The 72,089-nt window shown below is 38.2% G+C and overlaps 1 protein-coding gene across 3 annotated transcripts; it reads left to right on the top strand.

Moving 5' to 3' along the window:
* The first annotated feature begins 6,842 nt into the window (after positions 1 to 6,842).
* Positions 6,843 to 37,001, top strand: LOC139722776 (uncharacterized). 3 transcript variants are annotated; one of them, XM_071634063.1, is made up of 2 exons: positions 6,843 to 7,243; positions 34,592 to 37,001. In XM_071634063.1, the coding sequence occupies exons 1-2, from the start codon at positions 7,233 to 7,235 to the stop codon at positions 35,613 to 35,615; spliced, it is 1,035 nt and encodes a 344-aa protein (XP_071490164.1). In that variant the 5' UTR covers positions 6,843 to 7,232; the 3' UTR covers positions 35,616 to 37,001. The 3 variants fall into 3 exon arrangements, with proteins under 3 accessions (XP_071490164.1, XP_071490165.1, XP_071490166.1); XM_071634064.1 differs by lacking the exon at positions 6,843 to 7,243 and adding an exon at positions 30,120 to 30,207; XM_071634065.1 differs by lacking the exon at positions 6,843 to 7,243 and adding an exon at positions 32,608 to 32,732.
* Positions 37,002 to 72,089: the final 35,088 nt, after the last annotated feature.

Raw genomic sequence — 72,089 nt, forward strand, 5'->3', positions numbered from 1 at the left:
GGGCTGCAGGAGATTGTTGTGCTCTCGACGCGGGGGCTACATATACTACAGGTGAGGCACTCGCAGCAGAGTGTGCTGATGATGGGGAATTTGGGGTACCGCCAATATGTAAAGCACTGTAGTTGTAGAGCCCTGTCACAGATGCTTTGTGGGATAGCTTGATAGCATTAATGCTTCCAGTTGTCGAGCTCATGTCTTCATCCACATACGATGTAATGCAATCAGTGAGTGCGTTTCATTCATTACTACAAGTACTTTTTTCCTCGGTTGGAATTTGGCATGAAATGAGTTTACAGGTTTCCATTTTGACTTATTTGCCACCATTAGAGTCATGGGTCATCAATGCAGTGGTAAAATGTTCTAGTCACACAATGAGAAACAAAGAAATTTTACAAAATACAATGTACCTCTGGATGAAAAAGGTGATCTGAGTTGGTTGGTTGGCAAGCTCTACCGTGTGCATTGCTTCTTGTGAGTCATCCTGGTCACGTATACAAACTCTGGGCATTAGTCAGCGAGGTAGATGTAGCCAAGACCAGATCCACCTTTGCTACTGAGCTATCCCAGCCTGAATTCAGTCAGATTCAATCCTAACTCCAAACTTCTGAAAAGGATGCATATTTCATGTCATCAAGTCAAAAATTGTGTCAGTCTGCAATACTTCAAAGTTGAAGAGATCACACACCCCAAATTTGCAGGAGCTGTAATTTTACTTTATTTACTTTATTTACTTTTCTTCTCCTACCTATTTTTTCTCTCACTTTATCTTTCTCTTTTCCTCACAGCATAATCTGGAGAAGGCAGCACAAGTGTGTCTTGAAGGACTGAGACAGCTATTACCAGAAGAACCAACCTGACCAGAGAGGAGAGAGCTCTGCCTCTTTAGAGGATCGTAGCTAACGCTTTGCTCTTCAAGTACTGCAAGTTTTACCTGGGCATAAGACTCCAGTTTGCCAATGTGATGGATTAATGCCAACTGTAGCTTTCGTCTGTCTGTGGATTTGAAAAAATAACAAATAAAAGAAGAAGAAGAAAGAAGTAAACCCCAGTGACAGCAGCAAAGACATGCTAGATAACATTTCTTAACACATTATGTGCCCAAGCAGTTTCAGCCGTGCCTTGCCATGCTATTAAAAGTAACATTCTGTACACTTCCCCTCAAGATATGGCCATGATCTAAGCAAGACAGGCCAGTCATGTCAGGGACAGATTGAGAAATTCCGTAAAGGGGAGGCGCCTTTACGAAATTAAAGGGGGATGCACGCGCTCCCCATTTTTCTTTTTGTTTCTTTTGTTTTAACAAAAATAAAAAAAGTGGGGGCGCGAACCCAGTGCACCCCCTCTGGATCCACCACTGCATGTGGTATGGAGGCAAGATCAGCTAGTCATATGGTATGCAGGTTCCACACAGAAAGCCACAGTGACAACACAGCTTGATAGGACACTGAATCCATATTCATTACACCTGCAGTTTCCAGATATTTGTGCCAATATGCGAAGACGCTCCCCTGGTGAATGAAGCATACACAAAAATATGATTGTATACAGTAAGACCAGGAATTTTTGCGTACGTTTTGATTTCTTGAATTTTGCGAGAGCCAAGATTCGTGAATTTAAAAATCACACGAAATTTCTTGCCTACCCTATGTGAAGTAAATGCCAGTGGCAATTCACAAAAATTTAATGCCCTGAAAAAAGGCCATCAGCTCCAGTTCACGAAAATGTCATGCAGCGAATATTTCTGGTTTTACAGTATTTGATGGTCAAGTGAAGAGAAGAATGCTATCATTATTGAGTCACTGTATCTCTTGGCATGAATTCTGAGCAGTTATTCTTCCATCTCACTATGAATAAAGGCTGTGTGGAGATAAAATGCTCTGTTGATAATAGATGGTGGTGATGTTTTGTCACAACGCTTATAATACAGTGGACTCCTGCTATAACGAAGTCCTAGGGACCGGCAGTTTTCTTTTGTTATATCGAAATTTTGCTATTACTGAACTAGTAAACAATAAAAACATAGAGTGGATAATGTTGAGGCCTGAATTTTTACTTCGTTGTAACCAGAATTTTGTTGTAACCATGTTCGTTATAATGGAAGTGCACTGTATGTTCCTCTTGTGTTATTAAAATGATATCGAAGTGAATGATATATTCAATGCCCGGTATGATTGTGTCCCTTAACCATTTGTTAATTGAGAGAGGAAAAAAACACACAAACAAAAGCTAATGTCTGACAGGTAAGAAGATCCATATTTGCGTATGTACGCTGTACATGTACCTATCAGATCTCGGAACATCACTGCACATTTTTGAACTTTGATATTCATGTAACAGAGGACGGCTGACCTGTGCAATTGTATCTGATAGTATGATAGGCAAACAGGTGTGAAGGTCAGCAGTGTGAAGGCCTATCAGTAGACTGTAAAAAAATATGGAACATACCCCCCCCCCCCCCCCCCCCCCCCCCCCCACCATCCACCTGTCAGCCAGTTTTTGAGGTACAGATGCAACATCTCCTGTGACAGATACAGATTTCCCATCTGAAGTGCAGGTTGTGCCTTGCAAAGGGGGAACTCATAACTGAATGAATTATTCCAGATTATCACCTGTGGTCTTCAGTCGAATCAGATTTCTCCATACTTACAGAGCAATCAGACATGTCATCTGTCTTGGGGGGGGGGGGGGGACAACAACATAGAATAAAGGTAAGAAAAGCTCTTGTTCCAAGGCGCTTTCTGAGACTGAAGCCTTCCAGGATAGAAATAATAACCGATTGCTAAAGTGAGGTGCCAGACATATAGCTTTATAAAGTCTTCAAGAATCGGCACAAATAGTCAGCAGTTGTGAGATCAGTGGGTGTTGTGTTCACCCGCAGTAAAAATGAGCTACAGATTTAAATATTGGATTTTTGTATATAATGACTGAGGGAGTGCATAGTGTGTATTTCATGTAAACACATGTTGCACATTGTGCAGATTGTAGCAATTGTCTCATCTTAAAACCAGGGCTGTATTAAAAGGGAATCTCCCTTTGGTAGAACATGCATGCCCATAGAGAATGGGAGAAAAAAAGAGAGAATGTTGGGGTGTGTGTGTGTGTGTGTGTGTGTGTGTGTGTGTGATTGGTACACAGGTAAGCAGATTGCAGGTGGAATCTACGAACAGGTGGATGATGTACACACGATGATAATACACAACACTGTTATGTACACACCTGGGAGTACTGGGTGCTGACACACAGGTACATTTACAGGTGAATATACCTGGCACACTTATTTACTGATTTACACAAAGGAGGATATACACTTGGTTTACTACACACACACTTTCACTAGCACATGCACAGTTTAGATGAATAAGGTCAAAAGATGACACACACGAGGATATATGCATGGGTGACAACATGCACACGCGAATGCACGCGCGCACACAGTACAGACACAGATAATGACTCATGCACAGCTGAATATACTTTTGGCAAAGAAGAAAGTAAACATGTTTTTAAGTTCATATTTTTCATAAAAGATTTTTATGAAAATCAATATATTATATACCACATTAAAGGTAATTTAATTGGCTATCAACCTAGTAGGTCAACACAAAGGGAAACTTTACGCATGAATAAATACATTACTTTTTCTCCTCCAATGCACAAAAGTAAAAATTGCAAAAATTGGCATGTTGTCTTTCATTTGCAAATGCCCTTCAAGATAACTGGTGACAAAAGACCAGTTTAACACAAGGAGAGACATGCATAAAATAGCAAAAATATTGTTATTTTTATTCTTTTTACAAAAAACCAAGTGGGAAACTAAAGGGGGAAATGAGAATTTTCTGTCAACTCAAACTTAATGATACATATAATAATACATATATTCTATGAGAAATATACACGAAAAAGTTTTTACTTTTTTTTTGCAGAGTGTATAAACATGAGATTTACACTTGTGCACACACACACAGTATCAATCTTGCGTCCACCGTGTGCGGTATGCTGACCATCTGTGCTGCAATATGCATGTAAACAACCAAACTGGAGTGACATTTATTGTAGCGTCTATTTGAAAAAGTTTTGTAAACTTTAAGTTTACAAGATTTGTTTGAGGATATAAGCAAATTATATCATGACCTATTTGAGGCCTCTAGTGACATTATAGATTCATTGGTGACAGGGTGAGCACTATTTTCTTCTGATCTGTGCCCTCAGAAATACATGTAGCGCTATTTCTATCACCTCTGAATCAAATTTAACAAGAGGCTGTCAGTGCATGGTAAATTTGTTTACCATGAATGGAATTTTGATGATATAACATATATGATATGTAAAAATACATTCATAAATGCGTACTTTACTTTTTTCCTGCAAAAAGAAGCCCATTTTGTTTATGAAATTCCATGTGATGATTCACAATGTAGATGTTTGTTCAAGAGAGCCTCAATTCATGTATATTCATGTCAACTTTGCTGGCAGAGAGTAAAGTCATGAAAAAAAGGGGCCAATTTTCATGAAACTTGGACCATATGTCCTACTTAAAAATTTTATGGAATTTAGGTTTCACTTATTTCCAAGAAATGACGGTATTGGTTTTTATAACATGTTCTTCATGTTGCTATTGCTTCATAACTCTTTCACTAGGTATCCCTTGAAAGTTGTTTATGGGTGTATAAACATGACTTTTGCTTTCTGTTGATGACTTTTTAGCAACTTGAATTTTTAAAAAGAAGCCATTGCTTCAGCATTGCAAATACAGATTTAATGTAAAGGATAACAGAAAGTAGATATTGATGCTTAAAAGGAGAACTTTATACCCCTATGAATAATTCACATTCTTTTGGAGATGAGAAATTAAATCCTAGTGAACTTAGAGAAATTTTTGACTTATTTGATTACTGTAAAAGTGGATATTTTCGCATGACTAATTTTTCGTGCTCAGCCATGTAAGAAGAGTTTCGTGTGTTTTTAATTCCGCAGAATCAAGACATCAACTATTGTAACATATGGCAAGCAAAAATATCGGCATGCTTTTATTTTTGCGCTCGTTTCTGGTTGCGCGAAATACACAAAAATTTCAACACCGCGAAAATTTCAACATTTACAATAGCTGATATATGTCATGTAGGCACCCAAAAAGTCACAATGGTTTCATGACTGTAATGTTCCCTGTTTGGTTCTTTTTATTGGGTGCAAAATATAAACATTCTTTTTTTGTTTTCAGAGACATATTTGTTTTTGGAATATGTGAAAGGTGTATCAAAAATATGCCATTTGCATATACATGCACATAGGGGCGGAATCAGGAATTTTGTAAAGGGTGGGGGTAGGGGGCACTAAAGATACATGTATTTCTGGTTCTACTTTGGAGTTTCGTCAGCTGAAAAAAAAAATAGATTTAAAAAAATATATATAAAAAGTATATAAAATAAGCTCCCGTAATTTTTTTTTTCTTGTTTCTGTTGTCTCTTCCGGGTTCCATTGGCTGACAAGCAAAGAAAAAAAAAAAAAAAAACAGGCTCCAAGGCAATATTTTCTGGTGCCACTACAATCCAAAAATTAAAGGGGGCTTATGCGCCCCTTTCATTTTTGTCTCTTTTTATTTCTTTTATTTTCTGAAAAATTAAACTGCGGAGCGCGCCGGATCCATCACTGTGCTCCAATGGGAAGAAAAGTTGATGCTGCCAAACAAGGTCAAGAATATGTATTTTAGTCTTCATGTGCAGATGACTAATGAGAATTCCTGACAGGTGTTTCATTGTCATGTGACCATGGCAGATATCTAAAGGTTGCTCCTGAACTTCATGTGAGATGGTATACTGTCATATTTAAACTTTTTAATGATTTTTCTCATTAAAACTAAGCATTTTTTCGTTAACTTACTTGATGTCATCGATTCCAAGATTAACTCCTCGTATAATACATCAGTCATGACGAGTCGCAAAGAAAGATTGAGGTTTAGCACATTGATATAACTTGGCAATGCTGCAAAATACTAGTTTAGACAAAGACAAGATATCCGGTATTGGTTCTTTGAGGTATAGTGTACTGTAATAGCTGTTATTTTTGTGAATGAGGAAGGCACAGACATTTTCACAAGATTTGTGCAATTTGACACCAAGGTTATAGCAAATGCACTAATACTCTGTTTTCGCTTGTTGAATATGCGGCCAAACAGTAATTCTCACAAATTCACAAAAATAACAGCTTTTACATTAGGGCCTGTGCATTGTGGAAAACATCAATATATAGACTAGAATTGCTGATATTGTTTTCTGTGTTGTTTTCTGATTCCAACAACACTCAACAGTTTAGTTTGTTGGTCACAGCACCCCCCCCCCCCCCCCCCCACCTCGCCTCTCCACCCCCTCATTTTGCTTTCAGTTACCAAACCCTCACCCATGTTACCTAGCCTCAGATACTCTCCACCCCTCCCACGCTAATCGGCTGCAAGTACTACGAGTAGTTGTCACTGCTCCTTCACAAAAATCACATAATGTGCGCGTGCATGCTTGGAGGTCGTAATGAATATTCATATCACGCGTGCCGGTTGACTCCGACAACGAGAAACTGCATTACATTCATGCCATAAGGATGATGTGCGTAGTAGCAGTGGTGCATAATGAACAGAGATTGCTTGTGTTCATTTATGTGTGTATGTGTGTGTGTGTGTGTGTGTGTGTGTGTGTGTGTGTTGTGTGTGTGGGTAGTCATCAAGTATGTAGTTATGAACTACGTGTATGCTAACTGCGTGGTGTGTGTATGTACAGCTAGCCATATGCAGCTTGCCAAGTGATCCATGCCTAGTAGTGCAGTGAGTGTGTGTGTGTATACCGCGCGTGCCCGTGTCACACTTCATCGGCTCCTCTCCCCATAGCCTAGCCTCTCGCTCTCCGAGATCCATCCACTGCGGCTAGAATCCCTCGAATCGTACGTGGGGAGTACAGTTCGTTTATGTACGAACCACAGACGCCTAGCGCTAGTGTAGCTGAGCTGTACCATTTCACCGTTCGTTGACGGGGACCACCCGCTCGCCTCCAAACCAAACTACCTCCGTGTCGAGTTAATCCGTGGGTGACTGGTCGAAAAACTCATGAAAATCTTCATGCATTCTCAGAGAATGACCCAACGAACAGCAGAATGTAGGAGTATCTGGCGCAGGACGAAAAGTAAAGTAGATTCAAGACATCTCCAGTTCAAGTGACTGCTGCTGCATCGTCCCAGGAACTCCGCAGACAATGCCAGGACGGTGGGTACCCTCTTGTCTTTCGTTACACAAGTTACAGTATCTTTAGCTAAAGTTATAAAGCCAAGCCTCAACTCTAAAGGCTATCTCTTCTTAGTTCTTGGTAACCCAGCTCACTTTAACGTTAGAACTAAGTCCAGTCTTCTGTGACTCCGATTTCATATTCGGTTGGTTCGCAGAGGAGCAATTTAACTTTTTCCCCATTTTTAGATTTTTGAAAGAGAAGAACACTTGTCTTCAGTTCAGAGTAGACACAAGTGAACCGCAGTGACTGGTAAAGTAGTGACTGATTTACTGTGACCCGTTAACCGGTTACAGGTAGAAACTGACTACCAGAAACAGAGTAGTAAGTAGGTCTGGAGGCCAGACGATCTGGTAATCAAATTAGAGTTCTTGTGTTGCTAGTATTAGTAAACTTAAACCATGTAGTTTGCTTTAATGCTCGAGTTTAAGTTAACATTGTTTGCCCTTGTTAAGTCTAATGTTGGATGACTGTTTCATTTTAAAGGGGAATTATGGACCTGTCGAAGGTGAGGCAAAAGAGAGCCCAATTTTACCATGGCGGCCATGAAGAATTGAAGATTTGATCAGAATTGGATAAGGATAATTACACAATTCAAAACTGAAGTTTTGCTAATTTTCCCCAAACTACTACTACTAGTACAGTATCATTAGTATGTCTATGAATATGGAAACGAGTGAGTTGATGATATCCTCGTCTCTCAACCCATCATACAGTTTATGAAATTAAAAATCTGGGAATTTCCAGGGGTTTTACCTTGTTCAAATGCGGCATTGCCCCGTCCGTAGCCTCAAATCCCAATCTCTCTGACCGATCATGATCATTATTCTGTGTGAATGAGGAGTTTAGCGCCCTCTACCTCCCTAGCTGTCTGTTCTCTTATACTGTCTTTGCACTGTAATCTCCCTTCCTTTTCAATGATCTTCCTGCCTGCTGGGTTTAGTAAACTTTAAGGAGTTGGCATCCCACCCTCCCCTTTCCAGAATGACTGAACATTAATGGTATCAGTGCGATGGTCTTTGATCCTCCCAGTGACGGTCAGGGCGAGGCGTAACCCTGTACTTTGGTGTGGGAGTAGGCAGGTTACATCTGTATTCCATCATTCTTTCCCCTTTTTGTTTTTGAATAAACTCTGCTCCTTTAAAAACACTAAATTTTGAAAATTGAGTTAATTACTGCATGAGGATACGCTGAATATTTTGCGAGGTTTTTATTTTCGCGAATTCAGCGAGTCGGGTGCTATTCGCGAAATTAAAGACACACGAAAGTATTGACTCTGATCCCGATGTGAATGTGACGTATGCATGTACTTTTCTCCGTTCAGTACAGGACTCCATGATCGCGATTAACCACTCGCGAAATCGTTGGGAATTCCCGATTCGCGAAAATTTAGACTCGCGAAATATATGGCGTATACAGTAGGTTAATGAAGGCAATTTCTTTTTTAAAAGACACAGCCTATAAAAACCACTAAAATCTAATCTAGAATGCAGTATATGAATACTGTAAAAGTAGGAAATTTCACGCAACCAGAAACTAGCGCGAAAATAAAAGCATGCGAATATTTTTGCTTGCCATGTGTTCCAGTAGCTGATGGCTTGATTCCGCAGAATTAAAAACACGCAAAACTCTACTCACTCGGCCGAGCGCGAAAAATTAGTCGCGAAAGTATCCACCTTTACAGTATATCCATTTTCTTTGTGAAATGTTAATCTATGTTCCTTTTTCTGGAGGAAATAAAGTTGCCCACCGAGGCAGGGCCCCATTTAATCACAAAAACATGAAAAGTTATTCAGCCAGAAATAACATAATGCTTTATTCCTTTCATGGGAGAAGAATTACATTTCTGTCAGATTTTGTACATAATCAATAGAAAATTGTGTTGATCGTTTGCATTAATCTTGAATAGAGACATACATGGTACAAGCTGTACATGCAATATCTGTTGAGAAAGCGAGTGACAGTTTCCTTTGTGACTAATGAGGAATATTTTACATGCAAAGTCACAGTTACACATACGTACAGTTGTACCGTATAGTTTTACATTAAGCAAGACCAATTTCTAATATTTTTGGATGCCATTTTGGGCTAATATACTGACATACATTGTAAATGGTCGTGACTAGCGCTTGTACAGTGGTTGATCTGCTGCTCATGTTTTACCAATTACACACACACACACACATACAAACACACTTACACACAAGCAAAGTTTTCTCTCTATCAATATACTGTAAAACATATATTCGCGGCATGAAATTTTCGCGAATTGGAGCTGACATCCTTTTTTGTGGCATGAAATTTTCGCAAACTGCAACTGGCATTCAATGTATATTGTAGACAAGAACTTTTGCGTGCATTTTAATTTCGCAAATCTTGGCGCTCGCGAAATTTGCGAAATTAAAATGCTTGCGAACATTTCTCGTTTTACAGTATAGTGTATTGCATGTTATCTTTTGGGAGAAATGTGGTAGCCCTTTTGGAGGGAGTAATTTCGAATCGGAGCAATGGGCATGACAAATTTTCAAGTGCAGTTCAGTTATCATCATGGTGCTCTATATTGCTACCTTATGATGCTCACTTTTGTCTAAAAAGAGAATAGTTTTGTAAGCTCTTTGTGATCGGAACTCCCCCAGAAAAGATTAAGATAGAACCTGCTTGACTTCCTTGTCTTCACTGAACACCTTGTGTCATTGCAATATCATGGGATAGGATGAATGTTTTCCTTCAAATCCTGTCCTGAAAATCTGAAATCTGTTCAAGTTTGTCTGAACATTTGTCATCTTCTGCTTGTGCTTTTATTCAAATGCATTTGTACGTTTGAAATATGGAATAGAGGGCTAGTGCAGCATAGGATGCTGAAATAGACCAGTTATTGATAATCCAGTGTTCATGACTTTCTTGTAGTTTTTTACCCTTCCCTGATCCCCCCCCCCCCCTCTCAAAAAAAGGATGATATTCACTTATATTCTGAGAGTACACATCGCACAGGCATCAACAGTTTGAATGATAAAGTGCAGGACAAATCACTCTTGACGGTTTACCGGCACCATCAGTTGTCTGCTGCCCTCTAGTGCCCTTTTATTGTACAGGACTGCATGTACTTGTTCCAATGCTCCTTGATAGACAGCAAATATACCCAGTAAGCGTGAGGAGACTAGTGCATATGTAACAAGAAGGTTGGTCTTATTGAATCGATCTTCATTGGCTGCCCGCCGGGATCCAGTATTCAAAAACTGTGACTAGGTCTGCTAGAGCAGAATTGCCCATCAGCGAAATATGTGCACCGGGGCTCACACTCATCTGTAACGTTTGACTCCAGTCGAGATACTTTGGCTGTGTATGTGACATATTAATCTGTACACAGCTCATTACAGGGATTCCCGAATATATCTGAGTCAGGCCATCCTTCCATACACAGTCTTCCCACGCTAAGTCTTAAAAATGATTCTGGGTTTTTTTATGTCGTTGTTGTTTTATTCTTGTATTTCTACATGATACAAGGTCTTCCCAGGGTCTCTCAAGAATGGGAAGAGTGGGAATGTACAGTGACTTTAAAGTTTCCTGTCGAAGTTTCAGTAGCGTGGTTGATGATGATTCTTCCCAAAGTAACAGTTATGGGATCTTACATGTACCTGCAAAATAAGTATGAAGTTCTTGCTTGCTAACACTTAAATTTGAAAAGATACTTGGTTTATTTATATTAGATGTACACTAGTAGTGATGAAGTTGTACACTGTATTACTCTGTTTACTGAATTATTTGTGTGTATGGAGTAAAGTTATTGAATTTTCTGTTTGACTTTTAGACCTCAGTTCTGCTCTAGAGGCCAGTATTCTTGACCTCCTGTAATTGGGGATTTTTCAGAATTTTCAGTATACTTTTTATCACAGAATATCAGTAGACCAGTGGCATGGAGCAACTTCAGTCTGTTTTGTAGTAGCTCACGTTTACGTTTACTGTGGAATTGATGACAATAATGCAGACATTTCTTAGTTTGGAGGATAGCTTTCTGTCTGAAAATTTTGGCAGGTGTCCACGTAATCTGTGATAGTGTTTATTGTTTTAGGAACCCACCTGAGTTTTGATGCTAATTTCAGAGGTAAGATTCTCTTCACTGCAATTAACTCATGGAAAATTATGAAAACAGTTTGTTGTCATCTTGTTGCATGATATCCTCTTTGTTCTCTGTACACAATATACAGCTGTACTTTCATCTTGTATAAGTACGTACTACATGTGGTAATGGAAATACACCCAAATACCAGGTATGATATTCTGTAGATTTGAATCTGATTTCAGATATCTTTTAAATCTCAAGTCTACACATATTTTGCTTTTTCCATGTATCAAAATCACCTGAAGATTTTGATTTCCAATTTTTTTTCAACAAACCTCACTATCATCCCTGAAATACATTTTAGATATAATTTACAAGCATTAAAAGCTGAAGTATGGCTTTTTGGAGCCAGGAAAAATACTGGTAAACCACCTAAAGCAACAACTAGGTATAAAAGGCATTGTCATTCTCTTTTAGTCATATGATGGGAGACACAATGTGATGTGCATTTATAGTTTTCAGCCAGAATGTGTTCACATTTGCTGCAATAATTTGACTGCTCTCCTATTAAATTGGTTTTGAAAAATGAAAATAATTAACTTCACTGCTCTCTTTCTTTCACATTTGCACCTGGTATGCCTTGTTCACAGAATACTTTAATTTACCTTTGCATATTTTACAATGCTCTCCCATTATTAAAGTACCTTTAAATATTCAGGTACCAAAATTATTCTCCCTATACTGTATCCTGCTATGACAAAATTTGGATACTAGTATAACGGTAGAAAGTTGCCAGTCCAAAAGACTTTGTTATAACGGGAGTCACATGTACATTCATTTTGTTTATTTTTACGTTGTTTTTGGGGTCAAAAAATAAACTGAAGTAGAAATTGTAGTACACATACAGTATAATCAATCATCAGTAGAACCGAATGTAAATATTTTGGTGTTAAAAAAACAAACAAACTTGTAAGCCAATCTGTGTGACGAGAACAATACTGCTGGGGGAGGGGGTGTACTGTTTAAATCAAGTTCTGTTCTGCATGTTTCCACACAACATGCTGACACTTGCAATTGATACAGCTGTTATCAAGTGCCTGCTAATATATTGGCCAATAGCACTTTGTGTGCACTGATGAGTTATGGTTTTGATGTTGATATCACTTTCATCAGTGACTTACAAAATAGTCAGTTATATACTGTGACAGCCTTGTAGTAGAAAAGATGGCTTGTGGAACATGTTGTAGAGTATCTTTTTTTTTTGATGTTTGTGTCTGGGACAGATCAATGCAACCATATTGTTTGTTTTCGTTCGTTTGTTGTTGTTTTTTTGTACCATTTGCACTTGGTGACTCCAGTGCTTTTTCTGTGTCTTAATTGCAACATCAAGGGGGCTTGGGAGACAGTCCATACTGCACAAGTGCCTGATGAATGTCCATTGATGTGCTTAGATTTTATGAACTATTTTGGTTTGTCAGTATTTGATACAAATTGTACCTCTAAAATCAAGAAAGTATGAGTAATCCCGTGCAAATTATGGTATCAAATGGGATTTTCCCTTACTCCAGTGTTGTTTGTTCTGAATGCAACGATTACAATGTTCTCTCTTGAGTGAATCATGATACACATTAGCTGGGTTCACATCTAGATCCCTTTACCTTAAGGTTTTCAAAACTTGAAGTTTTGTAAACTACGATAGTCCCCTAGGGAACTAAACTTCAAGTTAGTGTAGATGTAGACGCACATAGTTTTGAAAACTACGACAAAACCTTAAGGCGAAGACACCACGAGAACACCATAAGATATCTTAGGGTTTTGTCGTAGTTTCGTCGTGGTTTTGGGAATGCCCCCCACAGAGCGCTAAAACTACAACAAATATGAACGGAGTTTTGTTAACCACGACGCTCTTGTAGTTTTGAGTGACCTTTTACGGGCGGAACCTCCGGTACCCTATCGTAGTTAGCGTTGAACTTGAAGTTTTGCTAACTGCATGTAGGTGTGAATGGCATTGAAGTTTTGTCGTGGTCTAAGGGTGTGTACAGTTCTGGTCGAGGTGAGGAGTTAGCCTTTAACATTTTGTGAGATATTCAGAAACCACTCTATGAGATGTCAAAGAGCATGCAATTCTAAGGGGTATCAAAAGTTTATTTGATGAAAATCGGTTTTGAAGTGGCAGAGATATCCAAAAACAAGGTGAAACAAAGAGATCCTAATAAAGTTGTGGCATGTCGCCTTTTATTATCATCACTTTTTTGGATATCTCAGCCATTTGAAAACCAATTTTCATCAAATAAACGTTGAATCCTTCTTGAAATCACATGCTCTTTCTTATTTCATAAGAGGTTTCTCATTATCTCACTTAGGAATGTAAAAAACATGAATCCCCACCTCAATCAGTCTACACCCCCTTTAAGGGAAGGAATTTTTACGATTGTAGTTAGTGTAACTTAAAGTTTTGGGATAGGTGTAGACATGGCTGTTGTAGCTGTACATAGTAATGAGAGACATTTGTACACGTTAAGTATTTGGGAGAAAAAATGCCTAAGGTGGTATTAAGCCAGACAAGAGATATGGAACGGTGTGCCGACTTGGTATCACACAAGTTGTTTAGATGTGTCTCCTAGTTTAGTAGTCATGTATAGAATTAGAATGGCTGCCACTCTCAACATGTGGGAGGAGGAACTGACTTTGTTATGCCTAATCACCAGGAAGTATGTAGAAGGGACTAACATTGTGCAGCGGCAAGTTGACAAAAATAAGGAAATATTAAAGTTTGAACCTACTTCCAGGTTTCTAGCTACAGTTGTCAGACCTGTTCAATGGAATTAGATCACTAATGAAATGGCAGTAATCTAGGACAGAAGTGCTTAGTCAAACTTTTTTGGCATGTAAAATGCGTATTATATTTGAGAACTTTTGGAGAATGTTAGCAGTACTTGAAGGGTTTGTATTTGTTTTTTTATTCATTGTTTTTCATTGGTGTATTTATTTGTGTATTTATAAGGCCTGTTGATTAAGTGTTGAATTTCTTTTCCAAATCAGCAGAGGAAAAACACTCTTCTCTTTTTTATTAAGTAAATTCATTTGTGAGACTAAGTATATATATTTGCATTCTGCGTGCATTTTCATGAAATTGTCAATGCTAACAAATACACACTGTAAGTTCCCCCTCTTTTTCACCATTGTGAAGTACAGGAAAAGCATGCAGAAGACAAAAGCTTGGCAGTAGTTCCAGTAGCAAACATCACATTGAGAGATGCTGTCATAATTTCTTGTGATTGGTTAACACAAAGTCCTTCATATCTTTCATTATGTGTTGAAGTATATAGTACATTACAAAGGACTTCCATTTGATCATGTTTTACTCTACGTGTATATACCTAGAGCTGCTCAAACATATAGTCTAACTGGACTTGACACTATCTTTTTCCTTTGGTGGCCTTTTGGAGTCATGAAGGTCTTGATATTTGAAAATTTTGGTAGTGCAAAATAAAAGCAGACATAACTTTGAATTTTGATTGCTCAATTGGGCCACCAACAGATAACCATGTGGGAAGTTTCATGGGCTGACATAGTGGCATAGGCCCTCTGCAAAATTAATGTCAAGCCTTGTATTGACTATTACCATATCGTCTGTTGAGAATGAGAAGGGCGTTAAGTGGTCTTGAACACTATGGGTTTTGTGGCAACTTAACGCCCTTATCATTCTCAACGGACGATATGAAGTCTTTTGATTTCTGAATTGTTATTATATTATTCCAAATTATGCTCAGTTTCATCCAAGTTTACGTTTACAATTTGCCACAAGTTTAGTAAGGCTCAAACACCAATCTCGTAAGTATCTTATAATTTTTTTATTACAAAGAAAAACAAAAATCTCACCCACAATGGATTGTGTGATACAGCCATGTGTGTTGGGTTTACAAATGTATATCTGGTCGGGATTACTGCAAAGGCTTTATTACATTGTTGCACAGATGAACACATTGAGCAAAATGAGACATGAGATTCCTTCACACACGTATTTAGATATCTCTATGTGTGATTTTGTTATTGATAAGACATTGATGAAATCATGAGTGACAAAACACTTCATCTACATGTACTAACATTCCTGTATAGCTGAGTTTACTTTGTTTGATACCGTGTGTTTGATACCAAGTTGGTACAGTGTATGATCTTCACTGTAATACTATAAGAGAGTCCAGGAGCAATTGTTGGTACACAGGGTAGCGTAGTAGGACGCCTGGGTAACAAACATGTTTACATCTCTGCCTAGGGCTCCTCCAGAAAGAGTTAGAATTTACCCTGTCTTTGTGCAAGGCCTCCTCTCTCTCTCTCTCTCTCTCTCTCTCTCTCTTTCCCTCTCTGTCTCTGTGTCTCTCTTTCTTTCTCTGTCTTGCTCCTTTTTTCTATCTTCCCTTCCCTGCAAGGACCCTGACCCCTCAACTGAGCAGTAGCGCAAGCTGAAAGATGGCTCCGTGCCCAGGCCAAGCTTGTGACGCTACTCCCGGACTATACTGTTTAGCTGCCTGTAGCAGGGGATGCTGCTATTGTGCGTGTCACTGGCGCTGGTTCGAGTGAAAGGGGGGTAAAAAGTAACTGCGAATCGCAGACAATGGGGAAAATATGTAGGGGTGTTGCGCTGATAGTTTACCCTTTGTGTGCACTGGTGGTGCGGAGTTGGGATTACTATTTAACCCTGGTCCTTCAAGAAGGGGTTCTATTGATTATTTGATTCCAGGCGGGATGAATGGAGATTTGTGGGACTACAAAGCGTTAAGTGTACTGATATATTGGGGGGCTAGCCGGCTAGCACAAAGACACAGTGTTAAGTCCAGTTTGGGGGCTACCTGTTGTGCTGTCTTTGGAGACATGCTTGCCTGATGATCAGATTTACTACAACTTTAGCTTACTGTTTCTGTTTTTAACCTGTCTGTCTTAGCTTTTTTAAAGGATGAGGAAGACAATGTGTTTGTATTCTAAGAAAAATGCTTAAAAAAAAGAAATGTCTGGAATTGCTGTTGTGGTTGTTAGGATGATAATAATCTGGGTAAATAATTTTACAGTAATAATGATAGTAGACATTTTTAGAGCGCCTTTTCCATTGGAAACAGAACGCTATGAGATGTCATCCCTGGTCGCCATAGGAGATAAGATATATACCTATTGCCAGGCAGCGACAGTACAAGTCCAGTGCACATATAGGGATATCAAATATACAGTAGCACCATGTTCTGCAGAGTTCTCCAAGTTTTGCAGTAAATCATGGTCCTTCTAAGAAAACTTCAGTTTCTCAATTTAAAAAAAAAAAAATTCTCGATAGATTTCTTGAGCACATGGTGGTACTGTAAAACAGTTTACTCAACAGCTTATCCCCAGTCCATGCAAACTTCTTCCTTTTAGGAACATTTGATGAGAACAATATCACAAAGTTGATCATAATTGCTCCTACAGTATATACCAAGAGCTGGACTGAAAGGCTGCCTCCTTTGAGGTGGGTGGGATATCTCAGAATGGAGGGGTACCTCAAAGGGTGGAGTAACTACGAGTGCCCTTTATCTTTTCCCCTGAAAAAAAAAACAAAACCAAAAAACTCCCTTGTTTCTTGCCTGTGTGTATGCTCGCCGAGATTCAGTACACTCCCAGGCAAAGTACATGCGTGGGTGCATGTACTGGATGTCCCACGGAGACAAAGCACTGCTCCCCTTCGTGATCTCATGGCAGCCACGCAAGGCTAAAGGTGAATTCACAAAGATAGTCGGTGGGTTCAAGATATGCTCTGGTGTACAACTAACTAGTGTAGAATATGTGTGATTGTTCGGAATTAGATGGTTGCCTTATGAATCAAACAACAGCTATGGAAACTGCTCACCAATAAAACAATATCTATGTGAGGTGCAAACTCTGCTTCAAATCCTCAGCATGAAGCGGGGGGGGGGGGGGGGGGGGGGGGGAGGGGGGATAGATGTACACACTGTATCAACATTTGTCATTGAATTTTAATATCATTTAGTACAATTTTAGTCTTGTAGTGTGACATTTTTCTTCATCAAGCTGACAAGCACTTGCATAATGCTATTCTAAGTCTGCATGAAATTGACCGCTCACTCTGTTTCCATTTATAAAGAAAGACAGTAGGGGCTATCTGTCGTACTAGATATTAGTGTGATCCTAAATGTTACTGTAGTTTCACATATGCCTGTAATTCCAGAAGCCACATGCACTTTTGCCACATTTTGTTAACTGACCTTGACTCTACAAAGAATTCAGCAGTCAACAATCACAGAGTGTAAAACTTTTTTGTTTGCGTAATGAAAGATATGTTAGGAACACATAAACTGGCCGCGCCATGAATAGTATTTTGAAGAGGCAGGATGGGTAGAGTGACTCATAAGTTCCTATGACTCACCAACTTTGGGAACTTTTCATTGGCTGTGTCTTTCTCTCCCCCTCTTCTCTTTCTCTCCTTCTCTCTCCCTCTTTCTCTCTCTCTCTCTCTCCCTGCTGTCTCACCCTATTTCAGTCTGTGTCTTTGTCTAACTTTTCCTCTCTTACCCCTTCTCTCTAATTTATTCTAAGCTCTTTATTGTCAGTGTTGTTACGTTTTTCTCGTTAATTTTTTAAATGTCCAATAGTTTGAAGTAGTTATACAGTGCTGTACATATCTCCTTCATTGGTGTATTAAATCATAGCATTTAGATATCATTTTCATGTGTACAGTATATCCCACATGACAGCATAATATCATATAATGTGTTTAAGAAATAATGTTCTATTTTTAAAGTGATTAGCATGTTAATGTAGAGATTTTCAATTTCTGAAATTTGCTAATAATAGAATGCTAGAATAGTACGTATACCATACACAATGTATATCACTTGGATTGATATATAATTATATGGAGAGTCATTTGTCACGCCTTGGTCAAAAGGGTTTGGACATCAAAGGGGCGATACAATGTAATTCATTTTCAGAATATGATTATTGTCAGTCTAAGATAGATCATCACATCACAAAACGTACACACAAACAGAAATAATACACCTAGATGGAAAATGCCAACAACTTGATTATATCTGTTTTCACTTTGTTAGCAAAGGAAAATACTATGCGCAAAAATATACCGGTAGGCAAGACATGTGAATCACTTCAAATGATTGTTGTGAAGAAGTCTGCAAAATCATGCATGTCACACTGACTTGGAACCTGGTATGGTCGTGATGCATCATATTTCACACCACCGTAATGCTTTATGATGGAAATAACAAAAGAAAATACACTAGAGGTTCTTAAAAAAAAAAAAAAAAAAATAAAAAAAAAATAGCAGGGCTGTTCAGATGACAATATACTTGAAAAGAGCAGGAATAGGAGAAATGTTTCATATACCAGTGTAATTTTCAGGACGATGAAGAGCATTGTTGCCTTGTTTTTTTTCTTCTTCTCTTTTGGTCTGCTTACAACATTAAAAAGTACAACGGTGTACTTTGTGTTCCTGGCTTCCCTTTTGAGGAAATAGCTTAGAGAGCCACACATGTCATTCTTGTGCAGTAGCCATCAGTACAGTCGGTAAAGTGAAAATAATGTTGTTAATATCACTATAAATGTTTTCTCATTCAAACTTGGGTAGTCCCACTAAATCAATTTCTGTTTTTTACATGGTGTAGTTTTGTTGTGGGTACCCCTTCTAACAATTGACAAGTGACAATTAAGTGAGTGACGCTTGTAAATACAGTGTATGTATATTTTCCTCCTCTTCCCCCCTTTTTCTGTATGACTTCATGTTACATTTATGTGCTGTCTTTTGACATAGTTGACAGGGTCTGTTGATAGTAGACCTGCGAGTCATAGTAATTAAGTAGCATTACCTATTCTTGCCCCTGGCAGCCCTGTTTGTTACATGTATGTCGCAATCTAGGCCTATTTTTCCATTTCTGCTTTGTTGCTGTGTTATGATCTATTTTGTTCTTTGTCAAGCTGAATCAAATTTGTTTTGTGAGTATGTGTGTAGAGACGTCCAAAATGTCAAATAAACAACAATAAAAACGAAACAAGACAAGTGTTTCAAAGCTTGCAAGGCGTTGACCAACTTGGTTTTGCAATGCCTTCTCTGGGATGTTCACTCACATTTGATATCAAAGGGTGTTCACATCAGGATTCTTCTTTGACACACCCAAGTGAGATCTGCACTGTAGGAAAACTACGAGTACCTGATGAATTCGCTGTCAATTCTAGTGAGCCACTTTCAGTTACGTCCTGTATTATGTAATTCAGGATGTTTGTCTTGCAATGTTGCGTTAATATGTAGTGTTAGACAAAGCATACACATGACACAATGACATGAGCTTACAGTCATCAGTTTTGTCAGTTTGGATTATGGCTAATGCAATCTGACCATGTTTGTAATATCTCCTTTCATGTATAAATTGAAACAAAATCTATGTGTTTATCATGGATATATGCTTTGTCTGAAAATGGACATATTGACTTGAACTGTTTTGAACACTGATCGACTTCGCACTTTTGAATAATGATGGTAGTGGCAGGAATGAAATGTGACACTTCTTAGCTATCTGCACAGTGTTCACAGGTCCCTGCTGGGCAATACAGAGATTGTCAAATGTCATGTGAAAAATCAGCCCAAATCACAAAGCTTATTTATCTGCAGATTTTTGTTTGATCACTTTATATATTGATGTCACTTCTGGATCTAGAGGTCCCATTTGCAATCAGCTACTGTAAAAACAGAAATATTCATGTTTCATTGTGGATTTCATGCCACTTTTGGCTAGTGCAAATTCTAAAAGCGCAAAATATCTTTGCAATTTTCAGTGCACATTTTGAACAGGTTGAACTATACATCAGCTTCTTGCAAATACTACTACAGTAGTAATTCATGTGTGCATATATGTGTTCATATGGCCTAGTACTAGCCTTCGCAGCTGATATAACTAGCAAAATCTGTTCCCGCTGTAGACCTGGTAACATGGGGATACCATGGAGTGGTAAGGCTGGCCAGGCTTGGATCCATATTCAAGAATCCCCATCATGATTTGTGTAGAGCTTTATCACTGATCCTTGTGTGTACCATGTGGTAAGTACAAACACAGCCGAAGAATCTCGACTGAGATCCAGTGAATATGTTTTTGAGCCACTTTATGTGAAAATTCAATGGTGAGAAAATAAAGACGTAGGACAACATGTGAGATTTCATTCACTCCAGCTGCTACATACTGGTGCTAGTGAGCCTTTTGGGAGCAGTTCTAGGAAAATTGGCTTTCACTTCTGCTTCGTGGAAACATTGAATTTCAGACACACGATTCCACATGCAGCAGGATGTTCTCTTGCACAAGATTTGTCTTGTGTGGTCGGGCCAGTGCTCATGTTGCATGTGTGGACTCCACATCGAGGTTCTGCAGCAGCTATAGCTTTACAAACGTTAGAAGAGTGTCTGTATTGGTCATGCAGTAGTGATATTTTGCAGAGTTTCGTATGAACACAAGTTTTAGCTGCCATTATGGTCGTGCAAGGGAGATGCATTCAGGGAAACCCTTCATTACATTATTTAGCTCTTGATTGAGATTGACTTTTTGGTCAAAGACTCCTGTGTCTCATGACCACACAGTGCACATATGCAGTATTTTTTGTATGTGTGCAGTTAAAAAAAAAACAAAAAAAAAAACTGCAACAACACAAATGTTAAGTGTTGCATTGCCATTCCGGAACTTTTTCTTTTCCTTTTAGGGCCTCCTTGCTAGAAATTTTGTGTTCAATAGCAACTCGGAAATCAAGCGCAAGTGGTACAAATGCCAGAGTCTGATTGGTCAACACGCCATTTGTGTTTGATTTCTCAAGTTGTGATGGGTTGCAAAGTTTCTAGCATTGGGGCACAGGAGAAGTTAGGATTGTCATTTTGACATTTAGTATAGTCTTACTGGAAAGTATTTTTCTCCCCCTTCCCCCATCAACAGCAGCAGTGGTTTTGCATTATAAACATGTTACACGACGTTGCAATGCAGCAGTTTAGATGAGTTTCACTAAACATGTTGGCATTGCTAGCACAGTTAGATCTGTTATTGTGGATCAATTATGGCTCAAACTCCTGTAAATGCGGAAATGTCCATGGTGCATGTACATCAATTTTCACGTATTTCACACTACTTTTGGCTAACACGAATTTCTAAAACCTGCGAAAATATCTTCCTTATTTTCTCTACACATTTTGAACAGGTTGAATTGTGTACTTTGTCAGTGGTGCCTCCCTGGTATGAGTGTGTGGAATTCTGTTGCCCTAATTAAAAAACCCACAAATATGGTTTTGAGCCGCTCACTGTGAAAAATCAATCGCACAAAAATATCATCCCCAGACTAAACCATTGCAGAAGGCTAATTGCTCTCAGTTTACTATCAGGGGTAAATTAAAGAAGAAAGAAAAAAAAAAAAACGTTAAACAACATAATTAAAAAGGACAAGTTCACCTTCACAGACATGTGGGTTGAGTGAATGCACCAATATTAGCAAAACACATCAGAAAAAGTTTGAGGAAAATCAGACAATCCGTTCTAGAGTAATGCACTTTTGAAGTTTCTGCTCACTGAAGGCTGGATGAGAAGACTACTATAGCTTGTGATGTCACATGAGTACAATGATATAAAGAAAATATAAAGAAAATTCAACATATTTTCACTTTCCTCGCTTAATAAAAGGTCTCTTGACTTCCCTCTGTCAGGGGGAATAATGGGAATAATGTTACCCTTAACATACGTCCATGACAAGTTGAGGAAATGTACACGTTTTTCAAAAAGTAAAATTTTGTGAAATTCTCTTTTATTTTCTTTGTGTCGTTGTACGCATATGACATCATACACTGTAGTAGTCTTCTCATTCAGCAGTAGCTGCGCAGATACTTTAAAAATTCATAACTTTTAAACGGATTGTGCGATTTTCCCCAAACTTTCACTGATGTGTTCTACTGATATTGTTGCATTCACTCAGTCCACATGTATATGAAGGTGAACTTGTCCTTGTTGGCCCGAATTCACGAAGGTGGTACAAATGAAACCATGGTTTAAACCATCATGGACAAAAACCATGGAGCGCCAAGTGTCGCACGGAGTATTTCGTTACGAAATTGGTCATTTCGTCGACAAAATGACCGTTTCGTTGATTAAATTATCATTTCATGGACGAAATGTTCATTTAGTTACAAAATGTTGTCATTTCGATACAAAATAGTCATTTCATTGACGAAATGACTGATTTCGTAGCGAAATATTCCATGCGACACTAGGCGCCCCATGGTTTTTGTCCATGGTTTAAACCATGGTATCATTTGTACCACCTTCGTGAATTCGGGCCTAAATGATTTACGAAAAAAAAGATACATCAAAAACCTATTCACCAGGTTTCATATTACATGCATATAAATGTTGATGCAAAGCCTGCCTTCATATCAGGGAAATGAAGGCCTATTAGATGTCTATACCAATATGTGTTACAGCCATTCAGACAACAACACATAGCAAGAAAAGGGCCCTGGGTCGTGTCCAGCTCCTGTATGTGAACTTTGATGAATTCGGAGTTTAATGTGATGTACAAATTCATGCAAACCCCCGTACAACAGTTTAGCGCTGTCTTGTGCGTGTGTATGTATGTGTGTGTGCATTTGGTGTGTACTTGTCTATTGTGCATACTGCAGCCGCTGCAACGCTGAACATCTTTGCGCTGTTAGCGAGGGACTGATGAACGGTGCTGCACTTCATTTCTCAGCCTCTATTTGCACAAACCCTGGGTATTCATTGCACTGTACCAGTAAAGTAGCTCTGCCAAATCAGCTTTGCTCTGATCTCTCTCCCTCTCTCTTTTGCTTCTTCTTTCTATCTCTCTCTTTCTCTCCCTTTCTTCCATCTATCTTATATCTACCTCTCTTCATCTCTTTCTCTATCTTTCTAACTTTGGAATACATAGAAGTGTATGTGTGTGTGTGTGTGTGTGTGTGTGTGTTTGTTTGTGTGTGGTGTGTGTGTGCGTTTGTGAGTCCCTTGTCTATGTGTTTGCACTTGTGTTTGAGTGCGTGTATGTGTGTCCATCATTTGCATTTTACAAGTGCATGAGCGGGGCCTGCATGATTAGCATATTTGAGGTCAGCCCAGCCTACAACACTAGCTGTCGAGTTCAAGGCTGAGTTTTTGCTATGATATCTGGCAGGAGACAGCACCCTTGCAGATCAAGTGTAATAATCAGTGTGGAACTTTACACCCAACTGCAGATTAGCACCATCAAATTCATATCAGTTGAAACACGTTCTCATCGATATTGGTTGCTGACTGCAACGTTGTTTTCAAAAGCACCCAAGTATGATTTATGACTTTGTCAACTGTAGAGTTATATTTCAAAGTAATAGTATTCAGAGTATCTATCTTTTCATTTTTTAAAGCACCATGAGCACCAAAAGGTGGACCTGTCAGCTATACAAGTAGCCATAATTATTATTTTTTTTATTATTTTTTTTTTTTTGTCTGGCCGCAAGGTCAATGATGAATGTTGCAGGGTCAAGATAAAATGTCTGTAGGGAAGAAATTAAAGATTGCATAGTAAACATGCTTAGTCAAGAGGAATTTGGCATAACTGAATTGACTAAGAGCAGTGTAAAGGTATTGCTTCGAGCAGACAATCTTCACAAGACAGTAACTTCCGTGTATGCTTTGTTGAAGTTTCTAACTACAGCTGTGTCTTCATCCAACTGAGGAAATCGACCACAGAAACATTCTGTGCTTCAAATTTTGTGTGGAAAGTTCACTATATAGGGTCTACATTTTGTGCATTTCCCACCTGAATTGCTTGTATAGAAGTTCAGTCACAGTGATTGTGATGCTGACTTTATTGACCCCTCCTCTTTTAATGTATACAGTATGTTGGTAGGCTCTTCTATCTGTCCAACTGAGGGAAGAAACCCACACATTTCTCATAAAATGTCAGTTGAGATATTGCAACAAATGTATTGCTTACAAAAAGAGGTTTTATTTTTTCATTTTGAATATCAATAAATCTCTTTGTATTCAAGACCTCAGTGATATTCTCAAATGGTGCTCAAACAGTGCAGTTTTCCCTTCTTTGATATCTAGTATCACGTTTGATGAGACTGAAACAGCAGGGGAAATTACTGTCAAATTACGTGGTATCATAGCGCCCAAGAAATATAAAAAAGAAAGTGGAATGGATCCGGAAATGAGACTAATTACACTCCTGTGACAAATGTGCTTTCCCTACAAATATGCCTTCATCGTAATTGCTTCTCTCTCCTTGTTTTTTGTTTGTTTGTTGGTTGGTTTTTCTTTAGTACTTCAAAAACTTAGAAAGAGATATGTTTGCAATTTGTATTGATGAAACTAAGGAACAACTGTATGATATTTTATCATTTGTTCCCTCTTTTCTCCTGTATTATGCTAGGTCACGGGACAAGTTATTTCAGTATCTTTTTTATCAGGTCCATAATAGATATAGACTTAAAACTGATATTGTAATGTTGATTCTACCTTTTCATTTTTGTATCAAGCAATGTTAATTGGATCCAAAACATTTGAAGACCTGTATTTTGCTATGCTTATGCTTTTGTGTCAGTTTCATGAAAAGGGTGGTACACTAGACTTTTATTCAACAAGGGTTTAGGCCTGAGGGTATCATTTGTAAGATTTCAGAGAGAAATCAAAACCTTTCACTGAGGAAAACTTCCAAAGAAAAAAATTTGCAGGCTGCTTGGTTTAAGACTTCTTCCCAGTGATTTACACTTCACAATAGTCTCCAAACAAGTTTGAAAGGTACAGTTATATCATATTTTTGCCCAAGATTGGCTGTGTAAAATGCAAAGAATGTCCTCTTGTTATAAAATCTACTAGCATATCACACAGTGACATGTCAAGTAAAAGTGGATCGTTACAAAAACAAGCAAAAGACAGGTGATATTTCTGGTTCATTACCGGTAGTTCTTGGGAAGGTTTTGCCCCCATCTCAGGGTGTTTTAAAGTTGGTTTGTTTGTTTGTTTAGTCATGTACATGCAGTAATTAGCTTTAAAGTACTATAGTACCAGAAACGTGAACAGTATTTTTGATGGCATCGTGTAAAGTGCAGATCCTGCTGTCAGGTCGACATTTATACTACCTGTCTGGCTCAGTCACATTCCCTACAGCATGACCTTGTGATGCCAGCTTGTGTTCGTAAGTGCATTCCGGGTTCATACTGTCCTTCCTGCAGCCTCATAATCGATTAACAAAAGTGGGAGTCGCAATCAAGATGTCTGAACATCCAATGTTCACAAGCATTCATGTGGGTTACAATAATGTGGCTTGTCACCCGCATTTCTCTGTCTACAGTCAGTCTTGACAAAATTTCAATGTCAAGTGAAGTGTAAATGTTGCTAAATTACTTCACTTTTGTTTTTCATTAATTGGCTTTGTTTTTGTTGTTGTGGTTTTTTTGGTCTGTTGCATCAGTTTCTTTCACCACTTCACGTTCACTTGATTCTAATGATGAAGTTGTGTTTTCCTGCCGTCTGAATGGCCATTTCTGGATTAATATTACACAGTCTTTGTGATTGGGGTAAACTACTGGTACTCAGTACTGTCTCCTCAAGATAAGAGACCGTGGATGAAATTACAGCGTGTCTGGGAATGATCTCTATATAAAACTGGAGCACAAAACTCTAGTAGAATGATTTTTTTTATCAATCTTAGTGATATGTAGTGATAATTTAAGGTACATGTAATGTTACTTCTCTGAAATGAGTTGCCTACGCGGAGGAAATAGGTGTCAGTATTTAGCTCTGTCGGAAGAGACTGTGCTGGAAGTGGCTCCATCCTGAATGTGTTGACTTGAGATTGTCACTAGCAAGTTGCTAACAGACCACCTTGTCACAGACCCAGCTACATGCATATATGTATACAAAGAATGGCCGATATGTTTCACGCGCTCAATAGTAATTGTCTCCACTCAGTTACAGATTCTGTGGCATTGGATGCAGATATACTGGTACGTGGATAATAAGACTGTGAGTGTTGTAGAAAGCTATCAGTGGATCGAGAATCAGATACAGTCATGTCTGAAGGGTGGTCGTCCTGTCCTGATTGGCCAGGAGATTCCGTCACTGTGCACTGCTTTGACAAGTGAAGAGAGAAAGTCTTGAGTACAGCTGGGCAAGGGACTGCAGAGATTTTGTTTTGAAACAAGATCAACTCTTCTGTAACAAGTTATGAAATATGACTGTAGTACTCTAGTGAAAATCTTCTGTTGAATTCATGCTGTGCAAAGGAAGTTCTGGCTCAGTGTACGTAGTTGGGTGGAAGTGAGCTCATATTAATTAAGGCTTAAGCAAGAAACGACAGATCATTTGAATGTTGGTGATGTTGGCGATGTTGGCCAACATGTAGCATTTCGTGGATGCTTTGTGATTAGGCAACTTACATGATGTTAGCAGTCACCTTTGCTATACTCCTCACTTTTTGAACAAATAGAATTTTTTTTTTTCTTCTGAAGTACATTGTATATTGGTTTCTTCATGGCTGTTTGGAGGATAATCTAGGATGTTGTGTTTCCCAAACCTGCCAGCACAGTGGCAAATTGTTTCATTTACTTCAAGGTAAGATGAAATATCTTTCATGTTTTTGGTGTTTGTTTGTTTTTTTTTTGTTATCATTAACCAGAACAAACGAGAATTCCTCTACAAATAGTGTCTTTCACATGATCCTGACTTATCTTTATAGGTCCATAAGGGGTATTTGTGAAATGGCATACTGGCATTCAAATTTTTAACATCTCAATCGCCGAGACAATCTACAGCTGTAGTTTACTAAGAAATCACTCTGCATGCAACAAAAGAAGAGTCATCTCAGTTGCTTGGCGTGTGACATGTTGGGTTCCTCCAGGAACCAAGCTAGGACCTCTATTCTCCGCTGCTCTGATCGATGGCGGTCTTTTTAACATGCTTGACAGATGGAAATATGTGTAATGATTATTAGAAGTATCCTGGAGGCGAGGCATAACAATGCACCATCCTCCCTTTGCAATTAGTGGATGATCTCACCTGGAAATGGTGCTCATTTCTTAATGACATGAAACTAAACACTAGCAAATGCACTGTTTTGAATGTATCAGTCTGTCGCAATCACCCGGATATTCTGGACCTGAAAGTGAATGATGTGGATCATAGTCGGAAAATCTGGGATGTAACTACGCAGTAAGACGGTAACCTAAAATGGTCCTCCCATATCCAAACCATTAACTCTTTGAGCTGGGAAAAGATTGTTCAACACATTCTCTGCCACTTTCAACAGTTAGGTATCTATAGGGAGGGTTTAGTTTATGTTGACACTCTTTACTTTACATTTGTACACTTGCAGAGTATGCATATCCTGGCTGGTCAGTATCCATGATAGAAAAGCAGGCACGTACATGTAGCCCTGTAGCATTGAGAAGATCCAAAAAACTTGTATCCCACAGCACATCTTCCTGACAAGTAGATTCCCAACTTGTTTTAGATAGTATATGGGTGCAATTTATGAGTACACTCGACCATGAGGATGTACAGTAGTCTCAGGAACCAGTCAAAGAATTGCTTTTAGATATTACTGAGGGTGGGGTCAACAGCACTCTAGACCACACCAACTATGTGGTCAGCTCTCATAAGAAGAGTGCTCATTCAAGGTACTTGAGGCTTTAGAATTCTACAGGTATGTGCATGTATGGGATCATTGTAAAATGTTAGCAAATAGGGTCATTTTTAGCAACATGTGTATATGGGTGGATATAAGCTACTTGGCAGAGATCTGCGCTCTCTGAGTGTTTTTTTTTTTTTTTTTTTTTCTTTGGGGGGGGGGGGGTCATTTGCCCTTCTTTCAGAGAAATGTTTCTTAGCTTAGCGTCACATTGAATGCTCATGGCACAGCTTTAAGTAATAGTGGAGATGTTATCTGTGTGGAAGCTAATTGTTTAGCAACCTATTACTGTAGGATTCCAACAAGTTATATTGAAAAGCAGGTATTATGAACCACATGAAACCTATTATACTGTCTCATACTGTCATAGAAGTTGGTAAATGAAAGAAATGTCATACAGCCATAGTTTGCACTGCTAGCAATAATAGATTCATCATAATAGAGGGAAAATATGCCACTATCATAAATACAATTTTTGACAGTAAATTTGTTTAGAGATGGGGGTATCTTATCAAACTGTCATTTTGATTTTGTCTATTAGCCTTCAGCATGTTGCATCACTACCAAAAAAAAAAAGACAATAACAAAAAGAAACGACACATAGAATGTAATGAAATATAATGCTAGTATCAGTGTCTCACTGGTAAAACAATAAGGCGAAATAATGGTATTTAGGTAAGCACCATAGACATATAACTTGTAGGTTCAGAATAAAGTACGGGCAGTGTCAAGCAGTATACTAGTACATTGAGTGCCTGGTGTCTGATTTCAAATGTAAAATGCACTGTATTATAATATCTGAAATCTGCTCATACTTGCAGGTGGTTAACTGCTTGATGGTTAAGTTTTATTATCTTTACCCACTCATTTTATGACACACACACACACACAAACTCATACAACACACACATGCACAAACACAAAGAAAGATTCCTAACAAGACAGGGTATAAATGTAGCTGTTACGTTATCATAAAGTTGACTTTCATATTGCTTTTTACCTAGTGAGCGTTAAAATATTTACTGCTCTATGTTTCCCCTGCCTTGGAGTGAGGTTTGAAAATAGAGCAGTCTTCTATCAAATTGTTTTGCTGAACTGTTCGTATTATTCAAATGCTCCTCTTTTTGTGCAAAGTTAGACACTTGGTTGTCAAATATGTAAAGACTTGTTTGCAACGAGCCCTATTTCTGTGCTGTGCTCTATCAACGTAATTATCAGCATGTCTGCTCTTGCTTGCAACATGTGGGATTGTTCATATGCCTTTTAATTTGCTGCTTGTGAATTGTAGCTATGTGACTGGCATTGTTGTAGAAACATTCAAATCTAAATTTATGTTTGTGAAGGGTAGTTAGTTTTTTTCAGACTTTGAAAAAAAAAACTTTTTAACAGCCCCTGGGTATTCATGTATGTGAGAAGACAGAGACATGTTTTTATCTGAGTCATTTTGACAATGAGGCTCTATATTCTTTGTGAAAGATATATTCCTGAGATCCTTTCAGTCATGAATTTCAGTCTCTGACCATTCAGGGACAGCTATCAAAGTGCTACACTCAGCAGTAAAAATAACATGTTTGTTAGTTTCCCAAAGTTTTCTCACAGGTCACACACATTCTTGTGCCATTGTGGGAAGATATTGTCAAATTTACTCAACTTCATTACAAGTATGTTTTTCTCTTCCATCAGCTGGGTTTTTCCACCCCTAAATTCCCCCGAAAATGAACGTCAGTTTCCATGACTGTCACGTTACCCCCGCACTGGTGTGGTGAGTGTCGCAATGAGAGACAATCCTGGTTTTCATTCACTGTTGACATAGCACTCTTTGCAACGACTTCTCGTGTGTGAGTGGAGTGTGCAGCACTTGTTGGGGCTTGCTTTGTTGTGAGGCAGTTAGGGATAGCTGACGTGCAATACAGGATCCAACTTCCCCAGATCATTCTTTCACATCGTGCTCCCCTGTTTTTTGTCTGTTTGGTTTTTTTTTTCTTTTCCTTTCTTTCTTTTGCACAAGCATCCGCAATATTTCCCTCGGTGCAGGATAGTTTACTTTTCATAACATGTTGTGTCAGTCTGTTGTTTTAGCAGTCACCAGGATCACAGTGCCGCAGATATATTATACCAGAGTACTCGTAGGAAGGAAATACAATCTCTCTCTAGTTTGGAACTTAACACTGTCAAAATGTAAGTGTATGATGGTAAAAGCTGTCTCCATTCACCCTTAATAGATTGTTGTTTGTTTGATGCAATGTCAAGTATGTTGTCTAGTTTATTATGTCAATATCTTATGAGTTTGTTTGTGTATAGTTATGTTATGACTTAGGGATTTGGTTTCTTCTCCTTAAAGGAAGGTCCATCTCAAAGAGAGGTTCAAATGTGTAGTAGAAAAGCAATACATCAAAGGCAATGAGATTTTCCAAAGTTGATTTAATAGTGCGATTTGACAGATTTAACAAATGTCAGGTTATTGTCCCTCTAGGCATGCAGCGAGTAAATTAATATTTGCTGTCTTGGTAATTTGAACGACAACGTACTTTAGAAGTACCCAGTCATCTTCTAGGTTATGATGTTCTTAAGATGAAACGACTTCAGTTTATACTTCTTCTCCTTTTGACTCCAGAGCATTTTTTCAGTGGATAACAGGGCACATCAATTTGTTCAGATGGCACTCTTCATAATATTATGTACATGAATGAAACTATTCAGAACTTACATTTTAATGTCTTGTGTTGCCTCTCCTCTCTCTTTTTTTTCTTTAGTCATAACAATGGTGTGTGCAACATGTGTGTAATGGTATGCAGTCCAATCAAACTTTAAAACAATGTTGAACAATAATTGGCAAGTATGTCACAAGTATCAGAAAGAGAGACAGAGAGATAAGAGGATTACACATTCCCATTCATTCCCTGGGCCTGAGAAACACAATTCTGTGCCACAGTGACAATGCAGTGAGTCACACTCTGGCCCGAGAATGACATACCACTGGTACTGTTATAGAAACAACGACTGAGTCACAGTGTGCAAACTTCTGGGCCGGTCTCGATCCATCCCCATAGCAGCACCCTGGCTTTCAAGTTTCATATGTTCAATGAAATTTGTGACATACAAGTATACATACATACATACTTACACACACTATTACATACATACATAATTTTGTAAGTAAATAAATTGTAGATGCAAGTTGAGTTAGCATGTGCTGTCTACTTCAAATACCCTCCAGGGGCAATAACACTGAACACTGAAGGACATCTATTACATGTCCAAACAGTGTTTCCAGCTGATCATATCAAGTGTTAGGAATTTGTCACTGCTTTTCTTATTGGCCAATCAAATACTTTGGGGAATGTACATTAAGATATGTGTTTGTTTTTTTCTATAGATGTCGTGTGTGCATGACAATCTGTTTTCTTAACCTTTTTGAACAACCTCCTTTTTTTCTCTGTCTGAAATTCATTTTCCAACTGAGAGTCTCTTTTTGGTAAAAAAAAAAAAACAACACCCAAAAACATGTCAGTGCTAAGGATTATGCCCTTGTAAAGAAGTGCATATGAAAGTCATATTGTGCCTCTATTGATTTCTTTACAGAGACAAAATGAAGATATGTGTACATTTATATACAGCTTTACAAGGCCTATCTCATCTTAATGGGTGTATTGATTGTAACTTACACACCAAAGAGAATTCAATCATCTGTGGACACAAGATTTCTATAAAATTAACTTTACATTTATGAGCCTGAAAATTGCAAGCAGAAAAAATAAAAATACTCTAGAAAGTGAATTGGCAAGCCATATTTTTTGGACACACACTGCGTGTACTTCATATTTGTTTCTATGAATACATTAACTAGTGCCCAGCACAAAATGCATGTCATTTGGGTGTTTTTTAATATCTATATGATGGTTGAGTGACATGACATCATGCATGGCGGAAATATGGTTTTGATTAGTGTGGACTTGGTCAAACCACAACCAGCTCTATGGGTGATTTCCCTGATGTGATGCAATAGGTAATTGCCTCACGTTATTGCCGATGTGGTGGAGAAAAAATTGTCATTTTGAGGAAAATGTCATCAGCCTCGTTGTTGTGTTCACTATCCATCTACCTAATGTTCGATGAGGGGTGGGATGGGGAGGGGGGTGGGAACGTTGGGATTTAAAGGGCGGGGGCAGTGCCGTTTATGAGGTAGGGGAGATTGCCGTCTTGGAGAAGTGTATCTTGGTTTGTACTCCTTCTCCTCGATGAGACATCATCCTAGCTCAGACTGTGATCCTTATCATGCTGGCCGTATGACGCTCTCAGTTCCTGAACTCATTTGATGACTAGTCCGTCACATGCCCGGCACACGCCAACAAACGAGCCCCAGCCCAGAAAATGTATTCATATTTTTTCTCTCCCTCTATCTCTCCCTCTCCGCGCATAGCTGAGCCATACCCCCAACGACACTGCTCACTCGGGCGACGAATACTGCACGTACCTACGTCAGTTCTGAGTGTGTGTGTACACAATGTGTGTGTATTATTTGTAGTTGCTAGATATTTTCCACACTCGAGTTTTTTCAATAGGATGTTTCTCTGATTGACTGGCAGCAATGTGATACGTTGTACATGGATATTACTTTCAGGGATATCTGATCACACTTATTTTCCTTGGAAGAGAACATTGTTTAGCATTTGCAGGAAGGTGTCCTGAAGTTTTCTCTGCATGTAAGTAGAACCACACCACTTTTTATTAAGAGGATATTTTTTCAGCCATCAGTGCAGAGATTTCCAGTAGATATTGCACCTTTCTATGTGTTCTTGACCTGCTTTAAGACCATAATCATCATTATGATTACAATTCCGTTGTTAAGTAGTCTGATTGAACCTGTGCCTTATCATGTTGCCTGTTCGTACTCTGTACCCTCCTTTTCTTATGTACTTCAAGCCTTATTCAGGGGACAGGGTAGAGGTCATCTCTCACATACTATGTGTCAGGATTGATTTTGATGGGTCTTTCTCAGCTCAGTGGAGTGTTTGTAATGGTACTCCTTCAGCACAGGGTCTGCCATAGTGCTGTGATACAGTTTGAGGGCGATGCTTGGTGACGTGTTTTTTCAACTGACCGTCAACTCTTTCACCCTGGACATAGCTCTGGACGACAGTGACCTATTTATTCCACTTGGAGGGAGAGACATACTCTCTGCGAGTATTTTACACTGAGGGCAGGCCTTGACCTGGTGTAGAAAAGAGATCTAGATCAGAGTTCAACCTATTCACAACAAGCATTTTCAGCTCCAAGCACTCAGTTAATCTGAAATGCATCCATTTTATAATATTACCAACATTTACAGTGTATTTCAGGTTTAAATACTAGATAAAAAATTCACTCTAAATTAAAATAATGGATTGGCTGCAGTTGATCCTTATCAAATTCTTTGGTCGTTTGTGTATTTTGTCCTACGTTTGTCATAAGAATTCTGTCACTATGCGAAAAGTTGCAAATTGCAGAAATATCTTTGGATAATCACTAATGGTTGGACAAGAGGTAGGGCTTAAAATGACTAAAGATCAGTTTTGTCAAGAGTACATATTGCAGACATGTAGGCCTATAGTGTTGTGTGGCTGTAGGAACTTATTCATGTCCAATAGTCGTAATACTTACTTGCCTATGTTTTATTAGCATTATCTGTGCCTGTGTGTTAAAGGAAAGAGATAATGGGGAAAACATGAAAAAAACAACAATAAAACTAAGAAAGTAAAAGGTATTTGTCTGAATGTGACATGCCATGACTTTCCAGTTTTACTCTGTTTCTAAGAAGGAAATGAATGACCTACTCAGTATTCAAACTTTGTCTAGCCAATGAGCGGTGTGTGCAACACAAGGTCATCAAAACAGGATGGGAGAAACGAAAACATTTTGTGCTTGGTGTCATTCGAACATGACGACAGCAACATGACACCGACGAAAGCAGCTATCTGGTGGTGGCTGCAGGCAGTGCAGAACATTGGAACAGGTCAGACTCATTGTACAGAGATGAGTACCCTGTGTTCAGCCACCATGTAAATGCATGTGTAGTGTTGCAAGGCGCAAGTGCCATTGCCTATTATGACAGACTGGTTTGAGCGTACATTCTGCGGATATGAGCATTTCCTAGACTGGGAATCCCACATCCTCTTAACTGGAATATCAAATCAAAACCTGTTGATATAATTAGTGATTTTTAGGTGCAGACAGTGATTGGACTTTGGCAATGTGATGAATGACTTTCATGGCACTTCATGCTTGGATGCTGTTCAAAAATAGTAGTGATTTTGGTCAGAAGGATGCATTTTGTGGTGTTTGATAAATGTCGGAAATGACTTTGGGATGTTATCAGATGGAGTGATATTTACAGGTACTTTACTGTATTTTGTGACATTTCATGTTTCATTCGAAACTACTACCAGTGTTTCCAAATATAAGAATGTGCCACTCAGGTTCATACATAAGTGAGTGCCACTGTAATGTCAGTCCATTTTAAAGTCTGTATTTTGAGGAATAGTTTCACTCAACGCTATTTTGTTTATTTCTTGTCCTCCACCAGATCGATGCCGGGGTTGGTAGGAACAGGCACCAAGAGGAAGCGGGATGACGGGGAGGACAGTTTGGAGGGGAGCCAGCGCCTGGCGACGTGTTCACAGGTCTGCTCCTACACCCTCCAGCGTCAGTGTGTGCTCAACCTCTCCGTCTGCAAGCTGCAGATGTCCCGCCAGCAGATCGACCCCCCGCTGCGCCGCTCCGTGCTCATCTGCAACACGCTCCGCCAAATTGAGAGGGAGCTGCGAGCCGAGGGGAGACACTACGACTGCTCCCGGGTGTCGATGCTCATCTCCAATCAGCCTCTCTGCCTGGACTCGCCCAACAAGGAGAGCATTCCTGCAAGCCACGACAGTGGCAGCAGTGGTGGATCCAGCTCTGACTCGAGAGGCTGCTCGAGTGAGCGGAGTCGAGCTAATAGCGAAAACGCTTGCCCTCCCACGCCAAGGTGTGCCCAATTGCCCACAGAAAAAGGGTTGCTTAGCAACAGTAGACTACTCGCAGACAATTCTGGTGCAGACTCACAAAAAACTACCGGCAACCCAGACAATAATAATTGCCTCCCAGCTATTGCCAACAGAACAAACGTGCCAAGCCACTTAGATGCATTCACTCATCGACTATCGGGCAGTGCTGCAAGCCAGACGCGGCATTCAGAAAAACTTGTGCCCGTCAGCAGTTCGTCAACGGACACGCTGCGACAGGACAGCAACTCCTGCTTGGACACTCCTACGCTGATTGCTGCCAGTACGGACATCATGGAGTTTGGTGACGAAATCTTCGGGGACATTGACGTCTCGCTGTATGACTTTGATCTAGCCCCTCCATTCATTCCAACCCACACTCTGAATCCTAACCCAAAGCCGCCATCACCGTCGGCCTCAACAGACGACTGGCTCCGGTCTTTCCAAGCCGATGTTGTCGGGTTTGCTGGGGATGTTGCGTCCCAAGGGTCACAGGTCAACTGCCGCAGTGAACTCATAGACGAACTGGATCAAATTATGCACATACTGGTTGATGTTGGCATGTGAAATTCAGAGAATATTTTTATATATTTTATATAAATTATGCAGACTTTTTTTACTGAAAGTGTAGTGTAAGATTAGAAGTAATAAGAGACCCAGAGCACTCATTTTGGTTGTCTTACTGTGTAGAATCAGCAGCTGGTTTGGAATAGAGTCAAATTGTATTAAAAGAGTAACTACAACTCAGGTGTGTAAGTGTTCAGCTAAAATATTTTTATGACAACAAAAAAGTGTCTTCCTATTCAAGAGAGAAAGAAAAAAAAGAAGAAAATGATATATATTTAAGGAACTTTGAGAAGAGGGATTTAGTCTAGGTGTGTTGATTTTGATGCATTTACAAAGATACTGAAAGTCACTGTGGAATATGTGCTCCATACATATGGCTTCCTTTCTACAGTGGGGGAAAAGAGAGAATTATAAAATGCTTAGTTAGTCATATGGTGGATTTATCCTTGAAGTTGAATGTAGCTGTATGTAGCTCATGGCTTCAATCAGCAAATTTCTTGACGGTGAGGTCATGAAACAATTGACTGAAGACTGTTCAGTTTTCTTTTATTTCTTCATATTTTTTTATACATGTGTGTGGTCTTTCATCATTTTTGGAGCAACTTCTTTTTCCCGAGCACATAGTTATACAGTCTAGCTGCCTCACATGGACAGTTTTACAGGCATTGTGTAAACATTTGTCATTCAGGCAATAGGACTTATTTTACAGGGATAGGTTAGCAGAAAGCAAGTGATTTTGGAAAAGGAAAATTGAGAAAGAAAAGAAAAAACACACACACTGAACCAAACTCAGTGTATGGAAGGATGACAGTTGTCACTACTGCCATGACATCTGAGCTTCTTTTCCAATGTGAGCAGAATATACAAGAAGGTGAAGTAAAGTGGGTCGACTGTACTTGGAGTACAAAGGTCTAGTCAAGGAAAAAAACTGCTGTGTAACTGATGTCAGGCAGAGAGCTGGGGTTCACAGTTTGTTTGCTCTTAGGGCCTTGCATCATGTACTATTAGTAAAGCGTGTGGAAGTATGGGGGGTTACATGGTGTGTTACCACGTAATTCCCCAGTTGTGGGTTGTGTGCTGTGCTGCTGCTGCCTTCATTTCATGATATGCATTTTATAAACCTTTAGGTGACTTTTCCTCTGGCCCTGAATCACACCCAGAAGCACAACCAGTGCTGTACTTGAGCCTTCAAATTTGGAGTTGGTCCTTCCTAAGCCACTTGCCATTCTGATCTTGCCTTGTGGCTGCTTGCCTGTCCTTCCACAACCCCTCCCCAATCCCCATGTAAGGTAGACATTCACTCTCTTTAAAGGCAAAAAAGAAAGAAAAAATATTCTTGGAAGTGCATCACTTATTCATGGGTAATTCCCTTATTCTCTTCCTAAACACCCCCCCCCCCCCCAAAAAAAAAAACAAAAACAAAACAAAAACAAAAAAGAAAAAGATGCTTGCGGCATGCCGTAATGGGCATGATGATACTTATGCTTCACCAGCATGTTAATTCAGTGGCATGAAAAGGCAGCGCTAAACACTGGGCTAATGAAGCACATCCTGTGACGCTGACAATGTACACAGATTGTAGCATATAACTGAAGCTACGCTGAAACTTGAGCACTGCATTTATGCTGCCTCTACTCCATTAATTACTGATTGCACGTTCACTTCAAAGGCATTATATTTTTTTTAACGACATTATTACCAAACATACCTTCCAAATGCTTAAAGCTGCAGGTTGTTTGTTTAGCCCTGTGTTCTTAATATTCTATTTGCCTTTTTTTTCCCTTCTAAATCTGTGTAATTTTTGTGTCTGATTGGACATTAACTCTGTGTCTGATTGTTCTAGATGAACTTATGTTCATAAATGGTACATTGCGATATTGTCTCCTAAGTGACAAAGTGCTGCATTAGCATCCTTCGCTATGTTAGTTTGAAGATCTATGCTTTGGTGATTATCAAAGGGGTTTTCCACACTCATCTACATTGATCTTTTGCACCATCATGCAACCTGTCTGTGGCCCCCATTGTACCAGCTCCTCTGCTACTTGCCTGCAATTTGGACATGTACAAACTACGTAAACCGGACATGTGAGAAAGAGGCCTAGGCCGGAAAGACATATGAAATGTCACACCAGAATCAATTCTATGCAGAAAAGAATAGAAATTGACTACATAAAACAGACTTGTCTGTACATTGTGTTGGTTTTTCCCGGAAACAAACTGTGAACCCAGTGTCTGACTACATTATGTACTTTTGAGTGCCTGTGCCATTGACTAGCCATGAATCAAAACATTGAGGCAAAAATAGATGAGGTTTTTTTAGATTGATTCACCTTTTACTCATAGCCCACTTCATGCCATTCTCTGCATGTTAGTAAAATATAGAGGTGTATTCGTGACTCCATGATAAATGTGTAATGCACTCTTGTATTCATCTACATGTTTCCCTGTGTACTGTGAACTTATGTAATGCGAGCACGAAATACACCTCTCACATGGGAACCCTTCCAGCTTTATACATAGTTATGATACAACAGCCATATAGGAACAAGTATAGAGACTGCAAAACTTGGCAAGCAGTGTTTTGGTTTAGAGCTGCACTTAATTGCCCATCTAGTTACAGTATTTCGCACTTGCTTCATGCAACATCTATTTATGGGGAAGTATGCTTTGTTTGTTGAGATAGAGTGAAGGAAAGTGTCTGTAAGGCAACCCAAATGAGTGCTCTGTTTGTATAGCTTTGTACAGTGATGATTGCTAGGACATTTTTTCTATGAGAACTATGTGGGCTTCTTTGAAAGAAGAGCCAAGATTTTTATATCAGATGTTTTATGAGAGTAAATTTAGTATTTAATAAGGTAATTTATTGCACATCTAAAGCAATCCATATTGGTAGGAGGAGGTACACGAACAAAATCAGAGTTTCATCCATGTTTGTTTTTTATATAAAAAAAGAAAGAAAAAGTGAACTTTTTTTGATGGGTATCCTTCAAATAAAATCAACTCGAGAGAGCAATGGTGAGAGTGTATTTATATTTGACTTCTGTATGACCATGTAAGTTACATTGTAATTACTGGTGGCATGTGATGCGTTTGTATCTTAGTGCTAGAAGTCCTCAAAAATTAGATATCTGTGATATCAAAAGTATTTGTTCGGGTTGAATTTTCGGCATGAGTTTTTATTCCAGTTTGTTGTCAGTATTTGATCTGAAATGTCTGCAGGGATGCACACTCCTCCCACCACCCTTCTGACCCCTGCCCTTTGAACCCCCTTACCCACCCCCCTCCGAGGCCTTGATGAATGTATGGGGAGGGGGTCAGTCCTATTAGTTGATCTCGAACTAGGCAGCAAAAGTGCTGCAAAGACCATCGGGCTAAGAAATCCCCTCCATGTTGCATCCCATGAAAAGCGCAGTTTCACACGCAGTCAGAGACATTCAAAACAGTGCATGGTGCAAATGCTCACAGAACTCAGCCATCACACTTGCCATTCGCATGTTACGCCCCAGTATGTGTTAAACAATTTACGTGAAATGAGCATTAGATGTGTTCTAGTCTCTTGCTTTCATAAAATTACAGAGGCTCTAAACATATATTCAATGCTTCAGCTGAATATATATATATTAAAAAAAAGATTAATACGAAGTGTCTGCAATTAAGTCTATTGTAAGATGCATCCCTATTGGCACTGTGATTTCAAAACTGATTCATTCCATAAAAATCATACAAAAGGAATGCCGTGATGGAGCAACACAGTCCACATGGTTTCCTCATGCAGTCATAACAACTCATAGTTAAAACTTGTTCCAACTCATGTCACGGAGAAAATGCCTAGGAAATAATAAAAAATGATGGTTTTACTGAGTAAATTATGTGTGTTATTGAATTTTCCATTCCCACTTTACAGCTAGGATAATTTGTGTGAAAAGACAAAAAGTATTTGTATTTTAAGCTCTATAAGTGTGAAACAGTCAGTTTCTGTTGAAGGCATACTTGTTGGGTGTGTCACCGAATGCACTTGATTTTTGATATTGTGGTCCTCTTCTTTGTTCACGCTTTTGTGCTAGTATGAAGGAGACTTGCCTAGGTCCCTTGTTGTTCCTTAACGTCTACCCGAGTGTGCCATGATCCGTTTGGTGTCGTACTTTGATGATTATTGTCGTTTGCATTCTTGTGAGACATGTCGTTGAGTGTTCCAAACTATCGTATGGCTGCAACGTAGAATTTCTAGTACTGTTGTGCCACTATGAAGTAAGGCGATTTCTTGTAAGAGATTGACTGGTGAAGTTTAAATACAACTTTTTTTATTGTGCTTTTAAAATGATGACCTGGGAAGGGAGGGGGGGGTGGTACTTTGATGTTCTTAATGTCTGAAATTAGCATTCATGTGACTGGACCATAACAGTCAAATTGCAATATTATTTATGAATTCCTGGGACTGAAATGTGGTCCAGTTCTTTGCGTGCTCCTGACGAGAGCGTTACCGGCAGAACCATTTTTTTTTTCTGCAATTTGCTGCAATTTGATGATCCTAGCCATGTCAGGCTACGCCAATTTAGCATGTGTGGGACTGAGAGGTTCTCAGACAATGCTTAGTTCACTCTTGGTGGTCAGCCAGGCCACTAAGCGTACAAGGATGGTGCTAAGTGTAACTAAGTTATACATTGGGCTTCTCTTAGTGTGTCTACTATGTATATGTCATTGTTACATTTCCTACATGGTGTGCAGCAGGCCATTCATTGGAGAGCATGATGAGTCACAACTTTTTACTTCAGATGCAATACATACTTGTAAACTGTAATATGTGGTCGATGCTCGGCTATGCAAGAACAGTCAAAGAAACTCCCCCCTCTCAAATTTGTTGAATCTCTTGCATTAGTTTGTTTTCCAATCTGTTGTTATTTGTTTGTTCGTTTTTTAGATTCTTGGTCACACAAGAATTGATCAAATTTTGCTTATGAATTGAACGATACCAACCTTCCCAGCCCCTCACCAAATAATAATGAAATACCAGCACAGGCCCAAAAGTCAGTTTATTGCTGTGTAGCTTCATGTTATGCCACACTACAGTTTAGATGCTGTGCAGACTGATATTTTTGCGTGATTGATGCAACTTTAATGTGAACCATGTTTGGTTGGTGTTTTTGTTAACACGTAAACCAGTGTCCAAGACTTCCATTTCTTTTCTTTCTCTCTTTCTTTTTTGAGGGGGAAAAGTTTCTTAGATTTGACTGAGTCTATCAGGAAAATGATTGCCTATTGTCCCATGTTTTTTCCCCCTACCCACTGGATATGCTGCAAAACATGCTGTCATTATCTGTAATTTTATATCCTGTGTTAGCATTGATACGTAAGGAGAGAAAATTATAATGTCAACTCACACAGTATTCACAAGGGCTAATATTATCTTGCCGTGCCAGGAGTGCACTGACCAAGCACAAAAATGATATGCAGAGCAGAAGAGCCCGTAATTGTCTGTTGGTGACCAAAAAAAAAGAAAGGAAGAAGAATTATCACCATTACACAGATTAGTACAGCATAAAGAGAACTCGTTTGAGAGAATATTCATAGATATTGTGCTCTCCTATGGTCACCACCACATTGCCACTTCGTTGTGAGAGAAATGAGAGCAAGAGAAAGCAAACAATCCATTCTTCCCCATTTTTTGCTGCCATGTCTGAAGGCTGCAGTTAGGGGCATTGGCTGCTGCCAGTAACAATAACTTATCCAGCTTTTGACCACGCTTGCCCAAAGAAATGGCCAAGTATCAGAAGCCCTTGCAAACTGTATCTAGATGTCCATTCCGAGATCACTTGTCTGTAATTGTGCTACCTTTTTTTTTCTTTGCACCACACTGATCGAAGTATTATTTTTTCATGTAAATGATTGATTATTTATGATTAATTTAATGAAGTGTAAGGAGTAAGGGTCTCTGCGAGGCCCTAATTGGCTCCAATCTGTGGCGAGGGTTCAGTGAGGAAGCCCCACCACTATAAAATAAGTTATTATTATTCACTCCTGCGAGATCGTGAGATGCCTTGGTCGACTTTCTTGTTCTTGAGTTGTTCTGTATATACTATGTTTGTACATTCTGTAAATGCAAAGATTCCTTTATTCCATTATGCACTGTATTGTTCAGTATGTAAGCCTGTCCTCCATTTTCTCCTCTCAAAGGAAGACGCTTTAATTTATTCTACCGTGCAAGTATGTTCACCCTGGCCTGTGAATCAAAATATATTTCTCTCTTTCTATTTCTCTATTTCTCTCTCTCTCTCTCTTTCTCTACATTGTCAAGTACAGTATAGCCATTGAGCTCTTGAGGCAGCTACGCCCTACATATAGAGATTGTCAGAAATAGGTCTCTATTAACAAAAAGTGCAACTTACGTCAAATCGTGCCATGTATGTAGTTTTTTTTTTTGACACAATGTATGAGACCTTTCATTGTCAAGAAATCCCTTTCACACCCTGAAAATAATTACATGCAAACAAACAAATATTGTTGGACAGCGTACTCTCATGTGTGTGAATAATGCATATGAAATGGCCAAGAGTATGTCCACCATGTTAGACACACCATGCTCTCGGAGAGCATGTGCTGCGATCAAGCAATCCCATAATACCACCTGCTTCCTTCGAGGATGACCAGACATTTTATTCACAGGTCCTTCTTCCCCACATGTCACAGAAAAATAAGAGGCATGTGCCCTTACAACTCAAATATTTGTTGTCTGCACTACCAAATAAGCCTTGCATTATCTCAGCTACAAAACTTATGACAGATAAGTAGAAATACATTTTGAGACACTTCAAACTCAGCATGTTATCATGCAAAACTCCAGGTACGTCCTCGCTGGAAGGAGAAACGTACAACACACGCACAGATTCTGTACACATTCTCTTGACCTTGCTTGCACGTCTTACTTCTTGGTTTCAGCTGATTTTTTCGCAGATCTCTTGACAGGAAGTTCGCATTTTCTGCCTACTTTTCCGCTCTGTTAAAGCTTCTATGTTTGCTAAGCCAGGATAAGTCGCGTGCTGTCGACCTCGCTCACAGAGCTTCAGAAAGAGTTTGAAGTCTTTGATGGGAGGGGAAAGGTGCTGAGCAACTTTGCTGGCTCATTGACCATTCTTTCAGTCCATTTTTTGTAAGTTTTTCTCTCTTTTTTTTTCGATACTTATGTATTAAAATGTGTGATGAAATACTGTATAGACAACTGTTCATGTGCATTCATTGGTTTGAATTGTACTGAGACTCAGGGTATGGTATGAAATGAGTGTTGTGGTATGAAAAAGAGTGTCATGGATATCAAATGCATGGTAATCTTTATTTGTGGGAGTATGATCTTGACTTCACAAGACAATGTCTACCGTTTAAACGAACACGCTTTATCATTGTTATTTTATGCTGTATGTGTATGAGTGTGTGTGTGTGTGAGAGAGTGTGTGTGTGCGTGTGTGTGTGTGTGTGTTTCTCACACATTTTTACGACTCACTTTTTTGAGCATCATTCAAAACTTATTTTGCCTTTTTTGCCTTCTTGGCTACTCTTTGCCTCAGCATTGCCGATACAGAGTACAACATCTCTTACAACATGTCCCCCTCCTTTCTTTCTTTTTTCTGTCTGTCCCTCCCCCCCCCCCCCCTTCTCTCCTGTTAAATCTCTGCAGCCTCCCAACTACACATTGACACAAGTATTTCACTCCAGCGATGTCACAAATGAGCAATGGGATATAAGTGCAGTTTTAAGGCTTCTAGTAGGGTCAAGGACTATCTTTAATGGAGCTGGTGCGAGTATAGTGTAGAGCAGATATACCAGTAGTCAGATAATGTGGTGAATTCATTGTCCTGGAGAATGACTGATGGTGCTCAGGAGTGTACTCTGTTAAAGGCATAATTTACCATGTGCAGATGAAACAAAAACCTAGCATTAGTGCTTTAAAATAGTTGTAACATGTGAGTTTGGGATATAAATAACCACTGTAAAAATTTGAATTGGTACAATCGATGTTAAGTATTGTTAAGTATACAAAATGTGTACAATAGTTATAATAAAAATGTTTCCAGACTAGACCTTCTACAGTTACGGTTTATTGAGAAAAATACAGATATCTGCTTATATTTTTGGCTTCATCGGAAAAATTACATATGATAGGATGTTTTGTGGTACAATGTACAACACACCTACACGTATGCATTAAATGTCATATCTTGACATTTTTTTAAATCACTGTTCCCAAAGGTAAACAGGACCTTTAACAATGATATATCCAAGTGGTGTTGTAGAGTGGCTTTCAAATGCAGCCAACCATTATAGAGATACAGTAATTGAATTTAGTGATTCTGCAAGTGTGTGTCTGTGTGTGTGTGTGTGTGTGCCTACTTATATTTGTGTGAATGCATATGAATGTCTATGTTGTATACATGAATATCTTAGTGCTGTGTATTGATGAGTCAGATATGAAAGTGATGGACAGTTATGCAACTGCAGATACATTGTCCCGCGTCCGGTCAAGAAGTTGCTGTGTACCACAGTTAATGACCTCTTGTGCTAACAGCACCAGTACATGTATTTTCTTCTTCTTTTATTTTATTGCAGTGCAATGCACAAGAGCTCATTTTTGTTTTTTGAAGAAAAAAACTGTCAGATATAGATGACACTTTGCTGCATGTCAAAGGGGGGGGGGGGGGGGGGGGGTGGCTCAGAGCTGACTGTGGCCTGGAAGGAAGTTGGCGTGAGAATGACTTGCATACGTCTTGTAGCCGGTGTGCACATCCGTTACATCAGCCATTGCTAGATGACTCAAGCAACGGACCCAGGATGAGAGGATGAGATCATTCTTGTCAATCATCACTCTGCCGACTACTAGAAATATGGTTACTACTACTTCTACTACTACTGCTACTACCACTACTACTACTACTACTACTACCTATACTAGTAGTAGTAGTAGATAGTAGTAGTAGTAGTAGTAGTAGTAGTAGTAGTAGTAGTAGTAGTAGCAGTAGTAGAAGTAGCCAGCTACAGGTATTATTCATTGTTATCATGATTTAAGTAGTAACATAATCACATTTAGAAAAAAACAAATAGGGTTATGATAGTAATGCTGATACTTATTATCATCATTAGTAGTATCTCTACCCCCGCAAGATATCTGTTGGAGATCAATATCACATCAAATCTTATTATTATTATTATCATCATCATTATTAGTACCATTATTATTATCATTATTATTATCATTATTATTATGATTATTATTATTATCATTATTATTATGATTATTATTATTATCATTATCATTGGTTATTGTTATTATTATTATTACTATTATTATTATCATTATTATTATCATTATCATCATTATATTTATCATTATCATAATCATTATACTATTATTACTGTTGCTATCATTTTCATGTTCATTATCATACCATGATTATTGTCATTACCATGGTTATTCTAATGAGCATTGCTGCAATACTTTACAATGCCTTTCATGCTTTAATATCAATTACCATATCTTAACTCTTTTGTATACTTATCAAAAAGTGAGTAAATCATGTTCAATCTTATGCATATACAACTGTATCATCATAAATTCTTCACATGAAATTAACAAGCAGAAAAAAAAATACTATCAACAAGGCCAACAATTATAATGATATGCACAGTTAATTTCTTAAATATTGTGCATGTATTATGATATCTTTTTACCAACACGACTACTATAATGCCACTACCACTAACCACCACTACTGCTAAAACTTCTTGAAAACCGTGAATGAGTGAATGTAGTTCTATATTGGAACATTTTTTTTTTCGGGAATTTCTTAGAATACCATATCAGCTATAGGCCTAATATTCATGCAAGCAAAATGACAATACCGAGAGCTCATTAGCTGTTACCACGGACTGTGTGCATTCACAGCGTTGTTATCAGAAAAAAAAGAAACAAACAAACAAACAAAGCAAAAACATTGACATAAAAACAATCGAAACTATAAACTTAAAATAGAGAGAGAAAAAACGAATTAGCTAAGCACAGCAAAACGTATGCAGTACTCATTCAGCCTTGAGTAGGCCTTCAGTGGTTTTCTTTTTCCGGGGATAAACATGATATCTATTCATTCACATATTTGCTTATTTGTTTCTAAATCATCGTAGAGTACAATGACTCAGAGTCTCTGCGTATCAGATACCCATATTCTGTGACTGTCAAATTATGAAAGCCAATCCCACAATAAAAGTCCGTCACACATTATACCAAGAAGACCCTCTCACTAATATACAGTACCAATAACGGCGCTTCGTTTTCACGAAATATACTGTAATGCTGTACACTTCTTTTACTTCCGGGAAAGCTTGTCGCGTACTTGTATATAGAATACTGGTACTGCAGCTGTAGCTGTATGTAGGGAATTTCCCCTTACTGCAGACGGGGAGAACGGACATAACGGTCTTCGCATTATTTGGACATGCAACGCCATATCCGCACACAGCTACGTCACCTCGCCATATATAACTTGGCGACCGGAACTAGTTCCATGAGTTACTGCTTGTTTTGATCCTCCAAAGTCACTCAAAGTGATCCACACCGTACGCCAATTGTTATGCACAAACTGTCTACTACGCATTTTAATACAGTATTTTCCTTTTAACACCACACGATTATATTGACATCAGGGGGTGTTTCACAAAGCTGTTCTTAAAGTTACGAAGGACTTAAGAACGACTGGTGATCAGTTCTTATGTGCTATACTTATCAGAATCTTAATAAGTCTCTTAAGTCCTTCGTAACTTTAAGAACAGCTTTGTGAAACACCCCCCAGTATACACATCTTTCCTGGCATGATAATAATGCTTTTCTCCAAAGAAAAAAAAAATCCTTCCTTGAAGAACAGACTTGAATAAAATAATAATAATAACAACAATAATAATAATAATAATAATAATAATAATAATAATAATAATAATAATAATAATAATAATAATAATAATAATAATAATAATAATAATAATAATAGTAATAATAGTAATAATAGTAATATTATAATAATGGAATACAAAGTCAATTGTTCAGTGTGGGCATTCTAGTGTTTACCGTTAAGGCGAAGTATCTCGGGCAAATAACATCTGAACTTCATGCCTCATTTATAGTTTGTTGTCAAAAGTATGATTACATATAGTTTGCGACCTACATCTTAATGAACTATAAATGCGGTCTGGGTGCAGAATCTGATGTTTACCCGTAAGCGTTCATGCTTAGCTCCTTTCAATGTCAAGGCATCTACAATGTATTTACGTATTTATTTATTCATTAAGTTGTTTATATCTGACAATATCTACCTCTATAGTTTTGACAAATTGGCACACGTCTGCACACGTCTGATTTCGGGTATAAGGTTTTGATTGAAGAACTTGTATTGACGGAAATTATATGAGCAATCAGAATTCACCAGTTGCTCATATTACGAGGGGAAAAAAAGAAAAAAAAATCTCTCCGCTAGGACGGATTGCCATACTAAGTGTGTACACAATTTTCGAAGAGAGTGAGGGGGAGGAGATTCGCCGAACGTTTTTTTTTTTTTCTAAATTTCTTATTAAACTGAACCAATAACATAATTTACATTTAGATCTAATATCTGACATTTTAAAGATTGGAGGTATTGGTAAAAAATATTTCACTAGGGAAACAACATCTTACGACAAAACCTTGTATATCACCATTTCGCAATGACCTTATTCATAATTATTTGCTTTGTTTTCTTGGTTTTTAATATCATCTACCAATTTTGACCATAAAGGTATATGCATGTTTTGACTATTCTTGCTCCTAGTTTCAGTGCGGGTATACCCAGATGATGACGATTGCAGAGATGATAAAACATAGGACCATTGATGAAAACAGTAATAAATAGCTATATCGAAAATCATAATTAATATTACTATCATCATCCTTGCTTTGTTATCATCAGAAAGTTAATTTTGTATGATTAAATCGGATTGAAATCATTTTATCATTTCATATTCATCATTTCTCTGAAGGAATAACATTTTAGCACCGCATTAATTATACTTTGAGGACCACTATACAATCAGAATGGGAATTGATCATATACATAACATACACTTTTACCAAAGTGTAACACTATATAGCTGCGTTACACTGGCTATAACGAAGCACCAACTAATACAATGTTAAAGGAGCCTCATGAAACCCGAATAAAGTCAATTTATGCAGGTGTGCCATCATAAAACGCGGAATTAGTTTCATACATTGAGATCTGAAACTCACTAAACACAGAATGGAAGAAAAGCGATGAAAAGGAAAAAGAGAAATCATCCCCCGGAAAACACACACACGCGCACACACACAAATAAAACGGTCACAATTGCACAGGTTAAAGTATTATAATGACTAGAATTCTCAATTCAGTATTTCGTGAACTGATGGGTATATAATGTAGTCTATTACAGATGGTAAAACTCGAGCAAAACCAATTCGAATACTAGTATTCATCGGCAACAAAATGCGGCATTTCGCGATACTTATGTGTGCATGGTGTGCATGAGTCAATTGTTCTCTTACTCTTTTCAATCGACTCTTACAATATGTGCTTTGAATCAACATGCACGAAACTCACTGTGATAAAGTCAGGAATATAGGCCTATTCTTTTAAAAAAGTGATGTGGTATTCATGTGCGCTCTCAATGTGCACTAATTTTGTGTGCGCCATGACAAGGTAAAGACCAGTCCCACACTGGTCATTTGCTGTTGGATACCGGTAGTTGAGACATTCATTAGTAAATAATACTATTTCGATCATGATTTGCTCCACATATCATGCAATTCCTGCAGAATACAACTTCGGTGATGATTTTGCTATATCGGTGCAAATATCGCAATTCCGTCCGAAGAGACCGGCTTAGGCCTATAAAACTGATCTGTAAAAAATCAAATTATACTTCTCGTGTGGATATGGTAACGAGCTATTATGCAATACACCACGTGTATATTGTTGCTATGTGGGGCAATGCCTCTTGCAGACTTTGTGGTGGTCATAGAGGAACAACCTTTAAGCATAGCACTGGGATGTGTCAGTGAGCCGGTCTTAGTTTTTGACAGCTATTGATGTCACTGCGTTACAACAGTCTTTTGTATTCTTTGATATTGCAACCATAAACAACGGGAAAAATCAAACGCTTCAGTTTCTTGTCGCTATCATACATTGTATGACACACACACACAAAAAAAAAACAATTAGAATATCAATGGCAGTAATATTATACTTCCGAAACATGTGGTAATATATATACATATAAGAACTTAAGGTAAAGCAGTATATCACCAGAAAACAGAGGCCACTTCTACAGGCGACTCTCTCATTTGCTTTTCTTGTTTCTGTATACTTATATTTTATTAGAATCAACAACATTAAAACAATTCAGGATTGATCCTCGGAGCCTTCATCTATAAATAATGTAAAACTTTAAACAAAGAAATTAAAAAGTTTTATGTGAAAAAAAAATCAGTGTTTCTACTTATCCTCCAAACACTGTGTTTGAAGTTGGTAGCATGCACGGACAGTGAACAGCGTGCAGAACAATGAGAAAACCAAAGTAAAATCTTCACCGATAAGGATCCGCGCGAGAAATTGGTGTTTTCCCATCACATAAAGTGTTCCTCAAACACCGACTTGTGTATAGTCGCAGAAAAGAAAACAGAATTGGACACCCTCACTCTATTGTCAGCAACATACAGAAGCGCAATCATTAGATTCCAACGATTATCATCGCACAACATCAGGCAGATGGTAATAATTCATTACCTGTGGTCCATAATTACATTCCGAAACTGCAAAAGCATGTAATCATCCTCAAAAGAGCTATAGATGTACAAATCAGGAGTGCTGATGTGACAGGAAGTTTTATGTTGTGAAACCAGCACTTTACCACTAAATTATAAGGTTGGTATAGTTTTGGTCGAGATGGGACTCAGGTTTTCAACTTTTTTGTGCGTGTGGATGTGAGATAATGATACATCTCTTCTACCAAATATGAAAGAGCATGTAATTCTAAAAGGAATTAAAAATTCATTAGATGAAAATTGGTTTTGAAATGACTGAGATATCCAAAATAAAGCAATCCTTATAAAAGGTAGGACCCAACTTTATATAAAGTATTTTACAAAAGTTTAACAGAGCGATTCTAATATTAGGATTGCTTTGTTTTACTTCTTTGATATCACTCTCATCCATTTCAAAAGGGAATTTCATCCAATAAACTTTCAATATCTCTATAGAATTGTATGCTCTTTAACATTTCATTGAGTGGTTTCTAAGCTGAGTATCTCGCAAAATGTTAAAAGGAGAATCCTCACCTCAACCAATTATATTATTGTAACCTCTCTTAATGCTGCTATCATTGATTTACTGAGATTTTTGAAGTCTTTGTATACTTGTGTTGATGTTATAGTTATTTAGATATTGTCTTGACTTTTACACTCAAGCATTGACAGTTTGTCGGATATCATCGCTGTAAGCTCTCGTTTTTTGTACCAAGCACAGTCTGCACTTTTGATATGACAATATACACGAGATCATTATTCATTATAATTGTTTTCATTGTTATTATGATTGTTATTATGATAATAATGATAATGATGATAATAATAATGATAATGATAATTATAATAATAATAATAATAATAATGATAATAATAATAATAATAATAATAATAATAATAATAATCATTATTATTATTATTATTATTATTATTATTATCATTATTATTATTGTTATTATTATTATCATTACCATCATCATCTTTATCATTATCATTATTACTACCATCATTATCATGCTTATCATCATACATGTAATTCAATGCTCCAACAGCAAGTCCAGACAGCATCAAGTTGCCGCGTTTCACGCACGTCTCACCCGTCTAGTATGCCCCACGAAGTGGGTATCGAATATATCGTACGGTATGAAGGTATGCAGTGGAGGCCCCAGCGGCACGACCGACGTACGTGGCTCGAATATTTCTGGACTTCAAAATAGTTTGGCACCGGTTGCGGCATGGCGAATCATCAAATCGTGTACTTTAATCATGAGCGTTTACAGAAACAATTATTGTTTCCGCTGGCGTTGCGAAACCATAGCCGAGTGAGAAAGAGGGGGAGAGAGAGGGAGAGAGCAATATTTCGCCACGAGACGTTCTAAAAATAAGATCGGATGCTATTCGTAGCACAGGCTATAGAAGTTGATTAACACTATGCAAATAAGAACAATGCCCTTTACGAGATAATGCGTCTGTTTGTTTATTTTCTGTGTTTTGTTTTAGATTACTGTCTTGTAACGCTTACTGGGAAAATGAATATCGAAAAGAAGCCAGTGTCATAACTGTTGAAATAAAATGCGTATATCAACTCCTCAATCTCAGATTGTTTTCATCACCTAATATTGTGTGCATAACAAAGACTTTATGTCTGTAAGAAAAAATTTGTCTAGGGATACTTATTTAGACTGTGTGCCACTTTAATTTTTTTTTTATGTATGGCGTAGTCACAAGGGCTCACCCATGAATGTTGACTTATTTTTGTGCCTTTTTTGTTTGTTTCTTTGAGTTTCATCATGGAGGTTTTTTTCTTTGTTGTTGCTGTTGATTATCATATTCCTTAATTCACCTTTATTTGTTTATTCTGTTTGTAAGGAGTTTTTGCAAATATGTGGCAGACAACTTCTTGTATGAATGAAAGCCAGCCAGTGGCAGATTGTACTTGGATAAATGATATCATGGTGATCTAGCGAACCGTGTGAGAGGAGGGAGTTGTCATGGTGTATCTTACTGTCAGTTGGTTTCTGTCACACCCAAGATACCTATGAAAAAAAAAACACTGTGCTCAAGATGATTTTAACAAAATTAATAAAGAAATAAGAAGCAGATGCAGAGGTATAAGTCTCATAAAAATCAACATGAAATTGAATTATTGATGAACCGTTAATTCAACTTTTTTTTTCTGGCTTCTTTGTTTTTGTTTTTTATTTTTACTATGTGGGGATACTGGTCGCAACCACAATAATAAATGCAACTTGGGAGAGGCAATAATGATTATGATGATTATGATAATTATTCCCCCTTGGATTTCACATTGAAAAAAAAAAGTGTGATACAAATCATAAATCGCATTTTGAGTCCATATTTTGGCAACTAACCATGCAGTACTCAAGAAATGTCGTTTGTTAAGTTATATCACAGCTTACTCTACACTAACAATGATGAGAAGGAAATAATTGATTCTTTGTTTTAATGATTCAGTATCTATAATTTGGAGAGGACGTGTGTGCAAGTAAATGGGAAGCTTACGAGGCGATGACATCATCACAACTTTTTTTTAATGTATAGATTGCGATCAATACCACTGTTCTACGATCAGACTACATGACTTGTGAAAATTAAAAGAAACGTTCAACCTGTATTTTTGTAGTTTATTTATATTCGAGGAGAGTGATAAACTTCACCATGTTCTGTGTTTTATGTTGTTCTTTCCTTGAACTCCAATTTTAATGATCGTCACGTGGTACAAAGTATTGACCGTCTTTCCACGTCACATCCCTTCCTATCAACTATACATCCATTCATTAATGCACACACCACGCACACGCACGCGCGCACATAGACAATGCAAATCAATTTCTTTATTTACGTCGAACAAACGGCGATATTGTACATGCATGGTACAAAGCATACAAGCAACAAAAAGTAAAGAAGTAAAACATACTATAAAGAATAGTACTAAATGTAATGTAAATGGGAATTACTGTATGATAGCATAAAACAAACACAGACAGGAATAATATTATTGACCCGTATTATCTCCTTAGAGTGTCAGTATACTACAATATCTTTTTTTTCCAGAAACGAAAAATAACAAGCTATCTTAAACAAAAGTCAGTGAAACAACAGAAGAAATAGACCATTATGTTATCAGAAGTCATGTTGTGTAAACGCGGACTTCGATATGGCAATATATACTGGCGTTGTTCATTCGCACATTTGCACCTCGCTTGTTAATCAAACGATGTTAATTGAGCTAGAGTATATCAGAAGTTTGATATTTTCTCGAAAAGTTTTTTTTTTTTTTGGCTGTCGCTGCCCGACGCATTCCCCATCATAGATTAATAGAAAGTAATAGATACAGAGGGATTCAAATCTTTACTCTTGTAACATCGATTCTATGATATCTGCTCTACTCACATTACAGCACATAATACAACAGATAAAGGTGATTTCGATGTGTTTGATTTATGTTTCCTTTTTATTATGATTCGTCTTCATTCCCTTGGCTTGTGCGAAAACAATAATATAAAACAAGGATCACCAACTTCCAAACACTGCCCGCACATCCATTGCAGTCAATTAAATTGCTACCCTTATATCTGGAACTATGAACAGTGGTACAAGAAGATATTTATGCATGCAATCATGAATCCAAGTTTAAAATCTTAGTATACCTTCATATGGATTTGTGAAGGCATTGAAACTCCGCGCAAAGTAGGATCCTTGTAATGACAAGTTCACCTCCATGTACATGTGGATTGAGTGAGTATAGCAACATCATTTGCAGAACACATCACTGAAAGTTTGAGGGAAATCGGACATAGATGTAATCCATTCAAAAATTATGAATGTTTAAAGTTTCTGCGCAGTCACTGCTGGATGAGAAGACTACTTCAGTTTATGATGTCACTTGCGTAAAACGATATAAAGAATATATTTAAGATATAAAGAAAAAGAGAGGTTCACAATATACAAGCAAGGCTTTTTAGTTGACCTCTCAGTTCTCTTTTTTCCCCTCCAAACAATTATAACTCAGTATTTTGCCGATATGTATGTATATCTCTATTTGTTAATTTTCGTTTCGCACATTCTAATGTAGTATACGCTTATGATATATTTGATTCCCGATTTATTCTGTTTTATATTTTGTCGGAAGAAAAAATGAGAATGAAAATGAATGAACTGAACTGAACTAAATGAACTGAACTGAAAATTCCATAAAAGTTCATTTTTTTGAAAAAAAAAGTACAAATTCCCTCGACTTATCACTGACGTATATTAAGAGCAATATTATTCCCCCTACTTTCTGAAAGAGACAAGTCAAGTATTCTTTTATTATGCGAGAAAAGTGAAAAAATTAAATTTTCTTTACGTTTTCTTTGTGTATCATTCTACACACGTGACATCACAATCTGTGTTAGTAGTCTTTTCATCCACCCATGACGGCACTGAAACTACAAAAATTCATGATTTTTAAACGGATTGTCTAGTTTTCCTCAAACTTTCACTGATGTGTTCCATTGATATTGCTGAATTCTCTCATTATGATTACGAACGAATCATCACTCGTATTATACTTTGATAGAATCCTCATCATTTGCAGTTGATGTTGAAAATGATGTCAGTTACCCAGCGCCATGTGATTAGTACGAGCAAGCTGCTTTCAAAAATGAAACAAAGAGACATTATTGTACATGAAGTTTTACATTCCCATAGTGTACCCTGATGTGCGCTCAATATATTGCTACGATAGACCGAGTCTGACTGTTCAAGGTCCAAATGGAAACTTTTGAAACAAACGCGTGATCATTTGTGATGGCAAACATTAGTTTCCTCTCCAAACTACAGAAGTTTGTAAGTGCATGCCACCGAGGAGACGAAAAAATTCCTAAGACTTTTCGACCTCTTCGAGTCCGAGAGTTCGGGTCCGAGAAGGCGAGTTTTGAAACCTCGACTTCTCGACTTCTCGACGTCTCAACTGCTCGGGTCCGAGTAGCCAAGAAGACGAGTTGTGAACTTCTCGGGTCCGAGAAGGCGAGAAGGCGAGTTGTGAGATCTCGTTTTCTCGGCTGTTCGGGTCCGAGAAGGCGAGAGGGCGAGTTGTGAAATCTCGACTTCTCGCCTTCTCGGGTGCGAGGAGACAAGAAGACGAGTTCACGTTAAGGTCACATCTCGCCTTCTCCAGAAAAGCAGGCTGTAACAACACGCGAGAATGAGGTTACAGTGATTACTTGCTGCTAGACTCCGGAAGATGGCTAATGGGTAAAGAAGATCCTTCTAACTTCAATCTTTTTTTTTTTCCAAGATTTTTCTTTTGTTGTTACGTTAATCATTATATGAATGTCACGTTCCAAACTATAATAGAGAGATTAAATCCACGGTATAGCACATCAGTATTCTTTGCTCGCTTTTTTATACGCCAGAAAATTTTTTTACCACTTCCGCGAGTATTCTGAGCATGCTGAGATGAGCGTAGAAGAGAGAAACCAAGGATACGGAGCTAATTTTGAACCACCTACTTCCGCAGCACTGACTGCCAGAAAATGTACTCGTTGATTTTTGTTTTTATCATCAACAGCTCATCAAGAGAGTGACATGAAATAAACCAGTTAATGTTAGAGGCTATTTTTCAGTAAATAATGTAATTTGTATTGCTTGACAGAACTATCAACGGCGGGAAAGTAATACCCACAGTTGTCAAGTTTTTGCAGAGTCACGAGCGACCAGTATCCGAAAGATTTAGCGAGTTTAGGGAAACGATCAATATGAATTTGTTAATGAATTTCATCAATATCATCCGCTTGCCTTCATTTTGTGTTGTTGTTGTTGTTGTTATTATTGTTGTTGTTGTTGTTGGTGGTGGTGGTGTGTGTGTGTGTGTGTGTGTGTGTGTGTGTTATGACGTTGTGCTGCACCCAAGCAGTAGAAACTAAAATGACATTGGGATCACTCGTTTTGCTTTTGTTTGTTTTTGATCTCGACATTTTCACACAAATTTTGCCCTATGATCACATTAAAATCACATTGTATAAGTGAGGATCAACATTTTTATTTGTTTTCATATCCAGCAGTCTCTTCTTCTCTTCATCTCTTCCCTTTTTTTTGGGGGGGGGGTGTACGTGCGATTCAATAATACATATATTCATAATATTTGATCGCCAACAGTAAGAATAACTTCAGCTGTATCACTATTGTGACTAAGACGTTCAGATCAGAAACACTTAAACCATAATTTTGAATTAACGTAAAGAAACTTGAACATGGTCAACAATGTGAACTGTTATTTGTTCTCATGGTTGCGTATATGTTCATGTCTTTAACTATACTCCGGGGTTGTTTGTTTGTTGTCGTCTTTTTGTAGAATGTGAGAAACATTCACAAAATAACAAGGCATCTATTATAAACTATATATAATAAAGGTATACAATAATTACAATCTTTTTATGGTCTTGAAATCATATTCTCGTTTTATTCTGCCAAGGACATCATGCAACATTTGATTCTCTTTTTGTTTGTTTGTTTGTTTCTTTGCTTGTTGCTTGTTGGTTCGTTTATGTATGTTTATCTCTCTCTTCTCTCTCTCTCTCTCTCTCTCTCTCTCTTTCTTAAATAGTCCGCCAAATTCAGTCCAATGCAGAATTATATGCTTACACTCCAACAATTCAAGTATAACCCACTTGGGGAGGGGAGTAGGATCGTTTCCCCCTCTCGGCTACAACAGAATTCCACGTCCGTGTTTAGTTTTGTTGTCCTCGTCCCGGTTTGGTCATGACCAGTCAAATATCTTTTTTTTTTCTTTTTCAACATAAGATTAGCAAGGGCGTGAGCATCATAATGTTGACGAGAGTCACCACAAACATTACTGTGAAGTTATGGGCCAAATTTGCGTACGTGCATGAGTGTGCATTGGAAGCATAGCAGAGTCTGTCTGTAACAGGCGACCACAAAATGGAGGGTGTACATGACGATGGCTCAGTGTTTTGAGAAATAAACAACCAAAAACGAAGATTCCTATATGAAAGTATAAATTAGATACTAACCTTGGTTCCGACTATTGCTGAAACATGACACCGTGAGTGAAGGGCTAAAGGATTGGGACAACGTGAAAAACCGGAAACCTCCAATAGAAATGTGGGTATGGGGTGTCTGACGAAACACGTCGCTCTCTTGTCTTTTCTCTGCTCACTCACAGACCCTAAAAGGATGGGCGTGTCGCTTGATTTGATGGATGTGAAGACTAGAATGTACTCAAGTTTGGAATAAAACATTCGTAATCATCCATGCTAGAAGTCATATTTTGATCTCTTGCAATAATCTCGCAATTCATTCTAAAGAAGCTGGAGGAACGAGACATTATTTTCCATCAAACGTATATTAAAGATTCGAATGGAAATGCAACATTGCAGTCTTCAACTTTTGTTGACTTTTGACAAGTATAAGATGATGACTTATGTGATCAAGAATCAGTATTCACATGCTACGGTATGGAATTCGTCCCGGTTAGAGGATACCGCAGTATTTCAGTTCAATTCAATTTCGATTCATTTCAATACAATTTTAACTTTCTTTATCTTTTTTGTTTCAACAGAATAAACAAATTTCAGAAAATTCAAGAAAAAACAAACAAGAGAGATACAACTTTTACAGGGACAATTTCGGAGAATTTACCTTTTTTTTTTCTTTGATTGATATGCTGACAAAAGAGCTATAATATAACTCAATATTCCCACAGTCAAACAATCTTAAGGGAGGCACTATACATTGCGCTCTTGTTGCGTCAAAAACGCATGTTTTGTCACGTGACAATGGCTGGCGTGCATAGTACGGCCTATACTCTTTATTTTGAAGTTGCTTCTATCCCAAAATATCTCTTTAGAGAAACATATTCCGTGATTCTGCCGAGGACAAGAGGACATTGTCGTAACATTCTTCAGCACGTGACATCCAGAGGAAGTTAATTACGAGGTATACTAAGATTTATAAGGAAGAGACACTTCTAATTCCTTTCCCCTACTTTGCCATTGAAAATACGTGATGTTGAATGGACTATACACTTTGGAATATGACTCATTGCTGTCAAGAAAATGAGTTATAGGACATGAGAATGGCTCCAAAAAAGTAATATTACCTTTAACTATAGTACTTTTGCCACTGATATGCTTTATTTTGTTCATTAATGTGACTGTAAACGATAATGCAAGAGTAATTATGTGAGTCAACACAATTTGTACATGTCAAAATCGTCTCGGATCCTGTTTAAGACTTTTTTTTTCCTCGTGACACTGATACGGAAATCAGAATGCGTCGCTGCGAAAGGAGATGTTTGCTATCATTTAAGAGTCTATAAGTTAAAGGGAAAATTTACTCGATGCAAGTAGGCCTACGTGCTAACTTTATTGACCGTAGTATAACTACAAAGTATTTTAAACTGGTCTAAAAATAACAACATTATACAGAAATTTCAGATCTAATTACAAATTTCATGAAACAGTTTAATATCGGTAGCAATTACATATTGATATAAATGAGAATAGATGAATCCACCGCCTCACAACTCGTTCCGTGGTTTGTACATGAAAACATGATCATTCTTTGCCCAGTCAACTGAAACATGAAATTGATGTTGTTTTTTTTCCCCTTTTTATATTTACTGAAAAAGCTCCGGTGACTATTATGGCTCTTGAACGAATTGATGTCATATTTTGATATCATGATGTCGTAATAATATCAAGATTTGGTATCACTGTGTGTGTGTATTATTCACTGGTGTTATGAATTACATAATTATATATTTCTAGTCAGCTTCCCTTTGTTTGCGTTTATCAAATTCACCGTGATGTGACAGCTACATATGCATTCACATATTCTTGTCGTCGTCGAATATCCCGTTGATATCTCATCATAATGATGATGATTATCAAAATATAAAAAATAAGATAGCACAATAATTTATTTGATGATGATGAAGACAGATGATATTAATAATACTAATGTAACAGTGAAGCCATAGGAAGATAACGACAACAAACACATTAACATGTACTAATTCATTCTTGGTGGCCTCTTCAGTGTAAACACATTTCTCTCAGAAAGACTCTGCCATTGTTATTACCTCATAAAAAGTACCCATTTTAAACGGTTTTGTTTGTATTCAGGGATGTATATCTCAGGCATGATTTGAATCCAGGAGCTATATGTTTAAGACTCCAGAATATGCCTGTTATCCACAGCACTTACGTGCTCTAAAATAATCTCAGGCTTTTATCTGTCTTTGCTTTGTTCAGTAACCCTTTTTTCTCATTGGCATCTAAAAAGAAAATACTAAATTAAACAAAACATTATTATCGCGTCATGGTAATAGCTACCCAATAAGAAACCACTGCAGAGTGTATCATATATTCATACTTTGGATAAATGTGTTCTGGAAGTAGCTCGGGGAGTATATCTGACCTTTTCAGATAATTGAGGGGAACCTGTTATTTCCTCTCAAAATTAAACTTTAGCAGTCTACAGGCATGCGCAGATTTGGCCTCTCTTTGTTGGCGTCTGTATTGCGGCTGGTACCTTCACGGCCTAGCGTAAATTCAGACCCTATATTGTCTGTCCTATCATAATACAAACGAACAAAATGAAACCAGAACGCTCTTCAGTAATCAACCACGAAAAAGTCCTTTCCATCACAGTATTACAGATATTTTAGAATTCATCTAGATTATCGCTGACATGCATGTGCATATTTGGGGAGAAAATTAATATGGGAATGTGTACCGATGTATATGGTTGTTGCAACTTGCCCATTATACAGAATGAAAATACTTAGTGTCTGCATGGCGAACAACACTTCTACGTGCGACACGAAACGAGAGTGAGAGGCGTTGTGGGCGATTGCGTAGGCTGTGACGTATGCTGCTGCTGCTGTATGTGAGGCGAACAGAACTGCTCCGTGCGTAATGCCGCACGAGCCGCCATCGCTAACACATCGACGAATCGTTTGAGATACTGCACTGAGCAAAAAGCTCTGGGCATCATTATGGCTATACTTTTGATATGTAATATCTTGTATCTTGCCTTTCTTTCCAGCGTTCTCGCCCGTCTCCATAAGCCACCATGATTTCATAGAGCATTAGATACGTCATCCGCTGATGCTGGCTTGCGTGAAGTTGTGGCATATCATACTTTTCTATACCTGACGCATTAACCAAATTAATTCTCACATTAATCAAACTCGAAACAAACATTTTTAAAAATAAGACCACATTTCTTCGTTAAAAAATCTTCTGATGATCCAGGCTGTCCACCTCTTTCGTTTGTAGAAGACTTGTTTTTAGTCGAATCTTGTATGGAGATGATGGCATGAGGTCATAAAAGCGCATGAAGTCGCTGACTGTTGTAAAGTTATGACGCAGATGTGTGTAGCAGCATCTACGAAAGCGAGGGAGAAGAAAAAGGATAATTCCCGAGAGCATGGGGGAAAATAATTCCTTGTACTCGTGATCAGAGATTTACACATATTTTTGTTTTCAACTGCTATGTGTAAACATGTGCGTATGTCCGAAGACCCTTGAAAAGACGTGACAGCTATGATGACATTTCGCAAACATTTTGGCAAATGTACTGTAAATGCCTTACGTAGAACGAGATGGTGTGGTATATGGTATAGGGCATTGGTCTTGTCCTATTTATCATTGGGTACGTTATAAACATATTTTCTCACACGTGTTTGTGTGTGTGTCAGTGTGTTTGCGTTATAGCAAAGAAAAAAAATCAATAATGAATTTTAGATAAATAAATCAATAAATAAATCAGTAAACAAAAATTGACAGTGATGACATAAATCTCTGAAAAACACGTAATATGCATGACGTAGGCTTTTGATAATAGTCATTGGCGTGCATAATGTTCGGCGACACAAGCAAGCTCGTACGCTTTGCCATGGGATCACTGGCCTGGCCCCTCAAACCTTGGCCACAGTATCAGGCCGTAGATCAGAATGATGCTGTTATACTGAAGGCTATACATGACAATGGTCAGTATAACAATGGAAACAGCGGAAACTAACTCGAACCTCGAATATTGGAAGGTTTCCAAACCAACGAAGTCACCTCCCATCCCCCTTCATCTCCATCTCCTTCTCTTTCACCCATATGAGTCTCCTTCTCCCTTTTCCCTTTTATATTCGTCTACTGTTTCTCTTTTTTCCTTCTTTGTTTCGTATTCATAGTCTCCTTATCATCCTCCTCCTCTGCTTCTTATTCTTCTCCCTTTCCTCTTCCGTTTAAGGAATGGTATGGTTTTGGTTGAGGTGAGGATTCAGCCTTTAACTTTTGCATGATGCTTAGAAACTACAATGTTAACAAGTATTCGATTGTAAGAGGACTTCAAAGTTTATTTGATGAAAATCAGTTTTGAAATGGCTGAGATATCCAAAAACAAAGTAAAACAAAGCGATCCTTATAAAAGGCGGGTTCCATCTTTTATTAGAATTGCTTTGTTTTGGATATAAAAACCAGTTTTCACCAAATGAACTTTAAATTCCTCTTACATGCTCTTTCATAAAAGGTTTCTCATTGTCTAAAAAAAAATCATCATCATCATCATAAAAAAGGAAAGTTAGAAACCTGTGTAGAACATCTCAAACGAAACTGTATCCTCCCTTTAAGTAACAAGATATCAGTCTCTTTTAGCTACAGTTGATGGACCTCCATTACTCTGATCCTGAAAAAAAAACTTTCTTTTGAAGTAATAATGAAGTCAACAACAATTACAACAACAAAAACAAAAACACACGGAATGGTAAGAATACCATTGTAATCAGACGTTAAAAAAAGAATTGTGAAGTTCCAAAGCTTCACATGTTTTAACTAAACAGAAATATCATTACTAATAACAGCTCCAACCGTGAAACGTTTGGAACATTTCGAGAAGATTTGTGCACAGGTCAATGGGACATTTTCTGAGGCAAAAATACTATCAAATCATCTAATTGTGACCACTATTAACACCATGACAATATATGAAAAACATAGAAATCCATAACTTCCCTATCCAATGTTTGACTGCAATAAAACGTACACTAAGATGTCTGCCTGATTTCATTCTAGTCATCAACATTAATTGCTTCATACATACAGTATAACATGAAGTATAATCATTATTAGCATTTTTAATTCCTAGGTGGAGGGTTTAACCCATGCAGTAGCCTAAGGGCCAGATTTTTTTTTTCTAAATTTACTTTACGAAACAGAGTAAAGCGTATAACCAAGCAGAACGAAGTGTTAGCAAAGTACAGCGTGAAATGAATAAACGTAAATTAAGTTATAAAAATCCAAGTGTCATGTGCATGGTGCTAGTATAGTGATATTGGTTGAAGCCTCGTTTGTGCAGTAGTTGGCGTGAGATGTCATCACCTCACAACTCGTTTGATCATTTTGACACAAGGATATATTAACTGATTCAAAGAATATTTTCTTTCCTTATACTCCAAAATTTTGTTTTCTACTCCATGCCAAAATGGTATATTTAATGAAGACTTATGTATAAGTCATGTATTGTTTACGAGGCAACGATGTCACCCTCATTTTAATTTGCATGCTGTTCATGGCTTTTATAGTGTCAAGAAAATGGATGAAATTTTTAAAATGTTAAAAAAATGAAAATTTCCACGAACTTTTCACTTCATATATGAATTTTTACTACACGTTTACCAATCTGCATAACTGCTACCATTTTGATTGATACGTGATGCAAAGGATACAAGGAAATTTTGGAGAAGGATTCTGTGTACGTCAGTAGAGGTATTGTGAGGTAATGATGTCATCATTATGGGAGGGCGCCGCTCTGTGGCGACCAACATTGGATTGGTCTGTCCATTGAATTACTTACTACACGGAGAGTAGTAGCTCCATACATGGTATGTCCATCTATTCGTGTATTCATTTTTATCCTTACTCTATACGGGATATACCCACGTTGTTTTGTTTGTTTCATTTCAATCTGAGAAGATGGCTGGATAGCCCATATTCAACTGCAATAGCTGGTCTTCCATGGGGTCCAGTTGGATGTGAGGTGGGACCATGCACTCACTGTGTTAAATACCCTGCTCTTTGCGATTAATAAAATCAATGAAGCGGGATATTTTACGTGTATGAGTTGTGACTCTCCCACACACGGGACCTTCATTTTATGTCCTATCCGAGGGACAGTTATGGTGTAAATGTTATATTGTATACGTCAATATGTTTCAGTGTCTGCTCCAGTCTGTGTATAATGTCCTTGCGTGTTCTTGTAATATTTTTATGTAAAATATAATTTAGTTGTAGTATCTAATGTACTAGGAATTTTCATTTTGGTCCTTAAAGTAAATCAATCATTAATCAATCGTCTCATTTATTTGCATTTATATTGTGGCCACGACTGTTATTATTTTCTTGAAAATATATGAAAGTTTGAGCTGCCATTTGATACATCATGTCTGAATTGATGGAACCGATTTATGTATACCAGTCCTTTTTGTTTTTGCTCTGTTCATCAAAACCACCTTCAACATGATGGCGTGGATTGCTCATTCAATGTCCGCCTCTTTCTCCTTCCCTCCTTTTCTTCACCTCCCATTCATCATTCACCGTCTTTAATAAGACCCTATGAACAGCTTCGTCTATTTTCATCTATTTCTTAAGCAATATCCCATTCCGTATCCTCGTACTCATCCTCAAGCCTATATCCTGATGCATACCCTTATCCTTACGCTTCGTCCTTTCCCTATTCTTCATTTTTCGTTTTATTTCCGCTTTTCATTTCTTTACATGTCTTTCGTTTCTCGTCTCCTCCTACTTCCTCTTCTCCTCCTCCTTCCTCTTCCTCTTCTTCATCTTCTTCTCCTTCTCCATCCCCATACCCAACGTCTTTCTGGCTCATCATCCTGCTTCGCTGCAAAATCCACCGATGCAGTCAAAACGGTCATTCACCTTTTGCCTGTATCGCACGTTTAATATGATTTCTGGTATGACGTTTCCCTATTGCCACTAAAACACAATCAAAGACGCTGTGCAGCGATTCAGCGACAGAGCAATTACAGTTTTATGAGGACAGGATATCAAAGGGCTGCCCAAAATTTGGCATAACTCACACTGAGAAATTAATATTCATGGGAAATATTTTAGGCATTACAGAGTGCACATATCGACGCTCATGACAGAGTAGCGATAGCCATAATGAATATTACACAAAACAATGATATACAGTCTGACATCGCAAATGCTTATCATAAAAGCACGGCTCTCAAGAAGATGCTTATGCCTTACAGTTAGCACAAGAATTGAGTAGCACGTAGGAGTAGTATTACATTGTATAAAAAGTAGGCCTAGTATAGAAGTGTAGTATAGTAGTAGTAGTGGTAGTAGTAGTAGTAGTAGTAGTAGTAGTAGTAGTAGTAGTAGTAGTAGTATGTAGTAGTATAGTATACTTGTGATAGTGACAATAATAGCAGTTGAAATATAGCGTACGAGTATAAGATAATTAATGTATAACAATAAGTATAGTAGATGTATATCAGTACATAGTAACCATATTTGAAGTAGAAGATTAGCTGGTACTGTATACTGTGATAGTAATGTAATAAACGCAGAACTGAGTATACTGTTGGTAGTGGTAAAATAGTAATACAAGTAGTAGTTGTACTGGTAGCAGCAATGGTGATGAGAGTGGTAAAACAACAGTGGTATCAGTTGTAGTAGAAGCATTGAGTATAATAGCTGCAGAAATTATATAGTAAACTAGTGATAATGATAGTTAGTACAATGTAGTATATAGTAGAGCAGTCATAGGTAGTAATAGTATAGTAGTGTAGTGAAGTTTAGTGTAGTGTAGTGTAGTGTAGTGTAGTGTAGTGTAGTGTAGTGTAGTGTAGCGTAGCGTAGTGTAGCGTAGTGTAGTAGTAGTATAGTAGTAGTAGAGGAAGTAGTAGTGGTGGTGGTGGTTTAGAAGTAACAGACAAGGTAGAAAAGAGTTTGATCTCAGTCAGCCGACATTGTAACAGGAAGATAAGGACATTATCGTCTTCTTTCGAAACAGGTTGAACCCTTTCTGTGCCAGGGACTTCGAACCATAACGGTGTGCAATGCTTTTTTTTTTTTTTTTTTTGGTACCAATCGGCACTCAAACTGCACACAAAATAATGTTCACGATCGTAAAGGTTCCATTTATTGTACACACCATGCTAAGGAGACATCATACTTGCCTTTCACACATTATGGTAACATTGTGTTTATTGACGGGCATTGAAACAGTCTCTCATGGCGACATCACATTCCAGTTATGTTTAATATGCATGAAATTACGAAAAGCACGCCGAACTTCATCATTATTATCACTTTTTGTAATATGTGATCTACTCTGTACTTAGTGTCAATTAGGGTGCATGTCTTTATAGCCCATGTGTAAACTGTCACTCAGGTATAGCAGGTGGATAAGGATGCGCCTGAACGACGTAAAGGATTGCAATAATGAGTATGTGTGCATAGCAGTATGAAGAGAAAAGAGTATAGCTCGTGTGCAGCGCATCGAACCGCGATTTACTGGCTTGTGATAGACAATGTTTGACTGCTCTCTGCATGACGCCGTCCCCCCCCCCCCCCCCCCCTTCTCCCTCTCTCCCTCTCTCTTTTTGCTCTTTTCCATCCAGGTAAGCGAGTAGCTCGATAAAACAGCTCGAAATTGGCGTCGAAAGGATTGACTCCAGCAGTATGAAACCCCCGAGCAAGCTTCGGGCTTCAGGTTTGCCGTGGATAACCTCCGCGGAGTGGTGGCATCGCACAAAATTTAGTAGCATGGAGAGGGGCATCATGAAAAAACGTCTCATTAGCTATTACCATGTAGACAGCAGACATGACCTGGATCTCTAGCACAGTGCAGAGAATAGGGCTTCTGAGCGTTTTATATTCACTGTTATCACACGTAGTATGCAAGGCACTTAGGAAAAAAAGAGAGATAGATAGATATTATAGAGAGATATGGATAGATAGATAGATAGATAGATAGATATAGATAGATAGATAAATAGATAGATATCACAGATAGATAGACAGATATTATATATATATATATATATATAGATAAATAGATAGAAAGGGAGAGAGAGAGAGAGAGACAAACTTAACGCATATTGCACAGAATACGGTTTCTCAATATCATCATTACACTTAAAACGTTATTAATGAGTATTATTACCATTATGAGACTTACATCTACGAGAAAGAGAGAACGAGAGGCTAGGGAGGGGAGGGGGATGGGAGGGAGAGAGAATTAAGGAGAATACGATTTCTGAGCAGTACAACTGTATTACTATACGGTCGCTATCGATGAGTCAAAGAAAACCATTATTTTATCCCGTTCATTTTATTTATTTGTTTGTTGAACGTTTTCAAGAGCAAAATTTTACCCCCCCCCAAAAAAAAAAAAAAAAAAAAAATATATATATATATATATGTAATGATCAATGCTACAGAAAATAAAATGAAACCATGGGTAACATTTTGATTTTGTGATACAAATTATAACAATATAATACAGGTTTATCATAATGAGAAATATAAGTAGATATTAAGGGATATTTGATTAGGTTGCAAGGGTTGACAAAGAGCAAAGCTTGAGAGCATGACAACTCTGAAAGAAGTCTGTCCTTGATTTACTTTTCTGTGAGTGTGACTTTTTGTGATTTTATTAATGTATGTTTCTTTTTTCTTTCATTTATTTTTTCCATCTCCAACAGAACTTGTCAATACATTTTTTTAAAACATAAAACATAAGTGCATATATATGTGTCAACATTAGAAAATAGGATAAATGTAATTTACTGATAAACAAATGAAAGGGTGAAAAAAGCACCAAGAACAATCTGAAGTTTAGAAAATGCAGGAGCTGGGAAGGAACGCTGAAGAAGCAATGCTTGTAGGGTGTATTCCCCCAAACATAGTAAAACAATCATACATAATCAGGTTATATCATCGATCTTCTTCTTTGTACAAGAAATATTCATACTATGAAGAGGAAAATATATTTACAAACAATAATAGGTCACACAAACGCTACATAAAAAAGAAAACAAATGAGTAATATATCCATATGAAACTACTTACAGCACATTACATGGATAAATAAGTCTCTCGTTGAGGGGGTAAAATTAGAGTAAGCATTAGGGCTGATTCCAAACGGTTCAGGTGCATGTAAGGGAGTGGAGACAGCACAGGGTGCTTAGCCTTGAAAATGCATTGTAGAATCTTCATATCAGGTATAGGCATGAAATGTATATGATAGGTAATTAGCATGCAAGACAGTTTACTAATTGGAAAAGTTTGAGATGAGGGAGAAACAATAGATTTCAAGCACATTTCATGGAATATGGCTTCTAACCAAGCACTGCATTAACAACCCTTTTCCATTATTACGCAAAACACACTGACGGGGGGGGGGTGGGGGGTGGGGTATAAGGATGTGGGATATAGAAACTGCACGGACTGAAGATGTTATAATTATCATGAGGAGGGTAGATGCAGCAAACCGATATCAAATTTCCCTGAAATGTATACAAATCTCCATCTGTACATGTCATGTACTTCTTGCCCGGATGCAATTTGACATCCTGCGGCGGTAAATATTGAATGAAAATATAAAGCAGTTAGACAACGGCAATGATGATTCTTCAGGGTGGAACTCCGTGACATGTATAATGCAGTTTTTTGTTATTATTTCACTTTTTTTAGCACAAAGAACTCATGTGCGCTGAATAAACTTATATATGTGACAATTGTTTGTATAACTCAGAATCGTGTCGTGAAATAGGCCGGTTTACTGTATCATTCAAATTTGCGGATATTTCTTTCTCCCTGTCGTATATAGTAACGAGCTTTTCTATTAACCTGTGCCTCAAAACACTATTCAATACTTGGAATCAGGTTTGCATACATTAGTTGTTGCTACGTCGGGGAAACATCGGGCAAGCTTCCAGGCTGTCAAGAAGAACCATAGTCAGAGAGGCATGCATAAAATTTGAATATGGTAATAAACCGGTCTGTTGACGTGGTCATTGCACATTACAGTGAGAGCAGGCTGCATGTGGGCGGGAGTTTCTTTTTCTCCCGTTTCCCGCGGCTATTGAATTACAGCATCAGACTGTAGCCTGTTTTGTTTGTGGATGAACGAATAAATGATTCAATATTTACATGCTTATTAACAAATGGACAAACAGGTAAATGAAGTTTTAACGACACCCCTTCCTTCTCTTCCTTCATCATCCCTTCAGTGGAAAGAAATGACAGAAAAAGGTCCTTTACAAGTTGTGACATCTCGTCTTTCCGACTTCTCGACTTCTCAGGTCTTCGTCTTCTCGTCTTCTAATCATCTCGGGTCCGGGAAAGTAAAGAGGCGAGTTGTGAGATCTTCGTCTTCTCGGCTTCTCGGGTCCGAGATAGCGAAAAGGCGAGTTGTGAGATCTTCGTCTTCTCGTCCTCTCGGGTCCGAGAAGCGAAAAGGCAAGTTGTGAGATCTTCGTCTTCTCGGCTTCTCGGGGTCCGAGATAGCGAAAAGGCGAGTTGTGAGATATTCGTCTTCTACTCGTCCTCTCGGGTCCGAGAAGCGAAAAGGCGAGTTGTGAGATCTTCGTCTTCTCGGCTTCTCGGGGTCCGAGATAGCGAAAAGGCGAGTTGTGAGATATTCGTCTTCTACTCGTCCTCTCGGGTCCGAGAAGCGAAAAGGCGAGTTGTGAGATCTTCGTCTTCTCGGCTTCTCGGGTCCGAGATAGCGAAAAGGCGAGTTGTGAGATCTTCGTCTTCTCGGCTTTTCGGATCCGAGAAAGCGAAAAGGCGAGTTGCGAGATCTCGACTTTACGACTTCTCGTATCCAAGGCGGCCAGAAGACGAGAGGTTACAGTCATACCTCGCCGTCTCGGTGGCACTTCACTTCTGACCTTCTGTGTAAGTTCACGTGTATCGCTGTGGATGTTCCACTCTCGACCACCCCCCCCCCCCCCCCATTCCGTCTGATATCGACCCACGCACATACTTGGATGCTGTCACCATCTATAGCGTTGCTCCTACCGAGAACATATCAAATAGTATAATACTTATACATACAAATGCGTATATATTACAGTACATAATAGAGAGATAAACAGACAGAGAGGGAGAGATATATAGATAAAGTGTTTGTGTCTTTGCTTGTTTGTTTGGGAATTACAATTCGACACACGAGTAAACGCAGTGCTGTGGTCTCTCGTGATTAAAACAATAATTCGCCGTAAAACGGTGATCGAATTGATGTCTATAATAACCTCCCCCGCCTTCTAGAGTAAAAGAAAGAAAAGAAGACATGTGATCGAACCGCTGACATCCCTTAATCTGTTGATTTCTGAGACAGTTGTGCTCACTGACGCGGAAAACGGTTGTTTTCTTCTTTTTAAAGTGAATAAAGAACAGGAAGAAGAAGGAGGAGGCTGTTAGGAGCCATGCACTCTACAGCTTTACAGTGCGCACTTTTACCTGCTATGCGTGCGTTGGTGTCGAGGTATGATCATGCGCCGTACACGCCCGAGACAGGAAGCCGTGACGAGTCTTTCCGCCTGTCCGCCATCTATTTTTAGTTCTGCAGAAGTCATGTGTATGTGACAACGGTTTACTGCTGCCAGTATTACAACCAATTGGTTTCAAGGTTTAAGGAAAAGCTGATTGAAAAGACACCATGACTCCGTCGAAAAAAAAAATGAATAAATTAGAAAAACAGATTGCTCGTTCACTTAGTGATTCTTCGTTTTTTAGCAACAAACAAAATAATGCTGGCTTCGTCAAAGTTAAAAAAACAAAAAGTATGTATGAGGAACATAGCTGATTTTTCATGTTGGGGGGGGGGGGGGGGGGGGGGGGGACTCCCGAATCATTTCTGAAACCCGTCCAAGCTTGTTTTCGCCACCAACGTCGGAAGTTGCAGACGTGACTGTTGAACAATTGCTTGGTTGCTATGACAACCTAAATACAAAACTCCAATATTCGAGAGCCATAAGTATCGACAAAGATCAGCGCACGACTTTAAAATTTGCTATTAATACTCAGCTCCATAATAACTTTGTTTTAAAAGGAGAGCCTCAAATCTACATTTTAGGGTATTTCTAAATGATGGACAACGTGAAAACATGAGAATTTCCTGATGTTATGTGCCTGAACAGCAAGGGATTTATATGTTTTTAAATATAATCTCTATTCAATCTAAATACGACGTGTTATGTTATATTTGCAACAGGTTAAATTCGCGTGTCGAAGGCAATGACAGGCGAGGTACGTTTACAGAACAACACCTTACTATCCTTCCTCATGTTTATGTCACCCACGACTAAGATATTAGCAAAACAGAGCTCGACATATCTCTCTAAAAAATCGAGTTAAAATGTTCACTCTTGAAGGAGTGAATAACAGAAAAGAGCGAATTTAGAGTGAAATTGGAGTGAATTTTGAGTGAAAATGTTCATTTTCACTAATTTTGGAGTGACCTCAGAGATCACTCCAAAATCTTCGAGTGATACATGAGGTCACTCTAAAATGAGTGATAATGAACATTTTCACTCGATTTTTTTTAGAGATTAAACTATAGGCCTATACCACAACTAATGTTATGACTGATGGAACAAAAGCCAATCAGCACATTTTTCCGATTATGTGGTTATCATCAGGAGTGTGCAAATAAATGAATCATTGATGTTAGATAATAATGATTATTCATATCATTATTGCCGAATCAATTCGTAATCAGCAAAATTATGGTTATTCAGTATGCAATGCGAAGAAGGTCTCAATTTCGTATCCAAATCGTCAATGTTAATATATAAACCTCTGCAGACAATATCAAATTTAAGAGTAATTGGCTGCCGCGAACAGGTGGGCAGGGTTCAAGATGCAGTAAGTGCTGTCGTGGAGAAATCGTCTACACCTCAGAAACTTTCTTGATCATACTTCCGGAGAAAGCAATTAAGGCAACGTAAGAGTAGAACGACCCGTTTTCGAATAGAATTGCACACTGATTTCTTGGCAGTGCCTGGAGGAGAAAATGCAGTTCTCCTTAAACTTTACAACACTTTTGATGCCTGACTTTCTTCAATTAAATTTCACAATTCAATTAAAATTTTATTTCCAATATCATTAATTCTTTTAGATACATCAATTACTACAAACCAATGGAAAAACATTACACATCTGAAAACGGAAGAGAATGGTCAAGTGTATAACTATATGAAACTATCTGTTCGAACTCCATGAATCATTGGAAGAGAGGGGCCTGTACGAAAAAGACAAGGTTGATGCGGGAAACTCAATGAATTTGACTTGCAAACAAAACAAAAAAGTGTAAAGGATTGGAAGCACACTGAAGCGCGCGCGCGCGCACACACACACACACACACACACACACACACAAACACACACACACACACACACACACACACACACACACACACACACACACACACACACACACACACACACACACACACACACACACACACACACACACACAAACAAACAATCGAGGAAACCAAGACGTAGACAGGACAAAATAGCGTGAGACATCGAGAAGGGGCATTGAGAGAGAGAGGGAGAGAGAGGCGGAGGGAGAGAAGGAAGGACTATTGGAGACGAAGCGGAGGTACGCAGCACATACATAGCAATTCCACTCTCAATCATAGAAAACAGCCTTCTAATTGTTCAATTGACACATAAAATAGTTACTATAGTATCGCAGATTAAATGTTCCTGTGAGTAAGTTAAGTTATCATTTCAGATACAAAACAACAAAAAATTTCTCTATACTCTGGAAACAAAACAAGTATGCTATATGCAAAATAATGCAGGGCATCTGCGGCCAAAAGGGTCAGCGAAAGGCCCGCCTCCGCAGGGGAACTTGTTGGACGGTCGTGAGCCAGATGGTGGTTGTTTGGTCAGGGAGGGCTTGCTAAAAATAAAAAGCGGAAGTCAATGTCGAACCAACGTCAAGGCCGCCGCTGACCCTTCGAGGGAAATCCCCGCTTCACTTCACCGCGCTCATCGATCTGATAATACATACGACACAGTGTTTTTTGATACCACGCATGAAGTTCTGGTATAAGGCCATCCGATTGTGTGTGTGGTTGTGTGTGTGTGTGTGTGTATGTATGAGTACGACCGAATTTTTGAGTGGCGCCCTTCAGAAGCATTCTACGTAGGAGGCGCCAGGACGGTGTGCTCTTGGGAAGGAAAAAAAATCACACAGGCCGTCAAAAGCCAGTTCGTAAATTTTCCACTTTGCGCATAAGCAGAAAAAGGTCATTTGTGATAAGAGGCATCTTGGCAATAAGCATTTGTGATGTAACGATTATTAGAATACACTGTATAAGAATATAGAGCCGACACCTAACTCAGTCGTGTCTTTATATAGGTCATTAATAATGCATGTGCATGGTGAAACCGACGGCTTCAACTTACATCATCACTCTGATAACTATGCTATCTCTTGACAGTGGTCACTGTCGTTTTGAAAGATGGGGAATACCCCATTTTTTAAAAAAATGAGATTGCATAATTATAGTCAAGTCTAGACTAGGCTTTTCGTAACTAGAAATA

Source organism: Diadema antillarum, unplaced genomic scaffold, assembly GCF_040938485.1.
Source record: "Diadema antillarum isolate AM-2024a unplaced genomic scaffold, OU_Dant_1.0 scf00000171, whole genome shotgun sequence".
Taxonomy (NCBI): Eukaryota; Metazoa; Echinodermata; class Echinoidea; order Diadematoida; family Diadematidae; genus Diadema; species Diadema antillarum.